The sequence below is a fragment of the Aythya fuligula genome, chromosome Z (genome assembly GCF_009819795.1).
Source record: "Aythya fuligula isolate bAytFul2 chromosome Z, bAytFul2.pri, whole genome shotgun sequence".
Lineage (NCBI taxonomy): Eukaryota > Metazoa > Chordata > Aves > Anseriformes > Anatidae > Aythya > Aythya fuligula.
In genome coordinates this window covers 48,974,823-49,046,911 of record NC_045593.1, presented here as the reverse complement: position 1 = coordinate 49,046,911, position 72,089 = coordinate 48,974,823, and the positions used below count along the sequence as shown (strand labels likewise).

Genomic DNA, 72,089 nt, shown 5'->3' with positions numbered 1-72,089 from the left:
AATAGTACTGGTAATTAGTTGTTAATTTTTTCTTCTTTTGTTTGAGACTCACTTTTAAAAGCTTGAAATAGCATTCTCTGGCTGAAGTAGGCCTCGGCAGCTAGCTGGAAAAGGCTGGACATCTTGATCTATCATAGGAAAATGGTGGGCCAACTCCAACTGTGTTAAGAGTGAGAATAGCTCAGGAAGATCATTGAATTTGTTTATAAAGGTGCCAGGTAATAAGTGATGAGGAAGTATGCTCACCCTATTTGTTCCTGATGCACGCCACCATCAGAATTTTCTGTTGGCCTGAATGACAGCACACAACTGAGGACTTGCAAATACCTTTCTATAAGGATCTAAGGAATTCAGGAGCTTGACTTAAAATAGATATCTAACGATATGTTTCTCACAAGCACCTAAAATGTGATTTACCACTCTTTTATTTATTTATTTATTTATTAATAAGCATATGGTACACTTGCTATTTGTATGCAACTATATTAGCCTTAAAAATGCTTTAACCTAATATTTCTTGAATATTTCTTCTCCCCCTACAGAATGCTTTGATGTGTTGTGGAAAAAAGTTTGCAGCAACATTTGTGTTTCTACAGTAAGTACGCACAAAAACTGTAGCTTTTCAGATGGAATTCTAGGTCAGAGTTGACAAACTGCCAAGAGATTTTGCATGCAGAAGGATGTTGTTAGAACAGAGTGCGAATGGCTCAACTTGTTGAAACAAGTCAAAACAACATCATTTATTCCTGGATAATTGCATCAAATCAAGTTTGAGATAAATGCAGTTTTGCTATGGAGAGAGCTAATATAATGTAGCTAAAATAGAATAGGAAAACATACTTCAGGAGCAAAATTAATTCTTAATATAACTACAGTGGAATCAGCAGATGTTACATTGGTGATGAATATGATTCGCATTATCATATAGATATATGTGAAAATGACCTTTTTTAATGTGTTACTAATCACATAATAAATCAAGTATTAAATGCCATATTTCCTAATGAGTTAGTTAAAGTGTTGTAGCAGCATTTGTCTAAGAGCTTTTTTCTAAATCTTGGGAGAGTTTCAGCAATGTGGCACACCTGCTTAGCAATCCAGCATTTTCATATGTTAGCGCGGGCCATAGCCCACTCTCACATATGCTAAGAAAGACCATAGGAAAGACAATAGGACAGCATGTACCAAAGTACCTTTCATTCTGCTTTGGAAGGATTTGTCACATAGCTGGAAACTGCTTGTTATGGACACTGTACCTTAAGAAAATATTCTGTTATTTTTTCTCAGACATACAGATATTGTTTGGATTATTACAGAGTGAAATGAAATATAAAACAAACAAAAAAACTGATGTCAGTGTCGACAGGAATACATATAAAAATTTACTCCTGAAGACACACTCACTGATTTCTGACCAAGGGGAATATGATTTATCCTAGACAAATTATTTTGAATTTATTATGTCTGCTAATATAACAAACAATAACTTCAAAATACAGCCACAGTGTCCTCAAATTATGTGCTCTGATCAAAATGCATTAACTACGCTTATAGAATTTAGGTTTCCCCTGTGGTTGATATCTTTAAATATCTTTAAATGGCCTTTCCTTTTTTTAATATAAATTTGTTTTTGTTCTGTGATTGAGATGATTCTTGAAATAAGCAGAGCCAACTGTGGAAAAATATATTCTCAAATTTTCATCAAAATAAACTATCATTGTTTAACACTGCTCAAGCTAAAGCACCAATCTTCTTTGTATAGGTCAAGAACATGAGAGTACATCTAGATCATCAGAAGCTTCCACAGTGATTTTACTGTGTAAAGAGAAAAAGCAATGGGACGAGGTACGTGAAGACCAATAATGTGCCCTCATGTGGGGGCCCTCATGTGGGAGCGGTGCTTGGGGAGAAAAACTTCATTGGCTCTCCAGCTGAAAACAGTTCCAGCTAAACTGTGGTCCAAAAGGCACTCAAGGAGAGAACAAAGCAGTGGCTGGAACTTGCAAAGAGAACTGTCTTAACTTTCAGTTTTTCTTGTTCTTACACCTTTTCCAGTCTATTTCTTCCTACACACAGCCTGAGGAAGACGCTGAAGTTAACTACAGGATAACATTTGCATAATATAAGGAACTATACAAACAAAACTCTCAACTCTTTGTGTGCTCAGCCTCCAAAACAAGAGGCAGGTAATTTCCTTGATAGAGAGGGAATCTATTTTATGTAATTATTCATTTTTTTTTTTACTAAACGGGTATGCTCATAAAAGACAGTGGTTTACCATAGGTAAAAGGGTGAATAACTTCTTGTTTTATTGCTGTGGGCTCACCATAGGGGTCTGCAGGTCAATAGAGAACCCAGAACAATGCAGAAACATAGTTTTCCATGTGTTGGTTTCCAAATAAAGGACAAAAATCTCTAGTTCATGTGGGCTAGACCGAGGCATATAGACAAGGTCACTTCACTATGGGATGCCACAGAGGTTTTCTGCTCAGAAAGACCATGAGGAGCTACTGCACATTGTTCTTTTTCTTACGTTGGGATTAGGTGTACACACGATGGGATTTATCCGGGCTGGTAATTTTCATTAGAAGCTTGGTATTTATAAAACTGTACAATTGGTGTGTATTAAACTTGCCCCAATTTACTCCCTTGGAACAACAGCTTGAACTATGTGTCTTAAAAAGGCTTTCTTATAGTGTGTGTGAATGTGTGTATATGCCTGACAAATAATAATAATAAATGCACTAGAACTGAAGGTATTGAAAAGGAATCCCATAAACTGTTTTTACACACAGCAGCTATGTTTGGTCTCTTTGGCTCTATTTTAATTTCTGACCAGTAGCTTCAAATCTATCAGTGCAAGATTCTTGTTCTTTCAGCTATTCTTTAAAATTCTCTTTCAAGTCTAGGCACCAGCATTTTCTTCTGTTCTTCCCTCTTTCCACATATTTCTGTATCAGACAGATTGTATTTGTTCAGCAAGACAGCTAAAGTCACTGCCTTTAAAGCTTGTACTATGCATTACACTCTCACACTTGACTCTCATTTTAAATAAAACTTTGTTCTTCATATACTCAGAGACCAGGAAAGGGACAATTTGGCTGCAAAACTACACAGTTTGGAATCAGATGGAGAGCTCCATGTCTGAGTTTCAATTTACCTTTATCCACCATCTTTTGGGGGTTTCTGGGTCTAGCTGTAATCCGAGCAGCTCATTTTGACAGATTTAGAATGTTTCATACAGTAATTGGAATTTCACTGCTTTAATGTCTTCATTCAAACAGTGTCTCTGATCATGGCACTGGAAAGGAAGTCTTATGCTATACATAGCTTTATGTGAAAAAAAGGAGGTTTATATGATTATGGTAATAGTTCATAAAATCTAGCAGACAAAGAATAATTTAGAATTCATTTATTCATAACAGCAGAAGTTAATATTCTTCTTGCCTACAAAAGAGCTTCAGACATTATTAATCTTTTCTCCCAGATTTCTACTATTCTGCAGAGCTAGTTTGGTTTGCTTCGATGTTACAGATGCCTTAACTTTTTTTTTCTTTTTTGTACTTTTTAGTCTCTTCAAAATACTCTTTTTCCTTAAATAAATAATGCTGATTCCATGAAGATGGTATCAAAGTTGTCTTCCAATTTTCCTGCAGATTTATGTAGGAATTTGAATAGAACACTGCATTCTGCTCTCTGTTCTGCACCTAATCATTTTATTGGTATAGAATAAATCACTTCCCTACAACTGAGGATTTAAGCAATTTAGCATATCCCTTCATAATCTGAGAATTTCTTTTTAATGGTTTATCTGCTTTGGGAACAGGGGAATAGTGTGTGTGTGTCTGTTTCTGTATGTTATTCGTATTATTTTATTAAAACACCCTTTTTTTTTCTTTTTCTTTTTTTCTCGTCCTTTTATTTTTCCTTTTTTTTTTTTTTTTTTTTTCCTTCTGGTGATTCTCCTCTATTTCTTCATCTCTGGCCAATCTACGATACTTCAAACCTCCCCAAATGCAATTTTAAGCTGAGCTCATAGCAGGCTGGCAGCAGCCTCAAATACTTAACTAGTTACTTGGGACCATTTCTGTACTCCCTTGGCCTGACTTTGTCGAAACCCTTCCAACTGAAAGCAGAAAAAATTTGGCATGCGGCCACAAGAGAACTGAAAAGCAAAGACCATAGGCACAATGTCAGATTAATCTCTGTGTTAACTTCACTGGAGCACTATGCCTGGAACATATTAATACAATTTTGCTGTGTGATCTGTCAGTTGCATGCTATCATTCTAAAGAGTGGCTCTTTAAAACCTTGTCCTCCAGGTTAAATGAATTTAACGATAGTGAACTGGCAGATCATAGGAGATGTTTGTCCTTAGAGGTGTCTGTGGTGGAAATCTGCAGCTTTTGGTGCTTGGTCCAATGATTTTTTGCATTTTTATCGGTGAACTGAAAATACAGGTAAAATTGCTGTTGATAAAATTTGTTGATGACAAAAGGAACTGAGATTTTTCTGGGGAAATATAAGAATAGAGAAGTCAGACAGAAAATTTCACAACAGCAATCTGGCCATTTGCCTTTTTGCTAATGAGGTGTATTGATAACTGGAATCTCTGTCTGTGTGTGCACGCATATGATATTTTTTATTGTTTTCCCTCAGGAACTGGAACTCAAGGTTAGAGGTAACAAACTTCTTTCACATATATTATTATATAGTATATACAAGTATATTGTTATGACGTATGTTAAAATTTGGTGATCTGTGGTGAGCTTTGTGTTCACTTACTCTACCTACAAAGTGCATATCTGGAGAGGGCTTTGTCCTTTTGCTCAGATAGGAGTTGGAAGAGACCACCTATTTAACCCTTGAAGACTCTCAGGTATGTGCCCCACCTTCCATGGCAATCTTTGCAGCTTTGGACACTTGTCTAGTCTGAGCTGTTTTTGTTAACAGTTTTGTTGAGGTCATGACTAGGGAGCAATGCCCTAGTAACTTTAGGGGAAGTGACCTTCTGGTTCATTCGTTGTCACATTCAGACTAGGAGGAGGAGAAACAAAGAAGCTGTCATCATCACAGCCGAACTGTAATAATTTTGAGTTATAGGGGAAAAAAAGAGGTGAATTCCTGACCTCAGAATTTATGGGTGTTTGGCAATTCACTCTAACAAAACATTGCCTTCTTTCTGAGGCTGTCAGCTTTACCTAGTCACCTTAGAGAAGGTTTATATTGCTCAGTTAAAATATATATGTGTATATATGTATATATTTAATGCAATTAAAAGAAAAAAAAAAGTTAATTTCCAAATATATGTTTTGCTATAGAAAAGTCTTTCCAGAATGTAAGAAAAATCCCCACCAACAACATGCACATCTATCCCCTGCCTCCCTGTGGTGATATCTCCTGCCTCATTTCTTTTGTGCTTTCCTTGCACTGGCAGCACTACTGGCATTCCTGCTCAGGCAGCCCCCAAACAGGCCACCTTCAACAAGAAAAAATAAGGCAATTCCTATAGATGATTAGCATTTGCCTAAAAGGCAGAAACAGCCTCCAATGGTTTGGCTGAGGATTATAATGGCATCCTCACTCCCCATTCCCATCTCATTAGCATCTTGTGGCACTTCAAAACCAGCCAGAGGTATGGCTCTGGTGCTACCCTGGTAGGGTGGGATGCCTATATCCCACCCCTGGCAGCAGCAAAGGGTGGCACTGGGTGTTTTTTTTTGCTATTTTAGTCTTGCCTGGATCCCCACTGCTAGGCAGTGCCCTTTGCACAAAACCTGCCAAGGGGCAAATGAGTTTTCTTCATTAACAGCATAATTGATGAGGAATTATGGACAGCTCAGCAGGAAGAGCAAAGGCCATGAAGATGAGCAAAAGCACTGTGTGCACAGCAGTAACTGCAAGGTTTTCTTCCTGGAAGAGGCAGACCTTCACCAAGCTCACCCAGCTGCTTAGATCTGGGTGTACTATGACAGGTGGCAAGACCAGAAAATACATTCCTGTTAATTCGCAGCAAGAAGAAAATATTTCTGAAATAAGGTATATTTATACATGGTTCCATGTTGTCTTGAGCCTTACTGATGTCCTGGAAATCCTAGTCTTTGTTTTCACCTCAGTTTTCTACTTTATTTTGTTGGCATAGAGTGAAAAAAGTGTTTCTCTAAGATTCTGCACATGTGGCGTGTATCATATCTTTCCCCCTTCTCCTCCTTCCCTGGCTTTTTGGAGTAATTGGTTTGCTGGTGACTGCCCGGGCTCATCCCCTAGCCAGGGCCTGATGCTAGTAGCAGATCATCTCTTCAGGGAAGCATAAACAAGGGCTCGCTGTGTTTACTAGTTATAGCGGTAGCCCCCCTTCCCACTACAGGAAGAGTACACATCCCAGTACAGATGATGTGTGACATGTATGCTGGCTGAAAACCAGGCAGCATTTGCTTATTTTCCCAGTGGGCTGAAGGTCCAGTGACCCCCATCCCCGCCCCACAGAACATGGCGTTGCCGCCTGGCCACGGTGTTCTTGGTGAGGACTGTGACACAGGTGCTGAGGTGGACAATCCGCAGGCGAGGCACAGGGTGTGCCTGCCACCTCCAGGGACACAGCAGGGACAGTGCCGCTGCCAGTGCCGCCGCCAGCACCGCCGCCTCATACAGGTGAGCTGGGCCCAGGCCTCCATGGGGCCTCACCCAAGATTTACATTAAATAGCAGCCTGCAAGCAACTGTGAGACCCAGAGCCCTGGGTGAAGCTCAAGGCTTTAGGAGAGGCCAGGCATTTCAAGAGGATCCAAATCCATCTCACAAGCAGCAGGAGTTGACTGCTCAAGTTGTAGCAGACTGATTTACAGGCTGCGCAATGGCTTTTATTCTCTCAGAGGTCCCTAATACCCAGTTGTGATGGTCTAAGTTAATCAGTAGTAGAAAATTTATGGGGGTCAGGAGGAGGACAGCCTCATTCAGGGAGTTGTTCAGGGGACGAAGTGTGATTGGAAAGATGGGGACAGTTTGGTGACTACTTACGAGGCAGTCTGCAACATTTAGGCAATTATCTGGGGCCTGGAAGACAAAACTGGTACTTCTGTCATCAGATAACAGGCAAAGTATAAATCAGTTTACAAATACGGGCATTTGTTCTTGGGGCTGTCTAATTGAAACTTGTATTTCCAAAAGGTTCAGAGGCTTTGGATACCCCATTGCTTTACATACAGAAGTCATTAACTTGCCCCAAAGCCCCACCTCCACCTCTCCTTTGCCTTCCCTTGGGTCCCAAACTGTCCCTGCCTGGATCCCACCCGTTCTGTGCTGATGCCCGTTGGGTTGCCATGGCAGTCCCGTGGCACAGAGATGCCCGTGGTGGCGCCATTTTTACTGCAGAACACCAGGTACAGGTGGGATGTGAGTGCCAGTCAGGCAGCTGCAGGTGATTCTCAGCTCCCTCCCTGCTCCTTCCTCTTCTCCTTCCTTTTCTCCACAGCAGCAAGATGTCTGGGGTAGAAGACGCTTTCCGTAAATTCGCGGTATATGGTGACACGGCTGCCAGCGGCAACGAGATGACCGGGAAAAACTTTTCCAAGATGTGCAAAGAGTGTGGGGTGATGGATGGAAAAGCTGTGACCAGCACTGACGTCGACATAGTATTCAACAAAGTCAAGTGAGCGTGGCAGCGAGGGGTGTTGGGCAGCGCTGTTGGGTGGGCAGAGGAGATGGCATGAAGCAACCAGGCTCTCAGACAAGGGGCACCCTGGGGTTTTCCTATCCCATTGCCACCCACCTGCAAGGTAACTTTCCTCTTGGTCTCCCCTGGCTGTAGGACCAAGGGTGCCCGCACCATCACCTTTGCTGAGTTCCAGCAGGCCATGAAGGAGCTCTGTGGTAAGCGCTTCAAGGGCAAATCACCAGAGGAAGCACTGCAGGCAGTGTATGGCCTCATCGAGGGGAAGGAGCCGGGCAGTGCAGGCACCACGGTGAGCAGGAGCTTCCTTGCCCACTGTGCAACTGGAGCTACCATGGGATCACACATCCCAAGGGCTATCCTTGCATGTATCCTTGCCTATTTGTGAGCTCACTCCTAATGCTGGCTGTCTCCTGCTGGTTTCCTTTTTTGCAGAAAGCCACCAAGGTTGGTGGGGTCGAGAGGCTGACGGACACTAGCAAATACACCGGCAGTCACAAGGAGCGCTTCGATGAGAGTGGTAAAGGGAAGGGTCTTGCTGGCCGCGAGGACCTGACTGACAACAGCGGCTACGTTGGTGCCTACAAGGGAGCAGGCACTTACGACAAGACACACTAGGCATGAAACTGCTTAGGAAAGCAAGGACTTTCTTCCCCTATTACTTGGGAGGAGAGGCAAATAAATCTCATGCAACTGGCTTTCTGTGTCTGTGCACATCAAATCTGACAGGGTGAGAATGCATGGGGTGGGCACTGGATGATGGTTGTGTGGGGGTGGTTCCCCATCCAATGATGCTTTGATTGCTGTGCAGCAGGGCTTGAAAGCACCTCAATCCAAGGACAAGATAACCTTCTGGAGAAAAGTCTACGGGCCAAATAGCCCACTGCTATCACATGGCTTCTCATTTCTAATTAAGTGAACAGTAGGTTAGTCTTCAAATATTCACTCATTATTTTTATTATCCCCTACCAACACACTTGTATTTTGTTGTTATTTTTGGCCTGGGGAGCAATGCATACTTGTCTTTGTATTGCCTCACTGTGTTACACTTCACGCTGGCAGTTTCTGGTGGCAGACAGCTCATCAGCAGTACCTTACCATACCTCAAAGAGTACCCTTATGAGGCATAGGATGCAACAGTGCAACAGGTACTACCCTGGGAGGACGGTAGAGGTCCCAGTAACACCAGTCCCTGCTTTTTGCTTTTCCCTGTTCGCCAGGTTAAACCCCCTCACATATTCCTAGCACATGCCTGGGTCACTCATCACTATTTCCCCTGGTTTCAGGGTGCTGGCAGCTGGGAAAGAGTTCATGACCTCAAGGAAGTGAATAAAGTGTGATGACTGACCGTGACCTCCTGTGCTGCCCATGCCCTTCCTGAGAGTTTTGAGGGGATGGGAGACCAGGAAGGGGGCAGGAGAGGTGTCAAAGAAGAAGCTGAGGTGCTTTCCCAAAGTGTTTGTTCAATTGCTTGTCTTTATTTCTCAGTACCAGAACTGATCATTAAAACTTCATCTTAACTGGCAATAAATAAAATTCTGTGAAATTCAGACTCAAGGTGTTTTTTTTTTTCTTTTTTTCTTCTTTTTTTTTTTTTCAGCCACAACAGGATGAAATGCACAAACTAAGATGGAAAAAAAAGCGATGAAATATATGTAAAAAATAAAGGCCATATGCCCACTTTTTAATTGGCTTTTTATAACTCAGATAAAACACATTCAAGGTGGCAGCAACACTGGCATAGTACACCATGTGCTGTACAACAGTTTAAGCAAAGTACATGTAGATTAACAGGTAGCAGGGCATTGTCCACAAAAGAAAAGGTAATGCGCTTATGTAACAATGGAAGAACATTCTCACCTAGCTCTGCTTTTGGTGTTATACCATTCCTTATTTTAATGCAGTCAGCAGGTAATTGCAACAAGTATTAATATTTCAGAGCTATGACTGTTGTTCCTGACACTTTGTGTTATTCCTGAAGTGGCTCTACTCAACTTATTGCTCTTGAGATGCTCTGGTGAAAACATGTCTGGGAATCTGCAGGACTGTTTGACAGTGCCTGTGCCTGGACACAGCTCCTTAACTCCTTTCTCTGGAGGTCCCCTGCTCTTCCTAGGATGGAGGCCTGGTTGGTTTTCTCCCCAGAACATAGCCCTATATGGACATTACAGCTGTTGTGTGTTACAGTGTTATCCAAGGTATGGGTCTGAGGTTTTCCCAGTACTTTGCACCCTACAGCCCCATCCCTTACAAGGGCTTATTGTGGGCCACTTACCCACGGTGGGTAGTGGCCCCTTGGTGGCCAAGCAGAAAGGCATACCAGCTCCAGCAGATAATGCAGTTTTCAAGCAAAAGATGTAGGCACCAGCCATCTCACAGCTGTACCAATGTCCAGGCTTGGTGTTTTGTGCCATTCCTTCTTGCCACATTTTGAGCAGCTCAGGACCTTGTCATTTTGAAGGAAAAGAAGACAAGGACTGTCCTCAAGAACCTTGATTATTTATTTGTTAAGACCCCAGTTTCCTTAAATAATGAATCAAGGAATAGTCCATGTAAAGTTCTGCAAACAAACACAGGGATGTGTTGATGTGTTGTAATATTAGCTTCTTTTCTTCTTCTTCTTCCTTCTTTTTTTCTCTCTCTATATATAGTTGGCACAGAAGAAGCTGTGGGAGCTTGGGGAACAGACTGAGAGCTTTGTACTTGTGTACTGTGAGTTCTGGTTTGCATTAGCTTGGGTACAGTGTGACACTGGAGGGTGAATTTCTGAGACATGATTCAATCTACTTCATCCTGTAATCTAACTTGTGTAGTACTCCAGCACCAACAAGAACCACTGCTTGTCCTGCCTATTCCTTATAAGTAGAAACCACAAAAAGATGAGGAATGCCATGCTCCCTCCCTACAGCAGCTGCAGAGTGGACAGATGAAAAGGAAGTTGTGCTCGACAGAGGAGTTCAAAAATAGTACCTGATTACTACATGCCCCTGGGGAGGCAGTAATAATAGTGGATCTAAGATTTTAAAATAAAGACATGCATGTATCAATGGCAGCATCAAAAGCACATCTGCAAGCAGGACAGAACAAAACACAAAACACAAAACCAAAACCAACACAAAAGAAACAAACAAACACATGGACAAAAAGCAGTTTATGCTTTAGTACATTGGGAGCCTGCAAAAATTGAGAAGATTGCCCAGTGCAAGGTGGGGTGGAGGATTCCTCTTACACCACCGCCATCTAATACTAAATTTCTGTACCATTTTGTGTTTACTCTCTTACAGAGGCCATATTGTCTAGCAAACCAACCATGCCGGGAGAAAGAGGTTAGGAGCCTTCCCCATGGTGGCAGCAGGTGCGCATCACAACCCCTGTGAACATTAGGGGAAAGGCGAGGGTGCCTGCTGGCACTCCTGTTGAATGGAGTGCATGTGTTTAAGCAGTAATGAGAACAACAAGGCCGGTGGAAGCTGCCAGAAGAGCAATGTAGCTCTCTACACATGCAAAGTGCTGGATTTGGGGGTAATACTGGGAACGCTGGAAAACTTGCTGAAATAGAACAATGCTGCTAATCTAGGAGATTATACCCAGCTATGGCTAAGATGTGTCATTACTGTGGAAAAAATGGAGAAGGATTGGCTCCAAATTATCTGTGGGGGAAAGAAACATTGGACCAAGACATGCTGTCAATTTACAACCACTTTAACACAAAGGCAAAAACAAACAAACAAAAAACCACTAAATCGTGTTCTTTGGAAAGCTCAGCAGGTTTGTATCTGTGGTGTGTCTCTGGACATACTCCTCATCCCCCAGACTCCAGTCCTTCCATTCCATGCAGTTTTCTGGCTATCTTCTAGAAATTTGACTCAAGACCAACTTTAGTAGTTCTTTGCTAGCTGGTCATTGCTCCAGGGTACTGGAGCATGTTACATGTTACACCAGTCAGGTAGAAATTGCTTGATAACATTGATGAAATCTGCACACAAATTAGAACAAGATCTGAAGATATGTCTTTGTGACTGTGCTGCAAGAGCAGAGGCAGTAGGACAGGGAGTTATCTAACACTGGTAGGAAACCGATAAGAAACTACAGATACACGCATGCATGTAATGGTTTTAAAGCAACGTCTTCAAACTACTGAAGACCTCTGCTATCCCTTTTGCCACATGGACACGCAGTAACAGACTTGCTGTTGCTGAAACCAGCACGGTTTTACTTTACAAAGCAGGAATAAGAAAGAACAGGTAGCTTGTGTTAGTGCAGCCACTGGCTGGTGGATGAAGAGTTAAGATGGAGAGTTAATGATCTATGTATCTTTATACTGATCTGATCATCAAGGTAATATTTAAATTCAGAGTTATGAATTTTAATTGAAAACAATGTAATGCTTTCCCTGTCTCCCTCATTTCCTCTGCTTTTTTGGTTCTGCGCATCTCCAGCCTAGGGAAGCAGTGGTCAGATTTGGTGAAGAGTTAATTATATGCCAAGAAAGCCAGTGTGTATGTGCCTCAATTAACATGAAAGGGGAAAGGGAAGGGGAAAGGGAAGGGGAAGGGGAAGGGTGAAGGGGAGGGTGAGGGTGAGGGTGAGGGTGAGGGGGAGGGGGAGGGTGAGGGTGAGGGTGAGGGGGAGGGGGAGGGGGAGGGGGAGGGGGAGGGGGAGGGGGAGGGGGAGGGGAGGGGAGGGGAGGGGAGGGGAGGGGAGGGGAGGGGAAGGGAGGGGAGGGGAGGGGAGGGGAGGGGAGGGAAGGGAAGGGAAGGGAAGGGAAGGGAAGGGAAGGGAAGGGAAGGGAAGGGAAGGGAAGGGAAGGGAAGGGAAGGGAAGGGAAGGGAAGGGAAGGGAAGGGAAGGGAAGGGAAGGGAAGGGAAGGGAAGGGAAGGGAAGGGAAGGGAAGGGAAGGGAAGGGAAGGGAAGGGAAGGGAAGGGAAGGGAAGGGAAGGGAAGGGAAGGGAAGGGAAGGGAAGGGAAGGGAAGGGAAGGAAAAAAACATCTGGAGGTCATTGCACAGTACCAGTTTGGCTTCTCAGAGCTCTAGAGTTGGACAACTCTCGCTTTCAGTTGGGTTTGCAGTATGTCACTCTGTTGTTTCACTGGAGTTCATGGTGAATTAAAAACCCAAAGGAAGATGTACATGCCATAGGCTTGTGTCTTTTTTTTCCAGCAGTATTATCCAATCTACTGGGAGAATTTTTCTTTCCCTACACACTCTTCCTTTTTGATCATTGCTCATGCCCCGCCTTTATTCCTCCCCTCCTTTTCCAGCTCCAAAGCCAGCTGAAACCCCTGGAACAGCTTCACAGGTTGTCTGGGTGCCCCTGTAAGGGTGTTTGAGTCTCAGCCCACAGCTGCCTGCAGCTGCAGCAGGAGGCACTTGTCTGTTGAGCTTTACCCATCAGCAAGCACAAACACCCCCTGACACCACTGGGCCCACAGGCTGCCCCAGCAGAGAGAGCTGGGGACCAAACACGGTTGTGCTATAGCCTTGCATCACACCATGCCAGGCAGTGCTGGGACAGCTCTGGGAAATGGGTAATACAAGTATGAAGTGGCTCTTTTCCCTCCAGGTCTGGGATCATTTTACCTCTGTTGTTGTTTTTCGTCACTGTGATTGTAAGGAACCATATGGTACTTTAAAAAATAATATATGTGTATATATATACATGTATATATATACATATATATATAATATATATATATATAAATAGATACTATATATAATATATATACTATATAATATATATATATAAATATATATATAGTGTATATCTATATATGTATATATTCTTCTGCATTACTTAAAGGCTGTTTGTACTCACTGAACTTAAAGCTAGTAGTTATAATTGATGACTATGTGCCCTGTATTCAGCATAGCCTTTTTCTTCTCTCTCTCTCTCAAAAGTGCAATATCCTTGTGCAGGTTTAGGTGCACCCACCCACGCTGGGTGCGTTTCATTCCTTGTCTCTCAGCCAGATGCCACCCTCACTCTGTTCTGTGCAGATGTGGGATATATTCTGTATCGTGCTACCTGGAATTTCCCACTTTTGGTATCAGAGACAAAGGGTCACACGGAGTTTCAGAAGACTTTGCTAATCACCCTCAACTAACCATTTATGATATAAATAGTTCACGAACTGTACTCATGTGCAGTACACTCACAGCAAGTGAGTACATTTCACAGCAAGCAGTGAACAGATTAGCGAGTTCCTCTGCTGCACAGACTCAGCAAGAACCAGGACGGGATGGAGACCGCCAGAAACGCTCAGACAAGTGCATCAGTCTAAAAGCGTTCAAGTATTGCCACCTTCTGGCAGGGCCATGTCATTGAGCTGCTTAACTACAAAATCAGGCCTCCAGGCCGTTCTCAGATGCTCACTTTATTGAACCTGCAGTTCTGACTGCAATCATTCCAGAAATAAAATTTTTGGATATTTTTCATCCTCTGCTTAAATTTCCCGGTTTTTCATAGCGTTTGAATTAGGTGGAGATTGGTGCAGGTTTTTTTATGCAGTTTGGGTTGGTCTGTATGGAAAAAGGTGGATGAACTCCTCGCATTCTCAAAAATAAACATGCATTTGTAGTTTTGAGCCCTAAATTACAAAGCTGTAAACACGGTGTATTTTCCTTCTAAGAAAAGCTGGTTTTACATGTTCTCACCTGCTTCTTCCTCTGCACGTCACTCACACCAGCTCCCCTGCCTCCATGCTGAGGTTTACTACCCCTTAAGCTCTGCTGTGACAATTACTTGTGTGGCTATATTGCCGAATGATATTTCTGTTATGAATCAATCTAAAATTAATACAATATTAATAATAATCAAATCCACACACACAAAAAAAGACAAAGGCCTCTTCATACCAGTGGCTGTTTATAGCACATTCCTACAAATGGGAAGCTGGAAGTACCTGCTTGAGGAGTTGTCTGCCTTTGATATTATTCAGTCTCAAATTCAGTCACATCCACCTTTTGTTTTCCTGGAGACTTGTCCTTGCAGCAAAAGCTAAATGAAAGAGTTAAGATCTCTCTGTTATTTCAGAATATCCAAAAGAGTGGCCTTCACGTTTAAGGGAGGCTCCATGCGGACTAATGCGACTTAAAACCCCGCACAGCTGATACCTGTAATGCAGAAATTCTTGGATAGCTTATGTGAGGCACTGGCTCCCAGCACCTCTAACTTCCCAGATGCCACAAAATGTCACTGAAAGACAGTATCTTGGGAAGGCTTAGGTGTAATAACAACATACATATTTTGAGGGATTTTCCTGCTAGTCCTGAATAGTCCCAAAAGCAGCCTCCGGCCTTAGTGGGTTTATCTGTTCTGTCAGGTACCATTCAGTGTCAATAAGGGCATCTCAGTTTTCTACAACAACCACAGTAATTCAGTAAATACACAAGCTCTGCACATCATCAGCATTTTTCAGAAAGCATTTTAAATCTGAAGGATTCTTGTTAAAACAGCAGATTTTCTAAAACAATGTTTTTAATCTCAGTTTAAAAATCTAATCCAGTTATTTCAAAATACTTCATATCCTTATTGTAAACTTTTATTACAGAACAGTGAAACTAAAAACAATCAAGCAACACCAAAAGAGACATTCACTTAGAAGAGAGGGGAAGAACTATTCCTCCAGTTTTCTAATACTAGGTAAAATTTTAAAAAACATATATACGTATATATTTCAGGGAAATAGAGTGCTGTCACTCACTGGCTGTGCAATTGGTTTTATTTGTGCAATTGATTTATGACTGATATCCCCATGAATGTACCAATTGCACATGTAAAGCTGACAGTTTCTCTGCAATAGGGATAATGCTAATAAACAACTATATATAACTATGGTCAACATCTACTCAAGCTGTTCATGTAGAAAAACTGTTTTCTAAAAGTAATAATAAAAAAATTATCTTGGATATAAGTAACGTTTGACTCACATTTGAAACATGGCCTATTGTACTAAGTATCTTTCAGTAGCATGTGCTTTCTGAAGTGTCTGGCACTGGATTCTGCAAAACAAAACTACCAAAAAAAAATAGACTTTTTTTTTTTTTTAAATAGACCATAAAATGAGTATAAAGAAACAAACAGTTTTACAGTAAATCCCACATTTTTATAGTCATATTTTATGCAAATTATTTCATGCTTTCTCATTGTAATTGCCCACACAATTTCTTTCCTAGAGAAAAAATATCACTGCATCTCTAAGAATACCCTGTTCAAACAACTAAAAACATATGCTCTAAACAGCTGTATGCAACAAGTATACCTAACTCTAAATCTTATTTTTCATAGTCTTCTAAAATCTCTATATCTAGCAGAATCCTGAGATACATGTAAGTGCCTGTAATGTGCCTGCTTGTGGGGAACACACAAGCAGAAATTTTGATTTCTAGGATATTTAAAATGAGATTGGACAAAAAACACATAAAGGTAAAAAATGGGAATAGAGATTGGTTACATAATTTGTAATTATCATTGCTATACTTACACAGTACTGGAAACCCTGCTTGGGCCATTACAAAAAATAAAAGGTAAAACAAATACCTTTTCCTGAGATGCTCACTAGCATTAGTAACAGGATAAATAGTAACATTTAGGAGAGGATGAAAGAAAAATGGTTATCTTTAAGCCTATTTTAAAATATTTGATCTGGGACTAAAACTTAGTTTCAGAGGTTATAAGCTGTGATAAATTCTCACAAATGCTTTTCAAGAAAGGCTTGAAAAAAAGAAATGGTTGCCACTCAACAAAACATAAGAAGCTTTGGTATATCCAAAGAGGAACATGGAATCTCTAGAGAAGGCTCAGACCACACAAAGGAAAAAGTTGCTGCTCCTTCACCGTTCAGTGCACAGCTGCCTTTTCAGGAACCACAACACTTACTGACTTCAGGCTAAAACCCAGAGTCATTGTCTAAGGTGCTGATACACTTTGTTCCAAGGTGAGAGCAAGTCCCTGAGTTCCCAGGTTCCACCAGGAAAAAAATAACACCCTGATGGACAGCTGGGCTTCCACATGAGGTGCGAAAAGAGAGGAGTTGTGAACACTTAAAAGTTAAGAGCTGACGATTCCTCTTTCCACATGTTAGAAATTCTCATCTCCTGGTTTCTTGCTGCTTACCTTACTACTGAGAACAGACTTTGGTTATAAAGCAGCTTGGGGGTAAAATCAAACACACTGTCAGTCAAAATGACTGACACTTTCACAGCAGATTTCCTTCACTGTGAGAAGTGTTTATGCTATTCTTCCTCAGGTAGGGGGAAAGGTGTAACAATACTTGTCCATTTAAGAGCTAAGAAAATTATTTACAAGAATTTAAATCCCCATCTGAACTCAAATACAATAAAGGAAGAAGGATGAAAGACTTTAAATACTTATACATGACAAAAATGTAAAGCATATAAAGCTGTAAATAAAATGAAATGGAAGGTAGCAAAAGTCTAAGCATCTGCACTTACATTTGTGCTGCTCACTTTGTGTTCCCAATGTTTTCAACTTTATTTAGGAGCTTGCTATTCTGCAAGCAAGAAAGAAAAGGCAAACCTACACACAGGGCTTAGCTCTGAGCTTTATATGGTAAAAGTGGAAGTACAAAAATCCAAGTCACTTGGTTTCGGAAACTGAACTGCTTCTTAGAAGATGTTTGCTGAAGACAAGGCAGCTGCTGTTCTTCATGTTGTTAGTGGGAAATGTCGTAATAGTAGTTACGTAATCTCAGCTCAACCGCAACGAATCCTGGTCGGTCATCAACACTGTGGAAAGATGACAAATATCACTGCAAAGGAAGGAGATAGCTGAAAAGGTACATTGGCCGTGCAACACCTTGGACTTCTCAGTGACAGATCCTATAAGCTGCTCACAGTATTTTAAGGCTACCAAAATGTTGCTACCAAACGATAACCAAATGGCAAATGGCAATACATAGTGAATTGTCATGCCTGCTACTTTCTGTTGATGAAGGTATTACAAGAAATATATAGTAAATCAGCTCCATTTAATTTTGTACTTTGTTTACTTCAATAGTAAGAAGAAAAGAAAATTTACAGGGTATTATCTGCTTCATAACGGGTATTACAGTCATACAGAGCAGCTTAGCACCATTGAGAAAAGCCTAGGTATAAAATACATGGCTATACTGTCTTTATCTGCACCTCTGTTGATTTGGGAGAATATAATAAAAATAACAAGACATGAGAATTATACTTTACATATTGAGATAGTTACACTGCATGACCTGAGCATTCTTATTATTGATTTTCTTTTCTTTTCCTTTCCAGTGTTAAAGCTATTTGAGTACAAACAAATAAAACCCAATACCCTTGAAAATATGCTTACTAATCACAATGAAAATGATACAGATTTACTCTAAAACTGCTGCAGCATTGTTTGAGACAAACAAAAAAGCAGAAATTTTTTTATGGCTCCATGTTCTTTCTAGAGTACCAGGTGTAATAAAACTACCAAAGAACAAGGTACCTAAAGGTGAAGTTCCACACCTCCTGAAATGGAACCCAGAGACCTTTGCTGAAAATATTCTCCACATATTCTCCAGATGGTGAATTGGAAAAGTAAGTAACAATGGACTTTGGATGCTTTTTGGAACTCTTCCTACAGCTAAAGGTACTTTCAACAAAATAGTTTAAAATGAAAATTGTAAAACATTTGAAATGAAATTTTGCAATATACTGATTAAAAAAAAAAAAAGTATTAGATGGGCTTTCTCCTTCCTTCCTCCCTTCCTTCCTTCCTTCCTTCCTTCCTTCCTTCCTTCCTTCCTTGTTGTTTTTTTCCCTCTTATCTATATTTCATAATTCTGACTTTTGAAATGTTGCTGATCAGAAAAAAACGTTTCCTAAACATTAGGTACAACTTGTAAAGATGTTTTGCCTTTCACTAGCAGGAAGTCAATGTGGTATCTAAATTGAGGATGTTTAGAAATGAGACAAGAAAAAGTCAAAACAATTAAAAACTGAGGAATAGAGGAATAATTTGATAACATGATTGAAATTTTAGTAGTTTTGGAAATCAAATTGAAACAAAATACAAGCCAGAATGAAACAAAATACAAGCCAGAATGAAACAAAGATGTTTCCTTAATTTCAAATTTTCTTTTGAAAATACACCAGGCTGACGTTCTGGTGAAATAATTATTTCTGATTATTATTATTATTTATTTTATAATCATTCCAGCAATAAATAGATCACCTGTGCAAAATCAGATTCTTGTACATTTGATAACTCACATCATTTTTGTTTGAAAGTGTAACTGACTCCTTCCTTTGCATGTTGTTTGCAAGCTAAATACCATCTGACATGATATGCTTTGAAATACTCTTATTTTATACTTTCTGGATGTCAACTAAGCAGATTAAATTATACTGCTATTAAAGGAGAGAGCATCACATCATACTCACTTGTACGTCCAACACAATTTCATTAAGTTATAGACTTCTGTTGGACAAGCTTCTGGACGTTCCATTCGTTCTCCTCTTTCAATCATCTGTGCGACTTCACCACCTTTCATTCCCTGGAATAGAATTATAGAATTGTTAAGGTTGGAAAAGACCTCCTGGATTATCTGGTCCAACCAATACTACCAATACTACCAATGTCACCACTAAACCATGTCCCTAAGCACCATGTCCAACCTTTCCTTAAACACCCCCAGGGATGGTGACTCCACCATCTCCCTGGACAACCCATTGCAATGCCTGACTGCTCTTTCTGAGAATACATTTCCCCTAATTTCCAACCTGAAGATGGGGTGCTAAGGCCTTCTTCAACCTGTAACTACTCTTTCAGGTAGAATAATAAAGGTGTTGGTTAAAATTTGCTCTGAATTTTTGCAGTAAAAGAACTGCCAGATAGAACTACTCACCTTATATGGTTTTTGCCCATAAGAGAAAGCTTCCCACATTAAAACCCCAAAGCTCCAGACATCACTTTTGCTAGAAAACTTGTAGAAATTCATACATTCTGGAGCATACCACTTGACTGGCCATTTTCCATGACTTTGTGCCTAAAATAAGGAATAACAGAAAAGAAAAAAAGCAGTCTAGAGACAGTAGTATGTAGTAAACAACACTGTAATTCCTATAAGCCAATTTAACTTAGATTTGCGTACATTTGTACCAAGTATTTCTAATGTAATGGCATTAGAAAAAATATGCAGAAGCTTCTTCAAAACTGTTACAAAATTGTTCTTAATTTTCCAGACTCAAATAACACACTGAAATGAACGCTATGGTAAAGCTAAGCCCAGCTGAAGGACCTGGAGTTATGTTTTCCATGGCATTCAATTTTAAGCTCTTTCAAAGATTTTTCAAGTCTATTTTTTGCAGGAGGTAAGAGATATCTACTTAGCTACACTGAGTCTTCTTTTTAGTTTAAGTCGGTATTTCATTTCAAAGCAGCTGCAAGCTGCAATTTGCTTAAATTATGCCATAACACTGTGTCACAACAATGCAGGTGTCAAACCATACCAGCACAATGCTAGATCTGGTAATATAATCATGCTGTATTTTGTGAAGTTGTAAAAGGAATAGGCCTTTGATACCAGATCTCAAACCTCTGACAAGCTAGGCTAGTGGCAATGATTTAAGGTGCTACTGCCTTTTCTGGCAGCAGTTACTGTTCCCATAGGAAGGTCATAAGAAGGCAACATGTGCTTGCTCCTTCTCTGCAGTGTTTCATAGTCTGACTTACTGTTTTTAAACAACTGATGAAAGGAAATAGGCAGAAAGAATAAATAATTTTAACTTTAATAGCAACATATCAGCAAAGAAGATATAGACAGGATTAGAACATTTGTCTCCCAATGATGTTTTTACCTCATTAAACGTGGTAGTTATTTAAGTCTCTTTAGCTGTACAAAGATCCATATAAGTTAAAACTAATCTGGACGAACTTTTCCTAGATCAATGATTGCTTACCAACTGTACTCCTCCAACAAAATCCCCCAATACAATTGTGTTAGTCACACAGTGTGCTAGCCTATATTTTCCTTGGACATGGTGAAAACCATGTACTAAATTCTTACCTGCAACAAATACTTTTTCCCCCTTTTATGGCAGAAAATGTCTAATTTCTATGGAAAATTTCTACCCTCTAATGACAAATTTACCGATAGTAAATAAAAGAAGCAACTAAGTAAGGGATTATCTTTTCCCTCCCTATTTCTTAACAATCGCTAATTTAAAAAATCCATGACCCACTAGCAGACTATGAAACAATAGATGACACATAGCATTTCTTATTTTCAACTCTTAAAAACAACAGTACTTAATCTGAAAACAATCTCATTAAGATATGTTAATACACAGCTTTGGTGTCTTGTGTAAACCTTACCTTGTAGTAATTTTCATCAGCGCTAAGAGCCTTAGAAAGTCCAAAGTCACTGATTTTGGCATAATGTTGGGTGACTAATAGCACGTTCCTTGCAGCCAGATCCCTATGCACAAAGTTATTCTCCTCCAGGTATTTCATCCCCATGGAGACCTGATGTACCAGCTCTGTTATATTCTTTTCCGTGACATGTCTGGAAATCATAATTGAATCTTTAAGAGTTCATTTTCATGATTTTTCAAGTTCAATTGCAAATTCTCCCTATGAACTGCCTCACATCATACTAGGAATGTGATCCATTTGTGTTTAGCTAAGCTTTAACAGGTAGCATAAGAATGTCCTGAACAAGACAATATGTGAACATATCAACAAATGAGCAATTGAAGAATGTCTGAAAATTCTTTAATTTATGCAGAATGCACTATTTTACCAGAAAGGTTTGACAGTTTGGAGACATCTGCAAGATAATTATGTCTAGGTGAAGAGTAACTACAGTAACTAATTATTAGATAAACGTGTTTTCAATGTAAAATGTCCCTGAATTTAAAGACAGAAAAAAAGAGCTGTCTGTTTTTCCCCTTTTGGATAAATGCTATGAAAAGGAATCAAAGTTTACATACCTATTTTTTTGCAAAAATTTGTTCAGTGGCCCAAGTTCAGCCATTTCCATTACTAACATCCAGGCCTCAGCTTCACATATGCCTATCATTCGGACAATATATGGGTTATCCAGTTGCTGCATTACATTTGCTTCTCTCAGTAATTCATCCTTTATGGCTGGATCATTACTCTCATTCTTAAGAATTTTTACAGCCACTGGCTTGGCACCCCTACAAAGAAGAATCCAACTCTGGGATTAGTTGATGAAAAATGTACATAATCTTCAACTGATGCTTCTCTGTACATAGTACAAAATGTGACAAAAGACAGAATTGAACACTAAGACAGAAAAGAAACTGATTGTAATGGGAATAACTCTCTATCAAATGCTCAGAGGACAGCTAAGCAAAAGAAAGAGAATAGAAAGAAAATTTAAAGTAGTTACAAAAGGTCTAAACAAGCTTTGAAATAAATGTACCTTACAATATTATCTTGTCCATTCTGGCTAGCCTCAACTAATAAAGAGACCAGGAAATAGTGGAAAGATTTACTAAAGAGTTCCCAGAAGAAAAACTGCAAGGGCCTTTCTCAGCACTGAGGTGTTTTGGGGGTGAGACTAGAACATGCAGCATTGCAAAGCCCCAAGGCAGTGCTCTGACCTACAGAGAAACTAAGCCTGCTCCTGCAGCCTACAGCTCATACAAGTGAAAAAGTCACTGATGAGATGGCAGAGCTCAAATGTGAACAAATGCTGTGAAACAGGATTAGCAAATACACAAGCTGGCACCAGAGCCCTTCAAATCCCCTCAGACTGCACTGGAAAATGAAAAATCCTCCTTGGCTCTGAAAATCTCAGTAAAAGAAATGCCTCCGGTTCTGAATGGTGAAAGTATATACATAATCAGTCCATGCACTTAAACAACATACTGATAACATTTTATTACGAAAATGCACAGTCAGGTGCTCCCACTTCTGCCAGTTTAAACAGGGTCTGTTCCTACTGAAATTGCATGATAAGGGAGGCCACAACATTTTCTGTCTACTTGAAAATCAATACTGCAGCTTCATGAAACAGGTATTTAGAATGATTAGTTTAGGTGAAAATCCATTTGCTCCAGGTAAACTGTGCATGACAGTCTACACAATTTCTCTCAGAAAGACTGCAGTTGTGAAAGAAAAGAATAAGGGGAATGACTGCCCACATTGTGCGGTGAAAAGGCATGGGACTTCTCACTGTATTTTATCCTGGACAGGAGAGTAAATAGTAATAATGGTCATTTCCCCACTTCACAGACAAAAATAAGAGCTAGGGGGTGACTACGTTGCAGCCAAGAGATGTTTGCAAGCTGAAGAAAATGAGTGCACATGCTTCCATGTACAAAGACAGAAACTGGTGAATTTTAGGCCAAATTACTTGGGTACAATCTGTCAACCAAATGACAAGGTAAGATTACTTCTGCTCAGATAGGCGATAAAGCTTTTATGTATTAAACTTTATGAAAATAGAAATAAATACTTACTTTTTCATCTTATAGAACCCTTTCTTTACAGTACCAAAATTGCCAGAGCCAAGTTCTCCTTCCTCCAGGGTTAACAATTTCCTGTCAAGAGTGACATTTTTTGGTTTCATTTCATCTGGATCAGCGTATGGACTTTCATAGACCTCAGTGTCCATGGGTAAAGCCTCTCTCTGATCACCTGCAGTTCAGTGAATAAACATATCAGAGATTACATGAGACTGTTTTGCTGCCACAGTTTTATATTAACCACATTCATGTTCAGGATTATCAGCTGCATCTTTGGGCTTGATTTATGCATTATAACAAAACCACATGCAGTCCAGCCACAGGCACTTTAGAACATCCCAAATTAGAGTGACCTCTACCTGGTGACATGTGCTAGCTGTTGAATAACTGCATAATGTTACTGCCAGAAGGATCCTCGACAGGAGAAGGGTTAAAGATGTGCCTTTCATCTTAGTGCTTTCCATTAGTGCTCAGACAATTCTTCACTCAGAATGCAATATTTAATTACATTTCACAGAAAGCCTTGGCAACAGCTTGGCACTGTGGATTCAGTGGGGCACGATGCTTTCTATGAAGTGTAAGGATGCAGCTTTTAGAGTCAAAGAGATAATAATCCTCCACTTCAACATGCAAAAAAGGGATTACTGTTAAATCACTTCTATTACAGACGCTGACATCTGGCAGTCTCAGCTACCAGACTTGAGCTATGATAGCAGTAAAACAATACATAACATGGTGTGAAATATAAGTAAGAAAAAAGAAATGTGGGTAGAGGGAAGACCTCTCACATAAGGAAACACATGTTATTCATAGCATAAATTACTCTGCTTACCTTTCTCTGCTCCCATAAGACCTCTTGTCCTTTGTAGCACATAAGGATTAAAAGCTGCTTGGTCATCAGATGGGGAGCCAATAGGTGGCTGAAGCTGTAGCACACAGATAGAATTATTAAGTTTAGCAATATATATGTAAGTTAAAATCATTTTTTTCCAGAGGATTATGGCATAATGATTGCAAGAGACACATAGGTAAGAATCAGAGAGTAAGAAAAGGATCAAACAAAGCTTATTCATTCTGGAGGCTATTGCTAGAGTATATATGCAGGCCAAATTACACATACACTGCTAAAGCATAAAAAGTTACTGCAAATATTTCAGAACATTTGATCTGAGAGAATTAACTGGAATGGGTCATGCACAAATCTTACCCTGCAGATACTAAATTTTCATGCTGTCTTCAAATCTGCTATGTAACATTGCAAATCCTAAGAATTTCCCTATAATTTGTCCTTCCTCCCCCTCCAAGTTCTTTCTCACTATACCTTGGCCATAGAGAAGTTCCTAGTACTAATGAAAACAAACAAACAAAAACCCTACCCTGTTTTTCTTGTGGATGTTGTAGAGTGTCTCAACTTGGAAGAAACAAGGGTAAAAAAGAAATTATTTTAATAGGCTCAAATGATTGAACATCATGGACCAGATACTCCGGGCAAGCCTGTCTGCTCTTTCTGGACTAAGGAGGGAGAAAATTACCAAATTTCTACTACATTTGAAAATCTGATTCAAATATTATTCCTCTGCCTTTGTTGCTTTTGTCAGAAGCATTTCATGGAGCACACAAATGAATCTGGAAGAAACACTGTGCATTCTGGAGCTGCTTGGTTGAAGGATGAATCTCACAAAATAATCTATAGGTTAGTTAAATTTATAACCTGCTTTATTCTGTCTGTGATCAGGGAGACATTACTTTTAAGAACAGGGAATTACAAAAATTATTTCTGTAAATCAGTAATGTTTCTTTCTCAATGTTAAATTTTTACTCTAGTGATGAATGACTTCACTTTCCTAAGAGAGTGTTTCAAAACCAGAAATTCAGAGATCAACACGAGTTTGCTCCGTTCTAGTAGGAAATAAAGATGCATTGTACTTGCAGAATACTGGATAAATCTATTTTGCAAATATTCAAGTATATCATTATTTTTAATAACTGAAGATTTCAGTGGTGTAAGTTTCTGCCTGAAACAGTTGTGGTTTGCAAGTAAGAAGAAACAGGGAAATGTCTAGGAGTTAATTGGCATTTTATCACTTGGAAGCAGCTTTTTGACCCAGGATGTACAGATTATTAAATCATAATGAAGTGATATGCCCAGGTGGATGAAGCAGAAGAGGTTTCTACACAAACTTCACAGCAAACCACAAGTAGGAAACAAACGCTCAGCAAGATTCTCACCTAGCAGGATGAGTGTGGTGGCATCAGAGATGGTAAGAGATCTCTGACTTGAGTCATTCAGTCTTGCGGAATGGTGTTGAAAGGCCATTTGCTGTCAGGGTAATCCACATGAGTACTGACACAGCTCTGAGATAGGCCAGGGACAAAACTGACCAGCCAGCTTCAAGAATAAGGAGATGAACGATATAGAACAAGATCCATTCTTTCTCCTCAGTCCTGATTTTGTTTTCCTAACCAGGTAAACCTTGCCAGATCTACATGTTAAGACCTGCACATCCAAGGCCTAAATCACTTGATTTTACAAACAGGACATATGCCTTGGTAAAAAAATAAATCACTAACAACAAAAAAAAAAGAACTAAAATTGGAATTCAATCTTAAATTCAATCCTAAACCCCTCAAGCAATGGGCTGCTAGTTTTACTGTGAACACACTTAGGATAGCTTTTCCCTACACAATCTCCAGATATATAAGGAAATACTTATGGTCTATCAATGCTATTTTTTTTTCCAAAGAAAAGTCAAATCAGATGGAATTATAGTTACTGAGGACACAGTGATTTTAGTTTGTGGATTTAATATATTCTCTATTGCTTCAGAACATGCCAAGACCCCTATTTTGTTTGTTTGTTTGTTTTTTAATCTTACTGATAATTACTATGACCCATTCCCTATCACCACTGAGAAGTGGCTCTAGTTCCACTGAGGGGTTTTCTAGATGTGTTCTTGCTTCTGCAGTTAAGTGTACATACAGGGAGATAATCTTACAGTCCAAAAGATAATTAGTAATGGGTAACTCACTGAATGGATACAAAGCAATATAGGCTGACATTAATACCTGTAGTGAGATAGATATATGTACAAAGGAAGCTGTTGCAAATTATTACATTGCATGGGTTTTATGGAAGCATCCATTTAATACTTCTTGGCCAAGAAGTCCAAAACAAGAGAGTCAAAAAAGGAGAAAAATATGTTGACAAATTTGGAAAGGAGCTCAGATGTTGAATCTTCAGTGGCAGCTTCCAAGATACTGGAAGAAAAGTTCTCAGATACTTTGTAATGATACAATCACAGTCTCAAAATATACCTTTTGCATACTTTATCCTTAAAATAGTCTTTCTGACAGAAATGCAAAGTATTCAGTAAATGACATCTCCAAGACACCACATTGTTCTGGGACTCATGCTTTTTGAAAGCTTTAGTAGGACTTATCAATTGTTCTCTGTTCATTCTGAGGAGTACCTTGACAAAAAACCTAAAGTGTGATGTGAGTATCTGAACCCAAGCCTTGGAATGTCCCACATCATACCTCTCACTTAAAACACTGAAATCTTTCTGTTGTCACAATTATGTGAAGCACATCTGTAGCTCCAGGCTAATGAAACGAAGTATCGTAGCCCTGTTTTCTTTCCACAAATGGTCAAGTTCTTGCTAGAGTTTGTGTGATTGCTGTTACATGATGAGGAATATAAATTAAGCCCACATAGAGTACAATATCAGCAAATCTTTCTAGTCTTCACATGAGTAAAAGGTTTGTGCACCAGTTGTTGTCACTGCAGCTGACGCTTAGGAGAAATGAGATACAAGCTCTTTAAAAAAGGCCTTTAAAGTAATAAACTCAGTTTTTCAAATGGCCATGAACTTTGTGCTGGAAAAAGTGATTCTCGTTTGATATAGCAACAAAACGCTGCAGGCAGAAATATAATGATGGTAATTCCGCTGCAATACCTTGTATAAATCTGATAAGTAAGATTTATATGATTATTGCTGCACTACGGGGCAGAAACACTTAGAAGTTCAGTAGGCTCAGACAGTACTAGACAGCCCCTCAAACTTTAAAAACCTCAGAGGGCATATATTTTCATGTGGTTAGTATTACCTGGGCACTAGAGAAGTAGTTAAATATCCCTGAAAATAGGTCGCAGGGTATGAACTGACCTACTTTCCACTGGACAAACAAACTGATGTACACTATATTCATATGTCTCACAAGAAGCTCTTCACCAGTCCAGAAAACCTGGTAAAAATATACTTTTGACTATGACATAGCTGACTCTTTATGTGAGAGGTAGACAGACATTTCCTTTCCTTTATAATTCAAGAACAAAACAAAAGAATCAGAAAGGACTGGGTCACCTTGTTTAGAAACTGCATTAAAAAGGAGTACTTTACTCCTATTCTTGTGAATTAATCTCTGTAGATGACACAGTAACGCCAAATCTAACAAAGTTTTGAGTGGATTCTTTCTCAGAAAGATTCTCATGTGAAGATGAGTGATAATGTCTTACATATCATTAGGGCTAGCTTAGTTAACTAATAGATATGTATGTGTGGAATGATATTCCCCATTGCTGCAGTTCAATTAAATAGCTTAATAATATATATATGTATATATAATATTTGTTTAAACTGTAATTTGATGCTTCACCTTTTCAGCTCATGCGAGTAATTTGGGAATATTGTGTAGCACTCAGAAAACCTCAAACAGCAGCATTCTCTTCCTTAGTTCTGACAATTATGTATTTGTGACACGTAGTACCCTGCTTGCCTTTGAACAGGATATTCTAACAGAAAGGTTGGAATTTTTCTTTTGCAGTCAAGAGCCACGGTCTAGAAATGGTGCAGGAGGTCTCTATCTTTGCATATATGGTGGCCTGGGTAATAGTACAATAAAAACTGCCTTTTAGTTAATTGTCGTTCAAATCCAGAGTCCTTCCTCTCCTTGCTTTAAAAGCAGCAAGTTTAATTCTGCAGGTCTTCCTGACAAAGGGAGCTTTGTCTTAATACAGCCCACGTATTAAGACAAATAAGCCCATGTATACAGCTAGAGGATTACTCCTTATATTCTTACCAGAACCAGAGAATGGGCAACATAACTATGAACTTGCTCTTACAGTTAAAAAAATAATATATGAAGACTCTGCTAGAGGAACCCGTTAAAAATGGCACATCTTATGTGCTACCTTGTTGTACGACCTCTTGTAAACTGTGAGGCTAGATGTCATATCATGCTTTCCTACTAGAATGCTGCTATGACCTTACCCATTTTTTAACATGAACAGATTTTATTTTATTTTATTTTATTTTATTTTATTTTATTTTATTTTATTTTATTTTATTTTATTTTATTTTATTTTAGCTAGGGTTTAATTTCAATTGGATGAAATTTTCAGATATACATTGTTAATCTAATCTAAATATGTTATTATTTCCCTTATTAGGGACTGACTTTACTGATGTAGCAACCTTGTAGTAATAGAGCTATATCCACAATAAGAGGAAAGTAGGAGGTAGAGAGTTTGATCTGAGTCAAAGGTAGCTCTCTAGTAAAACGAATAACACTTTCTGTGTATGGTTAAGGCCTTGCTAGGATAACCCCTATGTAGGTATGACAGCATCCAGTTGCTACACTGAGAATGAGATACATTTACTATTTGCTTTACAATATGAATGAAAAGGCTCCCATTTCTCTGTCTAATTTATGTAGTAAAGACTGTTATTTGATAGTAAATATTGTATTTATGCAAGCAATCAATACAGAAAGTATTATTTCTTTTCACGTTAGTAATCCTGATTTGCAATAAACCAAACGTATATACAGGGCCACAGAGACATCTTGCTTTGCTAAACCAACTGCGAAGCAAAATGCTGCATGACAAAGACCATGGTAGCCAACTACTCAACGAGCTTTGACTAAAACTAGGTTACCACTAGGTGGCAGAAGTTCATTTAAATAGTCTAAAATGACAATTTTATGAGTAAAACAGCTGGAAAAAAATTGATCATAGTGCTAAAAATACATCCAAATAACCAGTTCGTGAAATAATAATAATAATAATAATAATAATAATAATAATAATAATAATAATAATAATAATAATAATAATAATGACAACCAACACATTTTGCAAGTCTGAAAAAATATAACGGTGTAAATTTTAGGCTTTACTGTCTGACGTAAGAGAAGTAGCTGTATGTAAGTAACCAGCTGTAAGGGTGTTAGGTGTATTAGGTAAGCTCTCTGTGTCGGGGTTAATGGATGGCTAATTTTGGAAATGTTAAAAGCTGGACTTTTTGTTTGTTTGTTTTCTTTAGGGTCTGAATTTGTCAGTATGATGAAATTTGTGCTTAAAGAAAAATTATGATCCAAACAAATTTCTGAATTATTTTCCTAAATGATTGCTTTTTCTCTCTATGCTTCAGTTAGTACTCTGTGTGCATTCCCTAGGAAGCAGAATATAGGCGTTTTATTGCAGAAAGCAACCTGACAGAAGCACAGGTTTTATCATGTGAACAGACAGCAGTGAACAAAGCCAAAATATCCCTCTTGTCTAATATGTGATAGTAAGATAATTTTTTCCAGATAGATTTAGAAAATGCCCAGATATTATACACATAATTGTATAAGAGGACAGAGAATAAAAATGAGGCAAGAGTCCTATAATAATGTTGAGGGTGTGCAGCTACTGGTACCTTAATATAAAAATGAACTGAAGTTGTATAAAAAAGAGTAATTGTTTTTGTCAGGATTATCGAATATAGCATGTGTCCAACAGCTTTTCTGAACAGCAGTGTATCTCTACGGCTTTTTGTGCCTGCTCATTTTTGTTCCAGAGCAACCAGTAATAAATAAATAAATAAATAAATAAACAAATAAAATGAGAGACTCGTGGGTAGAACAGGGACACACATATTATTCTCAGCATGCAAGCCCATAATTAATTACATGCTTCACAACTGCACCAATTACTGGACAGTATCATTTTCTGGCCATGCAGCAACACTGCCATTAGTACTAGACTGTGTTCCCTTTGACACCCTGACATCTACTTTCCCATTCTGCTTGGTCTTGCAAAATCTCACACTTTCCTAAACTTCAATGTATAACAAGATTTGTGCACACAAGTTCTGTAGGAATACATTCTGTGATTGCTATTAACAAACTGTTCCCTAAATGTGCTCAGAAATAATCTAGTAAGCAAGCCAATTTTCTAATTAGGAATGGTATTTACTGCTAGAAATATCACTTTGTTCTGCTATAAGTGTTTTCTGAAGTATTTTATCATTTACACTTTATCTGCACACATGTTGAGAACAGTACTAATATTTTGGGATGTGAGAAATGACTTGAAAATAGCCCCCCTCACACCTCCCCTCCCATTTTATAAAAAATTCTTTAAAGCTATTGCTTTAGTTAAGGCTACAATTATGCAGATGATTACTAAAAAAAGCAGAAGCTTACAAAATCTTCACAATCAGATTGTTAGTAGTCAAGACACACATTCAGTAACAGCAAGCCAACAGGAAAAAGGAAGAGGGAAATTAGTTAAGTGTAAGTCCTTTTAACTCAACCAAAAACCTAAAAAGACTGTATGAGGCACCTTTTTGCTGCCAGCCTTTGGAAAGGTGTACGATTTGAGTCTTGAGATAATTCCACCTCTTGCCCAACTCTAGAAACCACAATGTCAAAGAGGAACAGTAAACGTGTCAGGAAAACTGCTGAAGGTATTTTACAAAACAGATGTAGTACAAAAGAACATAACCCAGCCTTTCTCTTGTGTGTGCCTGGTTAAGTACAAAAATAAAGCAAGAAATATAGTGTATGAAATCTTAACACTAAATTTTCTTTAGACAGTATTATTTTAAACCAAATTGGATCTGTGCATGTATCTTAAAGCAACATGTAATTCACAGACTGCCCGTTCCCTGGTTGTTTTATACCATGTTTCTTCTGCCTCCGTTATTGAGCTTAAACCCCTCCCAAACATATTAAGTTATATGAATCAGTTGTTAAGTTTAGCGTGTTGAAGGTTGATTGGTGTAAAGCAAAGTTGGAACCACCCCTTGGTCTTACAAAAAACATTATGGCTATTGAAGCAAAAAGCAAGCAAATTGACATTAATTCCAGCAAAAATGAACAGGCCTTAAATTTTTCAAGTGCACTTATGTTCTTATAAAGATACCTTTTAAAAATTCAACTATGTTTTAAAACCAATTAAATGTGACTAGTAAGCATTTCTAGTGGTCACTGAGAGATCATACCTGCCTAATTAAAACTGCAGTACTTATTGAGCAAGCATTTTGCCTGTATCTCAGGTTGAAATAGTAATGCGATCCACATCCTTAGTCACTTAAAATTATTATTTTTTTCTATTTAGCTCAAAAAATAGTTTTTCTAATGATTGGATTGAAATTATATTTTTTCCAAGCTTATTTGATTATTTGATTTTACATAGAAAGGTATAAAAATTTCAAATATAGCTATGCAGTCCTTATTCCTGATGGAAGAACAAACTTTCTCAATCCTTGACCCTCTTCATAGCTGTATGAGAATTCAGTAACTGCATATTGAAAAGGCTTATTGAATCTGTTATTTTCTTTTACCTCATAAAATTCTCTTTCCAATTGTGAATAAAGGAAACCCAAGGCACTCTTTTATTATTTTACAATAAATAAATTCTGTAAGGGTGTAAGTGTTTGCATGTGGTGAATGTAGTACATGTCTACATATTATACTTTTACAACAAGAGTAACTCCCAGCACTTCACCTAGCAGCCATTTGCACTGTCTTTATGGTAATAGTCCTTAACTCAAATGTTTGTATTAGATAGTCAAATATATGCAGATAGTAATTTTAAAACCTAATCAAGGACAGCAACAGCGCCAGTTGGTAGTGATAATTATTATTTTCACTGCACAAGGATTCAAACCATTGTGCAAAGGCAGATGTTAACTGCATACACCAGGTATGAAAATATTTGGCTTTACTCAATAAAGTGAACCTTCATTTTGCTTCTGCCAGCAGTCTCAAAATGGGCAATTTAAACAGAGCAATATCTCTCCTCCAAGTGATGATACAGTCACTAGACAACTTGACCGTTAATGTTCAATGAGGCATTTTGAACATATTGTTCAATGAGACATATATGAAAACACCACAATTTCCACGTATGTTGTGTATATAAAACAAATTCACAAAATTAAATGCTTAACAGCTCAGTACAAAAATCTGATGAAAACAATAAATATGACAGAAATGTTAAGCTTATTTGACACCTACTTCTAAAACAATCCCTTAAAAAAAATACTGCAACAACATCCAAGTTGTATGATTCCTAGAGTATTATGTGGCTGTAGGGCTTCTTAAATGAACTTACTGCTATATCACCACTTACTCTTACCTTTGAAGGGGTTCCAGGAAGGGGACGAGTGTCAAAAACAACATTATCTGTAAAAGAATCAAATGTAGAAAGATACTGAACAAGGTTAGAAATGTACTACAATAATAATAATTACAAAAAATAAATATGTAATTACACAGGGGGCCAACTTTCTAGCTTTTAGATCATATTGCAGCATTTCTCCTGGCCCATCTTCTTGGCTTTTTGCTTTAATGTGGGGCAGTCACACTCTGCTACTTGCTGCTACAGAAACAAAGGTATGTGCACTGCCTTAATGGGAGTGTAAAAAGTAAGGGCGTATCTGTACACCATGTCCCTGGTTTCCAGTCAGAAAGAGAGAAGAGGGGTCCTTAGAGAGACAAGACCACTTCTGGAATAGCAAGAATCAGACAAGGATCAGGCAGGATTATCTTTGTCCTGGCAAGTAGTGAAAGAGATGACTAGGTTTCATCCGTGTAAACCCCAAGCAGAGCTACAGGCTAGGAGAGGAATGGTTGGAGAGCTGCCAGGCAGAAAAGGACCTGGGAGTGATGGTGGATAGTCGGCTGAATATGAGCCAGCAGTGTGCTCAGGTGGCCAAGAAGGCCAACGGCATCCTGGCCTGTATCAGGAACAGTGTGACCAGCAGGGCTAGGGAGGTGATCGTCCCCCTGTACTCAGCTCTGGTGAGGCCGCACCTCGAGTACTGTGTTCAGTTTTGGGCCCCTCGCTACAAGAAGGACATGGAGGTGCTTGAGCGGGTGCAGAGAAGGGCGACGAAGCTGGTGAGGGGCCTGGAGAACAAGTCCTACGAGGAGCGGCTGAGGGAGCTGGGCTTGTTCGGCCTGGAGAAGAGGAGGCTCAGGGGTGACCTTATCGCTCTCTATAGGTACCTCAAGGGAGGCTGTAGCGAGGTGGGGGTTGGTCTGTTCTCCCACATGCCTGGTGACAGGATGAGGGGGAATGGGCTTAAGTTGAGCCAGGGGAGTTTTAGGTTAGATGTTAGGAAGAACTTCTTTACCGAAAGGGTTGTTGGACACTGGAACAGGCTGCCCAGGGAAGTGGTGGAGTCACCATCCCTGGAAGTCTTTAAAAGACGTTTAGACATAGAGCTTAGGGATATGGTTTAGTGGGGATTGTTAGCGTTAGGTAAAAGTTGGACTCGATGATCTTGAGGTCTCTTCCAACCTAGAAATTCTGTGATTCTGTGATTCTGTGAACTCAGATGACGTATGGGATTAAAAAAGAAAGAGGCCCAAGAGCGCTTTGGAGGTCAGGATACCCCTAACCCTCCCAGAAATTAATTCCTGCAGGCACTGTGGCAGTTTAAAGAACCCCCTTTTCAGCATCAGGTGCAGCCAAATGTTTGTACTGCCTGTCTCCTGTGCTCCCCAATATGGGAAGTCCTCATCTACCAGCAGCTCACCTGTCCTGTTGCACCCAACCAAAAATGCCTGTACCAGAGCTGCTGGCATGCCAGTCTCCACTTGAAGTAAAGGTCACCAGAAGAGGAGTGCCAGGACAACCACGCTGTTAGCATGTACAGGCCAAGTACAACAGACTGCCATTTTCATCAGTAAAGTGCATTTTGGATCTGACGTTAATTTTAGAGCTGGGGGTGGTATCATCCCTTAAGGTACAGGATCTGACTCTATCCTGCATGACCTGGCAGATCTTAACTCATTTGAAAAGTTAGAATTTATTTTTTTTTTAAATCCAAATTTAAAATTGCATCTACAGAAATCTGCACCCACCCACCCTTAAAGTCAAAAAAATGCACACATTTTTTATCATCTTTAACACAGCTATTTATACATTTCAAAATAATAGGAATAACTCACCACTTTCTAAGCCAAGTCGTGGACAGGGAATGGTAAGAACTCTTAATAATCCATCTGGTTTGTATGAATAATGCTCAACTAACTAACAGAATGAGAGAAAAAAAAAAGAGAGAAAGAAGAGCAAGAGATAAAAAAAAAAAAGGGTAAGAGAGGTATTATTAAATAGATTGTCTGCTTATAATCACATGCATATGTACACTATTTGGTATATGTTATAACAAATGAACTGGGCATACAGCAGAATTTTACTGCATGTACTCTTATGCCATCTTTACTTCTCTCTATCAGAGGTGTATGTTTCTGAAGCAACTTCCTGGCTGAATCTGGAACCTCACCCAAGAACTGGATTTACGAAATAACGCACTCCACATCTGACTCTGCTATGAACCAGCTTTGTAACTCTGAGCAAATAACTTCTTTTTACACCTCTGACTTCTACCTATTTGTTTTTGTTTTGGTTTGGTTTGTTTGTTTTTGAGTTTTTATTTTAAAGATGGTCAAAACTCTAGGGCAGGAGTTATCTTTCTACATGTATGTAATGCTTTCTTTGGGCTCCAGACTCAGAATGGGATGTAAACAATTAATAAATGTATAGTACCAATAGTTGTGCACATTTGTGTTCCTGCATTATCCTGTCCATGCCTGTTGCCATTTTATCATAGGTACGTGACTGCTATTTTGGCTTTGGTACATTTGGGTAGGAAGGTGGTGGTCTGCAAGTGAAAAATTTACAGAAATTCAAAAAATGTGCAAGTTTTGCAGGTTGCTTTAAATTTCCAGTTATTCAGGGAAAGAAATATGCAGGATATTTACAAGCAAGACTGAGTTAATAAATACAATTAAAGGCACATATTTTAGATTTATGACTGGCTTTATTTGTCTTAATAGTTTTAATCAAGAAGAAAATTCTTCATGGTTTTTACTTCACTTTACCCAGTCATTTCTCCAGTTTTATTCCTTTTTATTAACAACTATGGCATAGTTAACTAGCCACTCATCATTTGATTTACTTTTACCACAGTTCAGACACATTTTGGAAGTAACCATTAGCAAACTATGTTTATTCAGTCTACAAAGGTGGGAACTTCAATGCTAAAGAATGCAATGTGTGTGCAGCATCCCAAAACAACCTATATGCTTCCCAGAATTCTGCTTATCATTATTATAAAGGACATAAACCAAAGACCTGGCATAGCTACTATTGAATACGATCATTTACAAATGCAAATGGTCTTCCATTTTAGAGAATGTTCAGCTAATTGAATAATGATTACAGCAATTTTAAACTCAGTGAGGCTTCAACATCACATTTAAATATGATGAAAATCTCTACACTTACTTAGATTTTTACACTAACATACCTTTTATCCATGTATGAAAGCCATAAAAAGCTGGAAACTTGACAAATAAACTGCCAAAACATGCTGCTGTTTAGCCAAAGACAGTTGACACACAGCAAAGTAAAACAAACTGCCAAGCTGGGTTATATTGCAACATGATGACAGATATCCAAGCAATTCAAACTCAACAGACCTGCCAGAGGGTGTCAAATCTTTTTCCATCTGGTATGGAGAGCTTTCCTGTCTTATCTCTGTCAATACGGTAATGCAGTACTTTTCCATCGTTGAGCAGACACAGGGCATAGGAACCATTGCTGTCCCTTTCTCGAATTCTGCAGGAATAAGAGAGATTTTTAGGGTTATTCTTTGCTAGCAATGAGTAACTAGGTTGAAGATGCTTTTTTAAATCAACTTTTCTCAACTTTCGAATTAAAAACAAAGAAAAATCTGTGCTGCAACTTCTGAAGACATTTTGCTAAGCCTTTCATTTATTTCTTAGTGTAATTTGTTTTCAGATAGAATTCCCTAAGTTTCTCTTTTCATCTCAAGTCAACATATGACAACAGAAAATCCACAATGTGGAGCTCTTTGCTAGGCAGCTACAGAACATTGTGCAGTGCACAAAGTGCTCTCTGAGCTAGGAAGCACTTCAAGGCTTGTGCACTGCAGCCCTACCAAAGCCCACAGAAGTCTGAGGACAGGATCCAACATGTATAAGCAGCTACACTTCTGTCTCTTCCCCAGCTGACCTAAAATTAAAAACAACAGATATGTACCCCCATTAAAATAAGATTTCTCTCATTTATCTTTAATTTTGAAACAGAGATGACAGTGAGAAGAGTAGACAGTGAGAAGAGTAAACAAAATAGAACGTAATATGAAATACAAATAAAAGGAAAATTTTCTTTGTGCACTGAAGCAGTTTCTGGTTTGCCTGGGAAATGAAAATAACTTGTACATTTCTGTTATCATTAATTCTTTTGATTTCTGGAAAGACCTTAATGCTTTCTTGCAGATTTCATGTAAATTTCACATGAAATTTCACACAGTAGTTGGTGATAGATCTGCTCTTAATTTCACTAAGGAGAAATCATGGAATGTAATATAAAATAACTGTCTAACATTCATGGGTAGCCAGCATGATCTCCTGCTTCTAGAAGATCTGGAAGCAACAACTGAGATACCTACACTGTGTTACATAGCTGTTTAAATCTTACTCTGGGCTAGATCACATTGAGAACAATGTCTTCTAGTGACTGGACCCAGAATAGGTAGCTTGCTACCAGCTCCATCATAATTGGCCTAGGGTTTCTAAGTTTAGAAAGCAGGTTTTAGTTTGAGGTGCCTGTGTTCAATTATTACTGATAATGAGACAGAAGTGGAGTTAGCTGAAAATTTGCTGCAATATATATATTTTTCCTCTATGAAAAGCACAGATTGGGCAACACAGACATTTTATGTTCCAGTGTGCACAGAAAGGTACTCTCCATTGAGTTTGCCTCTTTTTCTCCCCGTTGTACTGACAGTATATGATGCTGATGAACCAGGGCCTTAAGAGCCATTGCAAGCTAGGGAGCAACCCATCTGACCACTTCTTTCCTAGAGCTGTGTGGAGAACTGAGCTGCTCAGTAAATGTTTAAAGTTCCCAAATCAAAGACGCCTGGATTTGAATGTCCCCCAAGAAAATGTTCAAAGTGATACCAGTTAATTCTGTTTTGTGTGAAAGGGATAAAATATGTACTCTGAGAGAAGGGCAAGATGACCCAGGCCTTGGAGGTGTCTAAAGGATGATTAGCTGAGGAACTGCTAATCAGGAAGACCATTATGTTGCCATTCTTGATAGAAACGTCCTGCTGTATGCCCTTGAGTACATCACCAATCAACATAATATGGATAGTTGGCTGAAAAACAAAGATTAAGAGTATTCTAATGTGAACTACTTGTGAACTATCCGTGAACTATCCTTATTAACAAAAATCATGCCCCTAGCCAGGGAGACCCCAGCCCAACAAGGGACACTTCTCTGAGGATGCACAGAGTGATTCTGTTGTGTCATCAGCATGAGAGCTCTGTAACCAACCTGAGGCTAGGGGCTCGTACAAACATGTAAATATAGTGATAAGGGACTGTACAAAGAGTTGCATGGGAAGTCCTAAGGTGCACCAGCTTTGTGGGAAACCACCTGGTAACCAAACAGACTTGCACAATTCTGAAAAAAGCAATAACTCAACCTCGTGTATGGATTGGCTTCTTGCACACCAGACAATGAATCCCAGCTGTTTATCAGACAACAGAACTGCTGCTCATAAAGATTTGAGAAGAGAGTTTTCAAAACTCTTTTTTTGTTTTTGTTTTTGGTTTTGGTTTGGGAAGAGGAAAGACTTCTGGGGCCAACTATATCTGCCAAACAGTTCTCAGAGATTGCACATTGAAATGGACATTACCTGTGAGCATTTACACCAGCAGTTATCACCTAGAGAAAACAGCACTACTTCATACCAAATAATGTGGTTAACTATGACAAGGTTACAATATACTCAGTAATTTTTCAGAAACCCTGAAAAAATACTGCAGAACACCCTTGCTAAAGTGCTGGGAGGCGTTGCAGATGCAATGCTACTACTTGCAGTCACATCTCCAGAGACTGCAGTGGCAAGCATTAAATTCTGCTCCTCATTAACTCACTCAACTCCGAACTACAACGGTGTTTTACTTCAACTACTCATGCAACTATTTTTCATGCAGAGTGCTTCTTGTTGCCAAAGATGTGAACAGGATACTGGCTAATGGAAAAGGGAAGTAGAGATGTTTTTTTTTCTAAAACCAAAGTAGCTTGCATACTGTCTCTAAAGCAACTTGAAACACATCGTGGTTTTTCATGACATGCAGGTATTTTCTCAGCATGCTGATTTCCTGTGCTGACTGACCAGTGGAGAGCAAAGAATGCTTTGTCTTCCTCTTCCTCTGACTTGCTCTTAGCAAGTTCATCTACAATGGAACCTAAAATTTGATCTCCTGATAAGGCTATTGTGGTCTGCTGCACAGTGAGAAAACACCTTAGCAAGCAGGACTGAATCACAGGCATATATTTTGCTCACAGCAAAATACGGGACGCTGCTCCTAAACTCTACTTTGCTTCTAAAGTTTTGCTGTAAAACCGCACCTGCTATGGTTCTCGGTACAGCTGTTTTGGTCAGGATTCACATCTTTTCCTGACCTCTCTGACCCACTGTGCTGCTGGAGCACATAGCACAGAGACAGCCTTAAGAAGCCATGGTCCTGCTGCAGTGGTCTGCAAGTGGCACCTACCTATGTACCTAACTGAAAATAAATAAACAGATCTTCCAAAGACAGTTTCTGTGAGAGGGAATAAATCTCTTCCAAAGTGGGTTTCTGTGAAGGGGAATTAATTACTTCCAGAAGCATTGTTAACAGTCTAATAATAAATAGTAATGATAAATACTTTGTCATTTATCTTGTAAAATTGCCATGGCCATCTAAGCCTAGCAACTGCTCGACATCTTGAAGAGGAACGTTATCATTAATTAATGTCCCTGAATTAAGGTTATGTTTACTAGGATTATTTTCATTTTGTCTGATGTCAAAAATGTCCAGGTCTATTTATGAATACAAACATAATAAGGGTAGTGAATATTAAAGAATACTCTGTAAGGTTGGATAAATGGTGCACCTAACTAGGTATACAGTCTTGTAGTGTCAAATGCCTAGAGGAGGACAGTAAGAGTAATGCAAATATAGGCAGCTACATGTATTTTTCAACAGCTACAGTTTTTTGGTCGGACAAAAGACAAGTAAACTCTTACAAACGACTGCACTTCAGATCTTATTATTTCAAAATGGTGTTACTGGTGTTAACTATTGTGACATATAAGAGGCAGCTTGGTCCCTTAAGGTCAAGAGATGCCATTATGAGTGGTGCTGTGAGCCAATTTATCAGTCTTGACTAGTCTTGTACATCTTAATAAATTTAATTACATATTAAAGACAGTTTTCTGATTTATTTTTTTTTTTTTTACATAACTTTTCACATTTTATGTGAACTACATAAAAAGGTATATGGAGCCTAAACTGCTAATTGTGCAATGCCTTCAACCAGACTTTCCTTAAAAGTTGACCTTTTAAGTATTTCTGAATTATTGTTTATTTTCCTTCAGCTTCAGATTTCCTTCAGCTTCAGAATTTCTGTTTTTTAGCACGTATACAAGACCACACATTTATACAGCTGAAGTGGTCACCACCAATGACAAAGTAAGATGTGCCAAGAGCTATCACATACTTAAGAGAATCGTTTCCTGTGTGAAACTGCGGAGAAAGTATTTTTAATACCACTGGTCTGTCACCATTAGCAAATATTTAGTTTATTTTTCAACTGGTCCATGCATGCATGAGCTCACATAGATAATACTACTAACAACAATAACAACATGTTATTAAATCACATTAAGTATGTGATGTTATTAATAATAATATTAACTATGATCATCTAGATAACACTGATTGCCATATTCTATAATTATGTTCTCTACCAGGGAAAGTTCAATGAAAAACTAATACTTTACAGAACTCTGGTAAGAAACAAAGTCCTGTATGGCATGAAAAATAATAATGAGACAGATGGAGTCTTTAAACAATTTAAATCCTTTGTTTTCAGTTGCTCTTTGGATCATCTTACAGATGTCATATTCTCCTTCTATTCTGCCACTATAATTTTTCCTCCAAATGTTGTGGCTAGAGTGGCAATCTTTTCCATGAATGTTTTTTCCAGAAGAAGTGGACGCTGATTCCTGTTTCTTGTCATGTCATGGCATTGTTTCTACATTTGGCTTTGAAAACAAACTCTACAGCACCCACATACATTCTTATTTCCCTAGCTTTTCAGTCCTGACAAAAATCTTAAAAAGACCTTTGAAAACACCTTAGTGAAACATTGCTCCCACATAACTCTTCCAGCAGCTTGTATGAGGGACAGTCCTAAATTTCTGACGCTATTCAGAATGTTTTGAAATGAAATCAGAAATATTTTCAACTATTTCCATAGTTATTGTACACAAACATATGTAGCTCTGATAATCTTGTAGTGATGCAATAAATTGGTAAAGAAATCTAAGCATTACATGTGGTCTCACAGAGACCCGTGTACTCAATTTTGTTTCAAGCTAGGTCAGACATCAGATTTCTAGTGTGATTACATTTTTAGTGACCCTTGCAAAAGAATATAAAGAAATATTGTAACCTAAAATTTATTATCCTTCCTGTAATAAACAAGATTCTGTTTGTCATATACCGGCACTTAATTCAGATCTGCTTGTGCAGTTGATCAATACCTCTGGAGTTCATCTTTTCCAAAATCTAGCTTCCCTTTATGTTCCCTGGATGCTTTCTAATTCCCACTTCAACATGTGACCTTCTTCTAGACAGTGAATGTTTCTAAATTTTATCCTTTAGTAAGCTACCACACTTGAGTGTCTCAACCAATGTGAGAAAAAAGTCCCTGCACATTTCCAAGCACAAATTCACAGTAATCAGTCCAGAGATGTACAGAAGATTCTGATATGCACTGCTACTGGGTAAGGAAAAAATACAAAATATGTGTGCCTGACATATAAAACAATGCACCTCTCTAGCACTCACAATTTTCATGCTACTGTTTCAGTTAACTAAAAAATAGTGATTTATTTGTCAAGGCTAAGCAAGCCTGTGTTGGGCAAACCACCACAGAAATAGAAAATGTCTCTGAATTAGACATTTGATTTGTTATTTGGTATGGGCAAGTAACAGGTCTACTTATCTGAGAGCCAAAAGGACTTCAGAAGGAAAACAAATAGATTTCTGGTACAAATGAGCAACGTTACATCTTTTGCTGGTCTGGCTGCTGAATTACGGGGCCAAGATCTTGTCCTGTTTTTTTCCCTAGAAGCATGAGTCAACAGCTGCTAGGTGGCTACTGACCTCTATACCTGCCAGATAGGCAGTCTATGTAAGAACAATTAATGCATTTGAAAGCACCCTGCAGATGCAAAAGAAAACTATTAAGGCTCCAGTGGCACATCTTACAGTTTAAACGGAACCTCTAAGTCAGAATTTTTCTCTCAAAGGGTTTATCTACCTGATGTGAAAGAAGCCTTCTGAGCTGCAGCAGAGCTATCTAAGCACACCCACTGACATAAGCAGTCCTACAGGAAGAAGGTCTACCTAGTCATCAAGGGTATCACTGCAAACAGTACCAGAGATGCCTCTTTGGCTATCTCTGAAGGAAGCAGGAAAATTCTGGGAAAGAATTTCTATTTAAAACTCTAGGAATGCTTAAAGAAGATTAAAAAGAGACCAGAAACTACAATGGAGACTGAAAATGTCCAGTCTGCTAAAAAACTGCCCTAACTCCAAACCCTATCCTTGTGTTTCCGAAATGTTAGCTAAGGAATCCATTTTCTCTCTCTCTCTCTTTCTATTTATTTATTTATTTATTTATTTATTTATTTATTTATTTATTTATTTATTTATTTATTAATATAGATTAATTTATTTTTTTTTCCAAAGAGAAGAACTTTCATGACATAAAAGCCAATGCGTGCAAGGGGTAAACTGGAAAAACTGTGAATTTTAATATATCATCAACATCATGACTCAGATAATGAAACAATAGTTTGGAAATATATTAATGCATAAAATAATATTTTAGAAAAAAAAAAGTCATAAAAAAGGGTTGTTTCATTTTAGTATTGTATATACATTTGCTCCAATGGAGAAAAATAGCAACAGAGAGTAGCAAAGTAACAAGAGAATGAAAAGGAGAGAAAGCATGGCATTGTTGTGTTGGTAATTATCTACTCAGTGACTACGAATCAGTGAAAACTCTTTTGTGCTACTGAAAGAAGATTTCAGAAGAGGTGAATCTGTGACAATGGGAATATTTGGCTCCACAAACTTGTAATATTTCCTCCTTACAATTTGCAGAGAAAACATCTCGGTAATGACTTTCAGAGTGCGATCCTAAGAAACAGAAAGTAGTAGGCTGAAAATATGAAGGTGCTTGGCTGTGATAGTTTTACCCTGCTGGGCAGCTGAGCTCCACATTAGCTACTCTCTCATTCACCATCCTCAGAGAAGAAGAGGGAGAAAATAGATGTAAAGGGCTCATGGGGTTTAGGTAAGGACAGGGAGATCACTCAACAAGTATCATCAAGGGCAAAACAGACTTAGTATAGGGAGATTAATACGATTTATTGCCTATCACTAGAACAGTGAGAAACTAAAAGCAAATTAAAAACGCCTTCCCCACATCTACCCTCTTCTACCTCCTCTCCCCCGAGTAGCACAAGGGAATGGGGAATGGGGAAAGGGGAATGAGGAATGGAGAATGGGGAATGGGGAATGTGGGCTGCAGTCAGTCCCTGACACTTCATTGCCACCGCTTCCTTACGGTCACTCCCTGCCCCTGCTCCCCGTGGGGTCCCTCCCATGGATGCCGTCCTTCCCCAACTGAGTCTGTGGGGGCTGCCCACACGCAGCAGCTCTCCAAGCACTGCTCCCACACGGCTCCGTACCACGGGGTCCATCCATCCATCCCCCAGGAGCAAACTGCTCCAGCACGGGTCCCCCACGGGTGGGGGCAGCTCCCCCCAGACCCCCTGCTCCTGCGTGGGCTCCTCTCCACGGGCTGCAGCTCCGGCCTGGGGCCTGCTCCTGCGGGGGCTCTCCATGGGCCGCAGCCTCCTCCAGGCCACATCCACCTGCTCCACCGGGGGCTCCTCCACCCATGGGGGGGCTGCAGCATGGAGATCTGCTCCATGTGGGACCCATGGGCTGCAGGGGGACAGCCTGCTCCACCAGGGGCCTCTCCCTGCACAGCCCGCAGGGGAACTGCTGCTGCCCTGTGCCTGCAGCACCTCCTGCCCTCCTGCTGCACTCAGCTGGGGGGCTGCAGGGCTGGTTCTCACTCCTTGCACTCCGAGCTGCTGTTGAGCATCATTTTTTTTCCTTTTCTTAAACCTGCTCTCCCAGAAGCCCAACCAGTGTCTCTCCCTGGCTCAGCTCTGTCCAGCAGCGGGTCCCTTTTGGAGCCATCTGGAGCTGGCTCTGCTCTGACATGGGGCAACTGCTGGACGCTGCTCACAAAGGCCACCCTTGCAATGTCCTGTTACCAAAGCTTTGCCACATAAGCCCTATACAGTGGCAACTTTGGTGAGAATAACTATGAAATAAAAAAGGACTGAGACAAGGGAGAAGATTTAAAGAAAGGAGATGTCAGTACTCAAACTATTAGTATGTAAAACCTGATAGGAATTAACGTTACTGGAAAGAAGGATTTAGAGGATTTAATAGTTTTTAAAATAAATATTTGAGACTGAAAATACAAACTACTCCATATGGAAGCATATGAAAGCTACATTGACACTAACAAATAATGGGGCAAATCAGTAAAGTAAGACAGTGGGTACTGAAGAACTGTATCCACCCTGTACATATTTCTAGGGTTTTGCTTTGGAGAAGCTTCAGAAAAGTCATAGATTAGTACTGAACAAGGTTATATAGGTGATGAAATTTCTTTCAGGAATTATATAGATCTAAGTGATTCTTTCTTGCCCATGACCTTTAAACTTTAATTTTATTATTACATAAATATTTATTTATTTATTTATTTACTGGGGGTGGGGGTGGGGAGAAGGAGGGAAAGAGGCAAAAATGCCACGAAGAAAACATTTATACTTTTCAAATGAGGATTTTCTCAATTAAAAACTGTTTTGCTAGGAGATTTTGACTGACTCTGATCCTGAGAAGATGATGGCTGCTCGTCACCACCTTAATTGACATGTTTGTGCTCATATATTTTAATAATGGGGCTACATTAACACGAAGGGAGACAGACACAGAATGAAGTTACTAAGGTGAAAGAAATTCCTTCTCTGGCTTAATTTCAAAAGAAAGGCACATCTCTGCTCTTAGGAATACTGACGGTTATGGATACCAGACGTGTAAGACAGACAGCTTGTTAATAATTGTTCTGCTTTGGTTAAATCAGTGCGTTGGGTGTTGGAGGAGATGCTTAGCTTGGGGGGCACACCAGGAGGAGGCTGGGCTGCCCTCTGCCAGGCATGGCTGTGTCCAGTCAGTTCCAGCTGTCTGCAGCAGGCCCCATGGAGGGCACCACAGTTCCCTCAGCCATGTGCGCACACTGCTGCCCTTTGAAGATGTGGACAGTTCCAGGAGGAACTGTAGCCCCTGGAGCATGCATTTCTGCAGGAAAGAGTGTGGGGAGAAAGGAGACAGAGAGAAACTGCTATGGGCTGGCCACAGGTTTGTTTCCCTGGACCCATAGATTTTTTTTTCGGGGGGGGGGAGGGAGGGACTTTGCTTGGGGAGCAAAGTCCCACCCACTGTAAGTGAAGAGCAGGCTCAAGACCACCTGATGAAACTAAACAGGTAGAAATCTATGGGACCTGACAACATGCATCCCAGGGTCCTGAGGGAACTGGCTGATGTAGTTGCCAAGCCTTTCTCCATTACATTTGAAAAGTCTTGGCAGTCAGGTGAAGTCCCTGGTGGCTGTAAAAAGGGAAACATCATGCCTCTTTTTAAAAAAGGTAGAAAGGAGGACCCGGGGAATGACAAATTGATGAGCTTCACCTCTGTGCCTGGAAAGATCATGGAAAAGATCCTCCTGGAAGCAATGTCAAGGCACATGCAAGACAAAAAGGTCTTCAACTTTATCAATGACATGGACAGTGGAATCGAGTGCACCCTCAGCAAGTTTGCAAATGACACCAAGCTGAGTGGTGCAGCTGATACAATAGAAGGAAGAGATGCCATCTGAAGGGATTTGGACAAACTTGAGAAGTGGGCCTACGTGAACCTAATGAGGTTCAACAAGTCTAAATGCAGGGTGCTGCACCTGGGCCAGGGCAATCTCAGGCATGAATACAGACTGGGAGAAGAACTCATTGAGAGCAGCCCTGCAGAGAAGGACTACGGGGCTCTGCTGGATGAAAAGCTGGACATGAGTCGGCAGTGCACGCCTGCAGCCCAGAAGGCCAACTGCATCCTGGGCTGCAATAAAAGAGGAGTAGCCAGCAGGTCAAGGGAGGTGATTGTCACCCTCTGCTCTGTCCTTGTGAGGCCCTACTTGGAGTACTGCTTCCAGGTCTGGAGCCCCGAGCACATGATGGATGTGGAGCTGTTAGAGTGGGTCCAGAAGAAGGCCACAAAGATGATCAAGGGGCTGCAGCACCTCTCCTACTTTGAAAAAATGAGAGAGCTGGGAATATTCAGCCTATAGAAGAGAAGGCTCCAGGGGCACCTAACTGCAACCTTTCAGTATCTGAAGGGGACTTATAAAAAGATGGGGAGTAATTCTTTGCTCAGTTGGATAATGACAGGACAAGAGGGAATGATTTTAAATTAGAAGAGGGGAGATACAGATTAGAGGTTAAGAAAAAATTCTTCACTCAGAGAGTGGTGAGCACTGGAACAGTTTGCCCAGAGAGGCTCTGGATGCCCTATCCCTGGAGGTGTTCAAGACCAGGTTAGATGAGGTCCTGAGCAACTTGATCTAGTGGCTGGCATCCCTGCCTATGGCAGGGGGTTGGAACTAGATAATCTTTGAGGTCCCTTCCAGCCCAAGCAATTCTATGATGATTCTGTGATGATGTCCACAACCCCCTGACCCCCATCACCCTTTGCAGTCTGTTGGGGAAAAGAGTTGGGCTGGAAGGAGTAAAGTTGAGCCTGTGAAAATGTGGGGACGTGGTCTGACTGCAATATGTTGTTTGATGTTTTTGTCTTCGTTACTTACAATCCAAATTATATTAATTGGTAATTAAATTAATTTTACCCAAGCAAAGTCTGTTTTGCCTGTGACAAAGACTGATAAACAGTCTCCCTGCTGTCTCTCCTCATCTTGACCAACAAGCTTTTCCACTTTATTTTCTCCCCCTGCCCATTTGAGCTGGGGGATTATGAGACTGACTGGGTGGCCTGATGTTAACCCACCACAATCATTTAGCACTGCTTATCAATTGATTTATTTTATTTTATTTTATTTTATTTTATTTTATTTTATTTTACTCATTTATTTATTTTGGACGCTGAACTTCTTTGATGTTCCATTTAGAATACTTGCTTAAAAAACAGGGACCCAAACATACACTATAGTTTCCCATCTTCAGTTAAGTGAAAACTGAACCTTGGACACACTTGTTTAGTATAGGAATAGTTGCATTGTGTAATATTTATCATGCTGAATTGAAATCTCTCTGTGAATAAGCCATCTTTTAGGACACTCTCTCACTTGAGATTCATTTAAGTGAACTATGTAATAACACTAAGGACAAACAGCAATAATATAGGAAAAAGCACTCACAAAAATTTTCCATTGTTTCTTGACCCAATGAGGATACGGTGCTCTGATTCTTCCCGAGAAATCCTCCCGTGGAACCAAGGCATCTTCTCATGGGCTGTAGTAGCAATCAATTTCTCCAGCTGAGGTTTTTGACTTATGATAGCTTGTTCAAGAGCATGACCCTAGAGTGGTAGAAACACAATGGGACAATCAAATTGTCTTCTGCGATAGAAAGTTTACATATAGATTCCCAGTATTGTATGGCTTTTGGGACATCTGGAACCTGTACATTTTGTTGTATTTGAGGAAAAGTAATAGTTGCTACACAGACATTAAAACAAAAGATAAAATAGGGTAATCTAAACATCACAAAGCTAGTTTTTTTCTTTTATCTCTGAGAAGTGGAAGGAAAAATAATGAGTAAACCATAAATAGATTAATATCTCAACCAAAATTTGTGTCATATTTTTATGCTAGTCTGGCATAGCAAATATACTTGATGTCACTCTGAGATGTCATAACATACCTCCATATTACACACCTTATGTCAGCTTGCTGACATTAACTAAACACACTTTGCACTGTTTCAGCATGTACTTATTGCAATATCATAAAATCATAAAATCACTTAAGTTGAAAGGGACCTCAGGAGGTCATCTAGGTCAACTTGCTACAAGATGGTACAACTTGAAATTCAGACCAGATTGTTCAAGACTTTGTCCAGCTAAGCCTTGAAAATCTCTATAGATGGAGACTGAAAACATTTATGTTTCAACATTTACCTGTGCTCAGGGGTTTGTTTGTTTGTTTTTATATTCAATTGTACTTTCCCTGTTACAATTTATGACCACTGTCTCTCATTTTCTCTCTGTGCATGTCAATAAAGAGCCTGGCTATCTTCTCAGTAACCTCTACTGCAGGAAAAATACCCACTGCTCATAAAAATCTGATAATTAAAATTCTGTTGTGACAAAATACTATATAGCATATTTGGGATTGATGTATTGTGTTTGTGTGTGTTCGGCAGAATATCCAAGTTGGAAGGGACCCACAAGGATCACTGAGTCCAACTTACGGCTTCATAAAGGACCTCCTGAAAATTAAACCATATATCTGAGAGTACAGGCCAAATACTTGAACTTCATCAGCTCGGTGCTGTGACCACTGCCCTGGGGAGCCTGTCCCAGTGCCCGACCACCCTTTCCCTAACCCCCATCCTGACCCTCCCTTGTCCCAGCTCCATGCCGTCCCCTCGGGTCCTGTCGCTGTCCCCAGAGAGCAGAGCTCAGCGCCTGCCCCTCCGCTCCCCTTGTGAGGGAGCCGCAGGCCGCCAGGAGGCCTCCCCTCAGCCTGGTCCGCTCAGGGCTGAGCAAACCAAGGCACCTCAGCTGCTCCTCAGATGCCTTGCTCACTAGACCCATGACAATCTTTGTTGCCTCCCACCCCAGATACTCTCTAATAGTTTTATGTTCTTGTATTGTGGTGCCCCAAACTGCACATAGTACTTGAGGTGAGACTGCACCAGCACAGAGCAGGGCGGGACAATCCCTTCCCTTGACTGGCTAGCAATGCTGTGCCTGATGTACCCCAGGATACGCTTGGCCCTTTTGACTGCCACAGTTGATTCACATTCAAATTGTTCTTGGCCAGAACCCACAGATCCCTTTCCATCAGTCTGATCTCCAGTTGTCATCCTCCCGTCTGTACAGACATCCAGGATTACTCTGTCCCAGATGCAGAATCTGGCACTTGTTCTTGTTAAATTTCATATGGTTGGTGATTACCCAGCTCTCTAATCTATCAAGATGTCTTAGTGCAAGTTAGTTAAGTAGGACTTTCCCCTCATGAACTCATGTTAGCTACAACAGCAACTGCTGGAACCAAACCCTGTACTTTCTTTTTATCCTAATTCAAAGACCATTTTATGGAAAAACCAGCCTGCAAATTTACCTGCAAATTCCAAGTTTGTTTGACGTACTCTCTGATGAGGTTCTCTTTTAAATCTTCAAAGGGCCCTGTTTTGGGTTCAATGCCTGGTGGTCGGTTGAAAGGTTTTCTCAGTAGACAGATTAGGCCATCCGCTTCCTCTGAATGATAGTTAATTAGTTCAGCAGGACTTGCATGAGACTTCCCTCCTGCAATAGCATATGTGCCACTCAGCTCCCTCTCAATTGTATAATGATGAACCTTCCTTCCATGGGCCAAGGATAAGGCAAAGCCTCCAAGGTAATTCCGACTTTGGCGAAGCAGATATAGTCCATCACTCACTCCTCCTTGCATCAGATACTCCTCAGCTTCCTCACGTGTAATATTGCCAAAGAAGTATGGCAAATGGTTAGCTGGGTTAGTCACGCTGGAAGCCATGATTTATTTATTTTTGCTTTCTAAGAAGCCAACTTAATGTTTAACACCTGAAAAGAAAGAAGGAGACATGATTAACAGTTGAAAAAAGAGAGGATAAAACCATAACATGGCAGTTCACGTGTGGTATGTTTTTAATACATTTTTGAAAAGCTTTTGGGAAGAAGGTAACATTTTTGTTTTTATCTTGTTAGAGGTTGTCTTTCTAAATGCCAATAGTGGGTTTCTCCTGGTTATATACTGCTGTTGAAGTTTCCTGAAACTCCATGAGTATCCTGCAATTCTTTCTCTGTCCTCTGGTCTTTTTCCCAGCCATATAGAGTCTTGACATTTTCACTTGCCCAAATATCTCTATCCATTTTTTTCATTCTGCCTTGAGATTTTTCTCAATGTAAATAAATAAATAGGTAAGAAAGACTTAGTAAGTAGGTTTTCTTTCCAGTTTTGTGTGACTATAATTTTGCTTGTAAGAGTAGCTTATGCCAGTAAGTGGGCTGAATATGGACAAAAGTCCTATATTAAAATAGTTAACATTTTTCTCTCACAGAGCTTCACCAGAAAACCACTTTTTTTTCTCTCTTTTTTAATGGTGAAAATAATAGTTAATGTAATAGTGTCTTCCTAAACATTTTTCATTTCAAACAGATTATCTTGAAACAATATGAAGGCACACTGCCAAAAAACACACAGAAGAGAACAAAGTTCAGCATTTCTGAAGAACAAGATGAAGACAATATAAATAGCTTCTTTTATTCTGAACTTAATAATGCAAAAATCTCTTATGTTTAAAAAAAAGAAAAAAAAAAAAAGGAAAAAAAGCATTCACAGGAATACTAGGAATACTCAGGAATACTACTCTTCTTTTCTTCTTGTGTCCTGTTTTCCCCTGAGCTATTTCAGTCTTCTACATTGTCAACAGAGAAACTTATTTTCATTAAAACTCATGACATTTTCACTACCTGGACAGCTAGGTATTATGCTGGAATTACTTTTGTCACTTTCAAGTCACTGAAGCATATACATCAGAATGGAAGACATGGATTTTGTTTATTATTTGTCTTAGGGATATGGTTTAGTGGAGGGCTGTTAGCATTAGGTTGGAGGTTGGACTCGATGACCTTGAGGTCTCTTCCAACCTAGAAAATTCTGTGATTCTGTGATTAGTGCTGTTTAAATGACAATCTAATAGAAACAAGGAAGAACACCACAGCTACCTGCTGACAGCATTTAAATGTATAGCAAGTGAATATATTAAGACACTAATGATAACTGCATTCTTGCAATAATATTTGCAAGCTTTGTTTTAACAGATGAAGTGATGCACAACTACAATTACTTACATCATGCCAAGTTTACCGCTCAATTCATGAATTGTTTCCTGCAACATTATAAGTTTTCATATACTTCCTCCTCCAAATGCTTTCCAGACCTAATCACACTTTAATTGGGACTGATTGTAGACTGTAACATCCACGGTTTATGGGGCATAAAACTGAAAGTTCCATTTAGGATCAGTTCTACATCTTCTTCCAGTCTAGAAAGAATGACTATTGAAGAGAAAAAATTCCACTAAGTATTATTGCCTCTGCATATTTGAAGTCATCAGATGAATAATGACTTTCAGAGAATACATGAAATGCTGAATACAACTAGCAGGACATGCTTATATTTGCATTACTTGTGTTTATTAAAGGAAGCTTTTCCTTAGGAACTATCTCACAACTTCATTGCCAGAATTATGATTTGCTTGTGGTTTAAGTTTGGTTTCGACAACTTAATTTTGAAATAGTCTCAGGTATAGATAACAGGCGACAGCCTCTATTATCTGTAGTGTATTGTGTAGATTTTAGGATAACTAGTTAACACTACAAATATATGAAAGGAAAAATGTTGTTCTTTATACTTACAAGATAACTGTATATCTTGTATTATTTTTTTCAATGTATGTATATTAAGAAAAATCTATGCATGCTAAATAATAATAATAATAACAACAACAATAATAATAAATACAGATAGGATGTTAACCTATAAACCAATTATCTGTTTTATTTAGCAACTCTTTCCCACTTTCCATTACCTTGAATGAAAGCCAACAAAAGGATTGGAAACTCAGTTCCTGTCTCTATTGCTGTGCAGGATCTAGCAGCAGAAGCCGTGTGCCCTTCACACTTAAAAGGAAGGGCAGAATTTTAGGAAAGCCAGGCAGCAGCCCATGGAACCAGCATGAAATAATTCAGAGGTACATAACCAGGGTTAACAGACCTCTCAGCTTGTAGCTGGCTGAAGTGTGCAACTGAATCATGTGAGTATGGGTGAAGAGAACTTTAGGGAAGACCACCTAAGAAAGGAGGGTCCATGATGCAAAACTGCAACTAGGGAGTGGACGTCTTAACAAAGGACCTTTAGGCAGAGCGTGCTCTAGGCTAACATCTTCCCTGGCAGCCCTGCTGCATGCATGCATAAAGCTGCTCTTTATGTGAGAGTGGAGTGTATTAAGCTCTGCCTAGGGCTGGATGAAGAAGTGAGTCGACAGGTAACAATTAAAGGACAGGCTAACATGGATGACACTGTTGTGGGTGTTTACTTCAGGCCACCTGATCAGGAAGAGAAAGTCAACGAGGCTTCCTACACACAGCTGAAAGTAGCCTCATGGTCACAGCTCCTGGTTATTATGGGGGACTTCAATCACTCTGACATCTGCAGGGAAGACCACACACCTAGGCACAAACAGTTTTCCTGCAGATCATTGGTGATAACTTTTTGACACAGGTGGTGGAGAAGACAGTAAGAAATGTGCTGCTGGACCGTGTACTAACAAAGAAAGAAGGACTGGTTGCAGATTAGATGGGTAGGAGCAGCCTTGGCTGCAGTGACCGACAATGATATGGTGGTGTTCAGGATCCTATGTGGACGAGGAAGCAGGGCAATAAGGATTGCAACCCTGGACTTCAGAAGACAAAACTTTAGCCTCTTGAAGGACCTACTTGAAAGAATCTCATTAGTTAGGGCCCTAGAAGGAAGGGGGTCCAAAAGAGCTGGTCAATATTCAAGCATCACTTCTTCCAAGCTCAAGGTTGGTACATCCCTGTGAGTAAGAAGGCAAGCAAAAGGGGCAGGAGACCTGCATGGGTGAGAAAGGAGATCCTGGCAAAACTCAAACAGAAGAAGGAAGTAGGCAGAATGTGGAAAAAGGGACAGGCCACTTGGGAGGAATATAGGAATGTTGTCAGAGTATGCAGAGATGTGATGAGGAAGGCTAAGGTCCGTTTGGAATTAAATCTGGCAAGGGATGCAAGGACAACAAGAAGGGCTTCTTCAAATACATCAGTAGTAAAAGGAAGACTTGGGAAAAGTCTTTTGACACTGTCTCCCATAACAACCTCATAGGCAAGCTCAGAAAGTGTGGGATAGATAGGTGAGGTGGACTGAGAACTAGCTGGATGGCAGAGCTCAGAGGGTTGTGCTCAGAGGTGCAGAGTATAGATGGAGGCATGTAGCTAACGGTGTCTCTCATGGATCAGTACTAGGTCAAGTTTTGCTCAACTTACTCATCAGTGAACTGGATGAAAAGACAGAGTGTACACTCAGGTGGTTTGCTGATGATACAAAACTCTGGAAGGAGTGGCTGATATACCAGGGGGCTGTGAGAGATCTGGACAGGCTGTACAGTTGGGCAGTGAGGAACCTCATGAAGTTCAACGAAGTCCTGCACCCAGGGAGGGATAATCCAATGCATCAATACAGGCTGGGGGCTGACCTGCTGGAGTGCAGGACTGTGGAGAAGGAGCTGGGATTCCTGGTGGCAGCACGTTAACCACCAGTAAGCAATGTGCCCTTGCAGCCAAGAAGGCCAATGGTATCCTGAGGTGCATTAGGACGAGTGTTGCCAGAAGGATTAGGGAAGTAATTTTCCCCCCTTTACTCAGTCCTGGTTAGGCCACACCCAGAGTATTGTGTCCAGTTCTGGACTCCCAAGTACAAGATGAACATGGTGCTGCTAGAGTGAGTCCAAAAGAAGACTACGATAGACACGGAGCATCTGTCATACAAAGAGAGGCTCAGAGAGTTGAGCCTGTTTAGCTTGGAGAAGAGCAGAGTGAGAGGGGATCATATCAATGCATTTAAGTATCTGATGAGAGAGTATCAAAAGATAGGGATAGACTCTTTTCAGTGGTAACAAGTGAAAGGATAAGAACAACAAGCACAAACTGAAACACGGGAAGTTCCATCTGAATATGAGAAAAAAGTTCTTTACTCTGAGAGTGACAAAATGGTAGAAAATGTTGCCATGAGGACTAGAGGAGTCTCCTTCTCTGAAGATAATTAAAAATGTGATGTGATCCTGGGAAACGCACTCCAGAAGCCCTGATTGAGCAGAAAGGATGGAATACATGAATTCCAGAGACCACTTCCAAACTCAGCCACACTGTGACTCTGTGAGCCCATGATCAGGAAACACTTATACTGTGAAGGTGACTGAGGACTGGAACAGGTTGCCCAGGGAGGTGGTACAGTCTCCATCCTTGGAGATATTTAAAACACTTCCTGGCAGCCTGCTGTAGGTGAGCCTGCTGGAGTGTGGACATTTTCCACGATGACCTCCAGAGGCCCCTTCCACCCTCAACCATTCCATCCTGTCAAGGGATTTCACTCTGCCTTTTCCCAGCACTGAGTCCTTCTTCCCTGGCAGGTCTCACACAAGGTGAACTGGGGCATCTAATGGGACTGAGGAGGTCACCAGGGCTCCCTTGCCTGCACTGCTCCTCTGCCCGTTGCTGGGCCTTTGTGCCTGGGGGCACCGGTCTCTCATCACAGGACCCGACAGGCCTGAAGATGAGCAAGTTGCCGCGAGGATGGTAATGTCCCACTAGGCAGGCTTTCCCCCCTTGGGTTGTTTGCCTTCCTTTCTGAGCAGCTTTGCAGGGCAGCCGCAGAGCCCCCTGTGATGTCAGGAGCATGAGTGTAACTGCGTATGAGCTCTGCATTTGGCAGAGGCCACAGGCGCTGTCCCTGCACACTTCGTCCAGGGCTCGTGCGGGCACACACACAAGTTGTGCAGGCTTGAGCAGGACTGTTGGCATGCTCGCCAATTATTGGCCTTGTGGGGAGCAGCAGCTCTACACGCTGAGCCAAGGCAGCCCCTGCCAGTGCTGCTGTCCCTGCTGCCTGGCTGTGGGGTGCTGAGGGTCCCACAGAGCGGCTGTCCCTTGCCTGTGGGTATGACGAGGGAGCTAGGGATGTGAGCAGTCCTGAAGGCTTCCAGTCAATTGCTGTACCTTTCCTGACCGCCTCCTTCAGGTACCCTGGGCTAACTCAAGCTTTGACTGGGATGGAGCACTGGGGCTCCACAGCCTTGGGCATGCCAGCTCTTCCCCCAGCGCTTCCTGACAGGAGGCCAGAGCCCACCTTGGGCTTGAGCCGTGGGCCAGTGTGGAGGACATCAGGGCTTCCCTTCCTGGTCTCTTCCTACTAGTCTTCGCACATTCAACAGAAACAGACGCAAATCCCATCCTGCCCCACATGTCTCTGCCCTGCCCCAGCTCCTGCCAAGGTCCCGGCGGGGACACTCCGCCATGAGCCGCACGTGCTCCCCCTGCCCAGGGAAGGCCCTCTGACCAAAGCTGCACCAGAGGCTGCCATCGCTGCTTCTCAGCCCACCAGGAGCCCCCTGGGAAGCCTTTGCCACCTCTCTCCCACAGTGTTCTTGGGCTCTCCCTGCTTTCACACTCGAAGCGCAAGGAACTCTTGGCCACTCAGCATGTCTCTCTTGGCAGGACGTGGCGTTGCACGCTGAGGAACTCCTGGAGGAGAGCAGCCCTGCTGTGACGGGCAGCAGCAGCCAGCTGCAGCAGGTGGGGCCAGCTGAGGCAGCAGCAGACTGCCCATGCCCCATCTGCCTCGACAACGCCACAGCCTACATGGACCCATGCTCCCACTGCTTCTGCTACGCCTGCATCCAGCGCTGGGGCAGAGGGAGCAACACCTGCCCACTCTTCAGGCAGCTGGTTGAGTAGGTGGTGCGCAGGCTGTGAGAAGACGACGAGCGCGAGGAGTGTGGAGTCGGCTCGTCTGCCCGCCACAGGAGGAACTGTGCCAGAGAAAGAGTGCGCAGCAGTTCCCCGCAGCAGCGCTACAACTTGCGCAGATGGCCCAGCAGCCGCGGCCCCTCAGCTGGGGGAAGGGGACCTGTGGGGCCCAACCAAGCACCCAGGGGCGGCACAGCTGCGGGGCCTGTAAATGCCACCCCCCGGCAGGCTCATGCATGCAGGGCTCCTTGGGGCCAACCCTACGGCATGCAGGAGAGTGCCTGGGAGGCCTGTGGCGCTAATCTTCATCTTCTCCGGTTGGAAACACCAGGAGCTGGGATCTTTGAAATCTTTTACTTCCAATAAATGCCCAGATACATTTCTGTGTGGGTGTTTTTCTAAACCAAAGAACTATCTCCTCTAAGGAAGGCTTTCCAACATGGTCTCACAGTGGAGGAAAGCCAGGGGGGAGTGTTTTGTGGAGCACACGATGATTGCATTTAATGCAAATGCCAAAGCAGAAGGCACATCCCTCGCCCTCTTCCAGGCTCCCACTTCCCAGAACGAGCCCATGGCTGTCCCAGCCCTTTGGCCAGCACCCAGCTTGCAGGTCCTGAGGAACTGCGTCTCATGCAGCTGCCAGGAATGGAATACAGGCCATGCTCACAGCCCCGTCCCCGCTGTGCACCCCAGCCTGAGGGATCTAGTACTTGAACAGGTTGCCCAGAGAGGCGGCAGAGTATCTATCCTCAGAGGACTTCAGAAGGTCACCCTGACAGGGTCCTGGGCAACCTTCATTAGAAGGCCCTGGTATAGCAAGTGTGTGGACTATATGATCTTCAGAGGTCCCTTCCAACCTCAGCCTCTGTGTGATTCTGTGAGCCTGTGATCAGGAGGCACTTCTGTACTGTGAAGGTGACTGAGAACTGGAACAGGTTGCTCAGGGAGGTGGTACAGTCTCCATCCTTGGAGATATTCAGATGCCATCAGGACATGGTGCTGTGCAGCCTGCTCTAGGTGAGCCTGCTGGAGTGTGAACATTTTCCAAGATGACCTCGAGAGGTCCCTTCCACGTTCAGCCATTCTGTCCTCTGAAGGGTTCTCCCTTTTCCTTTCCTAGCACCGAGTCCTTCTTCCCTGATAGCTGCCATAGGTGGGGAATTAGGGTATTGACATTTTGCTGTTGGATTAATCATTCTTCTCCATTTATCTTCTCCACCGTACTGCTCTGTCTCTTAAGGTTGTACTAGATCATCTCACATGCCTTTTCAAACCTAAATGATTCTATATGATTTTATAACCAAGGTTTTAGATGCAGTCACTGTCTGGAATTTTGGAATAAAAAAAATAAATAAATCACAGAATTTCAGAATTTCTAGGTTGGAAGAGACCTCAAGATCATCGAGTCCAACCTCTGACCTAACGCTAGCAGTCCCCACTAAACCATATCCCTAAGCTCTACATCTAAGCGTCTTCTGAAGACTTCCAGGGATGGTGACTCCACCACTTCCCTGGGCAGCCTGTTCCAATGCCTCACAACCCTTTCAGTAAAGAAGTTCTTCCTAACATCTAACCTAAAACTCCCCTGGCTCAACTTAAGCCCATTCCTCCTCGTCCTGCCACCAGGCACGTGGGAGAACAGACCAACCCCCACCTCGTTACAGCCTCCCTTGAGGTACCTATAGAGAGCGATAAGGTCGCCCCTGAGCCTCCAGGCTGAACAAGCCCAGCTCCCTCAGCCGCTCCTCATAGGACTTGTTCTCCAGGCCCCTCACCAGCTTCGTCGCCCTTCTCTGCACCCGCTCAAGCACCTCCATGTCCTTCTTGTAGTGAGGGGCCCAAAACTGAACACAGTACTCGAGGTGCAGCCTCACCAGAGCTGAATACAGGGGGATGATCACCTCCCAAGCCCTGCTGGTCACACTGTTTCTGATACAAGCCAGGATGCCGTTGGCCTTCTTGGCCACCTGAGCACACTGCTGGCTCATATTCAGCCGACTATCCACCATCACTCCCAGGTCCTTCTCTGCCTGGCAGCTCTCCAACCATTCCTCTCCCAGCCTGTAGCTCTGCTTGGGGTTATTGCACCCCAGGTGCAGGACCCGGCACTTGGCCTTGTTGAACTTCATGCAGTTGACCTCAGCCCATCGGTGCAGCCTATCCAGATCCTCCTGCAGAGCTTTCCTATGGAATTTGTCAAAATGGATTTGTCTTTTCACTTCTCTTTTCTTTTTAATTTGTACTACTGAACAGCATGTAAAAATCTCCTTCAAATACTAACTTGCTCTGCAAATGTGGCCTTGTTTCGTATGAATAATCAAGACGTTTACAATTCTGAGAGGAAGCCTGTGGGCAATGATGCATTATTGGCACAACAGACACCTCTGTAAGCCAATTACATTTTTCCTCGTAGATGGTTCTTCCAACACAATAAATGGCAGAAAAAAAGAAAAAAAAAAAAAAAAGAAAAAAAGAAAAAAAAAAGTTCCAGGTGCAAGACTTTTCTTTCACTTGGCTTTCACTGCCATGCCTACAGGCTGACCTCCCCACAGAAAGACAACAAACATATTGAAGCAAAGTCATCTAGGCTAGAAGCCCATCCTCACTCAAAGACAGGTGCTTCTCAGCTAGGCCAAAATATAAGAGAAGTAACAGCATGTATGTTTAATTGTGCTTCCTTTGCCCTAAATTAAATTTATCCACAATTCATTGTAATGAGAAAAAATTAAGCATGGTACCCAAGAGAACACAAGGAAGTGTTCTTCTTAGGAAGACTTAGGAAGGCTGCGTGGCTATGACAAGACTTAGAGTACAGGCAAATGCTCTACTGTCTAAAATTTTCCAGCAGGATGTTTTTGTTCTATGAATTTATTATTTTATATATATATTTTTTTGCAAACAATGTTTATATGCTATGACTAATGCCGTCCTCTAATGGATTAATTTTAAATTATTTTTCCCTTTTTACCAGTTTGTAGTTTCTAGAACAGGAAAAAAAATCTCCAGGTTAAAAAGCAGATTATTGTTTATGGATTTCAGACAATGTTTCTTTACCACTGCTAATATATGAAGAATAATCAGTGTTTGACAACACTGGGAGATGTTTGGACTGATGTAGTGCCCCAGTGAAGTGCAAGGAGACAAACATACACACAAAACATTAGATAATGTTTAAAAACTTCAAATTTGGAGGAATTTCTGAGTTTGAGATGGCTCTTTTCTTTGGCTGGACCTTCATGTTTTGCCTTCATTTTTGGAGTTTAATGTCCTTCTAGTAAGATAGTAGAAGTTTTTTTCCCTCCTCTCAGTTCCTTCAGAGGACATATAATTCTGAGCTCATTGAGTTACCACAGTTACAAATGTGAGGCTCTGAGATGGAGATTCAGACCCCAAAGGCTGAAGGAAGTACGTGAGACACGTACTTGAGTGTAGAGGCGTCTCTCCCCATAGCCAAAAAATGTGACTTTTAAGGAAGCTAAAATGCAAACAAAGATCGTGGTTATCTAATATGTGGGGTGTGGGGAGAAGTGGGGGGAAGTATTATGCAAATACATAAGAAAATCAGTTACGCACTTCCCTTTGGGTAACTTCCTCATCAATGTTGCAGAGAGTGGGTGCTCCAGACATAATACATGAGTTTAGCATCTCAGCCTTTTCATCCATGGAGAGAGGTAGAACATTTTTACAAAACAGAGGAGCAAAACTTAGGAAAACACACCTTGAAAGTGTTTGAAAGAATCTGTGCTGATCATGCAGCTACCCATAGCTTACTCCTCTTTTACCTGCTATGTTTAGACAAGGATAAGGCTAAAACCATGGTGTTACTGAAAGGTTTTCTTCACAGTGAGCACAGTGTTACTGAGGTGTTGATCTCCACTGTACATAAAAAATAATAAATAGGAAATATGAATCTCACTACAAAGATAAAACAAGAATATGGAAGGAGACTTAGGGTCAGCCAAGTGATTACTGTACTCATCCAACTATAAAAAGAGCAAAGGACTGAATTAGGACAAAAGATCAAAAGACATGCAATGGTGAAACAGAGCTCTGAGTAAGCTCTTTATTTGAACAGTTAATTTTTCCATTCTTTTGTTTTTCAAAGTAATATTCTGTGGGCAGTCAAGGAACTAAGGAAGTATAGTTCAGAGCAACTGTCTTCCTCATGGTCAAGACTTAAGAAATATTTACTAGACAGAATGATAAAAATACAGTGCAACAATTTGTTCTAGCACAGGGTGATACGAGGGTCAGGCTGGGGGTTAGGGAAAGGTTCTGCACCCAGAGGGTGGTTGGGCACTGGGATAGGCTCCCCAGGGCAGTGGGAACAGCACTGAGCCTGCCGGGGTTCAAGAAGTGTTTGGACAACGCTCTGAGAAATATGGCCTGATGTTTGGGTGGTCCTTTGGGGACTGAGGAGTTAGACTCAATGATCCTCATGGATCTTTTTCAACTCAGGATATTCTAAGATTTAAAAACTTAACTTGAAACTTCAACAGTTTTCTGATTATACAGAGGGAAAAAAATAAAGAAAAAAAAATGTGAATATACATTTTTATCTAACATTCTTGTTTAACTAAGACTCCTGAAATCAAGATGTATTCATCTTTGAACAACACTAACATTTTTAATTCTAAGATCCTTTTCTATGTTCTTACCTTACATACCACACATAAAAGCTGAAAGGAATTAAGCACACATATATTTGATTGTGACTTCACTCAGTACATTAAGTATTGTGGTATTTTCAGAGTTTTCTATAATCTTAATAGTATATTCCATAATTATATAAATTCTGTCATGATTAGCAGTATAAATTTATATATATTATAATAATATATATAAAAGTATATAAAGTATAAATTTAAATTTATTAGCAGTATAAAGGCAGTATAAATTTATTGTTATCACCTCACAGATATTTACATCTTTATGCATTTGGAGCAGATATTTAAATCCTTGTAGTATTTTGACAAATACAATGGATAATAATAATAATCTCTTTTCTTCAACTTCAGCTTTAAAATCACCTTCCAGTCTGTCTAAGCAGCTGAGTGGTTGTCTTAATTTGATTCATCAGATTAGCTTTACATGTTTGCTTTACCTTCCTGCATAAACATAAAGATTTAATGTCTATCTAGACCTTAGGAGAGGAATTTTTATGTGAAAATTATGCTGAAATCAGGAGGAACACAGTGAATGTTTAAAAATAGACAGGGAAGGAAATGAAGCAGAATACTGTTCTCTCAAGTCACTCCAACAAACTCGAGTTTGATCAGGACACTAGGTTGACCTTTCTGACCTACTGAAAAAATCTAAGATCTTATTAATTCAGCTAGTAACACTGATGATTTTTACAGCTTTTGTAGATAGTGACATCTCTGAACAACGTCCACTCATCATAACGAAAGAGATGGGTATAGTGCTGGCATAAAGAAAAAGGTGACATCCATAGGATCACCACCACATTTCTTGCAGTATGTTAGTCTTCCTTAGGGAAGTATCCTGGCTGTGTATTGAAGCCTAGGGCAGTCCGTCTCAGTATCCATGTACTGCATCTCTCACCAGCTTACAGTCTACAGCAACCTTTCTACCACTCATCTTTGGACCTCCATCTCTATGAGAGAACTCATGACTTTTATTCATGAGTTTTCCCCAGTGTCTCCATGAGAAGTTTTCTTCCTATAGTCAAGTTAATTTATCTGATTTCTGTAGCTTCCGTCTGAGCATCTAAGCATTATGCTGCACTATTTTTATTCTACACTTCAGACTCTACAATATGCTTTCTTTCATAGAATCATTAAAGTTGGAAAAGACGTCTGAGATCACCTGGTCCAACCACCCCCCTAGCACCAATATCACCCACTAAACCATGTCCCTTAGCACCACATCCAACCATTCCTTAAACACACCCATGGACGGTGACTCCACCACTTCCCTGGGAAACCCACTCCAATGCCTGACTACTCTTACTGAGAAGAAATGTCTCATAACTTCCAAACTGAACCTTCCCTGGCACAACTTGAGGCCATTCCCTCTAGTCCTGTCACTAGTTACCTGTGAGAAGAGGCTGACCCCCAGCTCCCCACACCTTCCTTTCAGGTAGGTGTAGAGAGAACGAGGTCTCCCCTGAGTTTCCTCTTCTCCAGACTAAACAATCCCAGTTCCCTCAGCTGCTCCTCATAGGACTGGTGTTCTAGGCCCTTCACTAGCTTCATAGCCCTTCTCTGGACATGCTGCAGGGCTTCAATGTCCTTCTTGTAGTGAGGAGCCCAAAACGGAACACAGTACTTGAGGTGTGGCCTCACCAGAGCAGAGGACGGGGGGATGATCACCTTCCTGGACCTGCTGGCTACACTATTCCTGGTAACAGCCAGAATGCCGTTGGCCTTCTGTTGCTCCACACACACTCCCAGGCAATGCTGACAGATACACAACGCATATCTATTAGACTTCAAGCAAATTTCGCTGATACTATTTCTTCAGCTTTTGTCTCTTATTAGCACTTTTATCAGACATCTGTTTTGGGAGCCAAGTTCCATATTTTACTTTATAGCAGTTCAGTTTCAGAAGCATTTTCATACTTTCAAATAATTCTGATTTCTCACAGTATTTTTAGGATAACTACAGTGATCCTGCTAGGGTGTTTAAACAATGAGATGTACATTTAACAGAATTGTAGCTTAAATAAAGTCTGTCTGGGAACAAGCCTTTGGTCACTAGTAATCACAACAGCAGCAGCTGATGTGTACTGAGAAGTATGTGGGGCTTGCGACATCTCAGGAGGTGTGTGAGGGGGTGCCTGGGCCCTGCCTCTTGGCCTCTCTGCTCTGTGTGCACTGTGTCTAGAGGCACCAGCCTGCAGGCAACAGCCTCAAGAGAGGGCCTGGCACAAGCTGGGCACAGCCAGCTGAAGCAAAGTCATTTCAAATGCCAGGCAGTCACATATAACCCACCCCTAGAGTACGCCAGCACCCACGGCAGTTTGCGTGGCAGTCCATAGGGTGGCCATTAGAAGGGCAGCACATCCTGTCACTCTGTCAGTGGGTGGCCCTATCTGGTCACCTGCTCTGCTCACTAGCAGGCCTGGGCTGGGGCCTTGGAGGCTTCCCCAGCCAACAATAAAACACATTAAACAATATTCTGTCAGGTGTGTGGCAAGGAGGAGGCACAGACATGGTGACCACCTAGCAGACAGCCATGCCCTCTGCTTCTGTTCCTCTCATGCTCTGTGGGATGGAACTCCAGCAACCCGGCAGCTCGTGTGACCACCCAGCTCTCAGGCTGTGGGCTGTGCTTGGTGCTACTCCTGAGACCTACCTGCCTCAGTGGAGGAAACGTTAGTTGGCCCATAAACTAGTGAGACTGAGACTGAAAGTGCTTTAAACAAAGATCACCAAGGCACTAGGAATACTAGGCCCTAGGAAATTAGGAATACTGAGGTTAAGCCAAAGGACAGTACAGTACCATCTGAGGATGGCTCCACAGGGAGAGTGCAGATCTGCAGTTCACATCTGCAGGGAATAAAAAGACAAGCCAAAGCTCCACCTGAGTTGATACTGGACAATGTGGTGTCAAATAAACAAGGTCTTACTTGCCAAGTATGTCAATAGCGAGATTAGTTCAAAGGAAAACATTGCACTGGTACCTAATGCAGGTGTTAACCTAACAAGTAAGGATGAGGCTAGGCAACTTGTACCCATTTACAGAAAGAGCAAGAAGGCATGAGAGAAGACCCAGGAAACTACACACCTGCTAGTCTAACCTCCATTCCTAGAAAAGTTATGAAGAAGATTTTTCTTGGGGATTCTGAAAGTCGGTTAAAGAACAAACCTATTACCAGGAATAGTCAACATCGGTTCATCAAGGGAAAATCCTGCCTTATTAACCTGATCTTCTATGATAAAGTGACTCACTTGCTGGACAAAGAGAAAGCAGCAGATGTAATCTTTCTAGAATTTAGTAAGGTATTTACTGCTGTCCCTCACAGCATCCCTCTGGATAAATTCTTCACCTGTGAGATAAACAGTTTCGTGCTACACTGGGTGATGAACTGGCTCAAAAGTAGTGCTGAAAATGTTGTGAATGGGGCTACATCTAGCTGGCAGCTGGTCTCCAGTGGTGTTTGCCAGGGGTCAGTTCTAGGTCCAGTTCTGTTCAACACTGTTATCAATGATCTGGATGCAGGAGTGGAATATATCCTCAGCAAGTTTGCCAGTGACACTAAACTGGGAGGTGCTGTTGACTCCCTTGAGGGAAGGGAGGCCATGTAGAAGGATCTAGATAGATTAGAGCAGTGGACAATCAGTAACAACATGAAGTTCAAGAAAGGAAAATGCCACATGATACTCCTAGCATGCAGTAATGCTGAACATAGCTACACACTAGGAGGCCAGTGGCTATAGAGCAGCTCAGCAGAAAGGGATTTGGGGGTGCTGGTCAACAGCAGGCTCAACATGAGCCAGTAGCACGCCCTGGCAGCCAAGAGGGCAAACCGCATTTTGGGGTGCATTAAAAAATATAGTTGGCCATTCAAAAGGGGTCATTTTGCTGCTGTATTTAGCACTGACTTGAATATTGTATGCAGTTCTGGGCTTCTCAATATGTAAAGAATGTGCATCCAGAGGAAGGCAACAAAGCTGATAAAAGGGCTGGAAGGCATGTCCTGTGAGGATAAGCTGAGGACACTGAGGTTGTCCAGTCTGAAGAAAAGGAGGCCAAGAGGTGACTTTATGGCTGTCTACAACTTACTGAGGAGGGGAAGTGAAGGAACAGGTGCTAGTCTCTCTCGCCCTGACAGGACATGTGGGAATGGCACAAAGAACCTCCAGTGGCGGTTTGGACTGGACATTATGAAAAATTTCTTGATTCTGAGGGTGGTCAAACACTGTAAGAGGCTTCCTAGTAAGGTGGTTGATGCCCCAGGCCTGTCATTATTCAAGAGGCATTTTGACAATGTGCTTATTAATATTCTTTAACCTTTGTTTAGCCCTGAAGTGTTTAGGTAGTTGGACTAGATGGTTTTTGAAGGTCTCTTCCAACTGAACTGTATCTAAGATATAGAATATAGTAGCTTTGAGCCCAGAAGATTTTTCTGCTGAGCAGTTCACAACCTGAGTCTAATAATACCATTAGTAACAAGTGGGATTGTCCATCTGTGCTAGGTTGTGTGTGCTCTCATGATTCTGAATGTCAGTGGCCTTGATGTTAGCTTTCTCATCTTAAGTAAAAACAGTGTTTGCTCCAGTTAATGTAACTCCTCAGCATTTTGGCCACGTGAGAACAAAAACCTGCTTGTTGAACAAGTTACACTTCATCTACCAGGTTTAGAGTAAACACCAGTTATCTACTCCTTTGTACCAAAGTCATTCATCCAAAGAACTGGAAAAAAATCACAAACACTTAAAAGTATTACCAGCTTCAAAAAAAACCCTGTTATTTTAAAAATATTTTTGTTTGGATGTGCTTTTCAGAGTCATTTCTATCTGTACTGAAGATGGTTAGATAGATGTTTTTATCTACACTGAATCATGACAGAAAAGCCTTCAGTTATTTGAAACTGCATCTGACACTCTGATATCATCAGACGACTCCAGGCACTATAGCTAGTGAAATATTTCCTGAGGAAATATTACTTGACTTGGCAGCACTATTACTGTCCTATTACAAGGCAAACAGATGCTTAGAAAAAGCACCATGTATGTTATTCAGGGGCTTCCTATGCTCACAGTAGGAATTCTAAAACAAACAAACAAACAAACAAACAAACAAACAAACAAACAAAATAGAATTTGTTCTGGTGCTCTTAAAGTGTCTTTTGCTGCCTTCCATGAGCTTCTATACTTGGAAGAGCCATTGCTCAACAAAAAAACCCATCTCTAACTGATGCTAGGTATCTATTTTCTCTCTTCCACAACACGTTCCTTTTCAGACTCTTCTGTCTTTGGAAGAATATTCACATTTCACAGTTTTCCTCGAAAAACCTTTTGATACTTTGAACTTTAAAATGCTCAGAATGTTACTGAAACTAAATAAATAAATACCACCAGACAAATAAACAAAGCTTTCTCTTTTCTCTTTTTGTTTTTCTTTAGGAAAAAAAAAATCACAAAAATATCAACACTTCCTTTCCTCTTCTTAGAATGCTCAACTAGTCATTATTTCTTTGCCTCCTTTGCCAGGGAGCTCTTACGCTGTCACAAATGCAATGATTGCCCCCGGCTAAAGATACCTCCTGTCAAAGCAAGCATTCCTATCTAAAAACAGGTAGCATCATTTATATAGAAGCATGCTGCCTTTGGGGCAAAGTAGTTTACTTTGATCAGTATTCATTAAGCCACCATACAAAAAAAGCGGACCCACTATTTGCTAATATCCAAAGGAAAGTAATCAAGATATTCCAGGAAGACCCTTGTCTAGTCTCCTGAGAAACAGTTTTCCTTCTGTGACAAGATGTGAACAGACCTTTTTGGGTACAGCTTGCCCTTCACCAACACAGATGCTTAGAAAAAGCACCATGTATACTATTCAGGGGTGTCCTATGCTCACTGTATGAATTCTAAAACAAACAAACAAACAAAATGTAATTTGTCCAACCAGCTTTGGGCTCTTCAGTGACTACAGAAGAGTACATGCATAACTGTCTCTTCTCAGAGCTGACAAAACAGACTGGGTAGAGGTGCTCTTAGAAAAATGTATTTGGGGAGCCAAAAGCTACCTCTAAGTACTTGAATTACTGAGCCGATATATAAAGTTTTTATATATATGTATCAAGTTCTTCTCTTTTTTTTTTTTTTCTGTTTCTTTGTTTGTTTCATATTTAGTGCCTTTCCAGACAAAATAGCACTCAAACAGTAGAAAGTAAAGCACCTTTACGTACCATAGAGGCTATCACTGCTGCTAGACAGAGCTGTGAAATGAACATATAAAGTCATTCAGAACATGTGAAGAGCAAAACAAAAATATTATCAGTCTACTTGAAAGACGAATTGCTAAAAATAACAGCAACTTCCCATCCAATGGCCTGGGTATTTTCAGGTTCAATGACAGAGTGACACTGAGCGTGTCAGCATAGCATGTTTCCAGATGGAACGTATTCTTTTTACAGAAGACTTGGGTTGTAAACCCGAGGCTGCTACAACAAAATAGTTATGAGCAAGAAGTCACAGTAAAAGCAAAACACATCAAAATGTCACTAAAATTTCCTAAATACTTCCCTTCCTTCTCTCCCTCCGCCTCCTCTCCCCCCCCCCCCCCCCCCCCCCCCCCCACATACACACACACTTTTTTTTTGTCTCTTTTTCTCTTCCTTGGGGAGGGGTGGTCAGAGGGGAAGAGGTGGTAATGTGATATTAGTTTACACAGCTAGACTGCCAACATTAAGGATCAGTTTCTTAAATAAAATCTGTTGAATAATTTTCTGATTAGAAGCCAGATCAAAGGAAGGAAGGCTTCTCCAAAAATAGTATCTTCCAGCAATGGGGCCAGCTCTTCCTGGCTAGCTTTTATGAAGACACATATATTACAAAGGTAGACTACATAATGAAAATACACTACTACCAATCAGCACATCATTGAATCAACAGTCCAGTCTAAGAGACAGGAAACCCTTTTAGCTAGCAAATGACCATTTGGATGAACTGTACCCTTACCTCTCATGTAAAATATGAGAATGTTCGAGAACTGCAATGCAGAGAGATGAGCCCTCTCCTTCCTCCCACAGAGGAAGCCCATTTGCAGCACCTGGACCAGTGAAAGACTCTCAACAAGGCACGTTTATCACTCTGGGCAGAGAGAGGATGCACCTGGCCTCAACACGTTCTGGGCCAACAAGCAGTATTTCCCTAGCTCTTGCATGACAAACTGCCAATCTGGAAAAAAATAGCTCATAGTCAGGCTTCTTTACTCATGGTGTACAGTCCTCTGTGCAATGTCAGTGATTACACTGCCAAATGGTCCAGTGGTAGTAGTTGTTACAGCAGGCTAACAGAAGATTGCATCCTTTGTTGCAGCAAGAGGGTCCAGTGGATTTGAATTCACTCTTCCTCTGCCGGATATTTTCCTGCACTTCTGTGCACCTGTCCAGATCTTTGTTATGCTCACTGGATGGAGATAATCACAAAGTAGTTCAGCTAACCGGAAGCAGCAGCAGTTTCTTGCCTCATGTGACGTGAGGAGAAAATACTCACTTGATACCACCTGCCTCACCTCCCACTGTGATTCGGGGCCTGTCCTAACATATGCATGACCAGAACTGGTCAGAACTAGGCTCTTTGTCTCAATGCTCATTATTTTAAATAACACATAGAATCATAGAATGGCTTGGGTTGGAAGATACCTTAAAAACCATCTCATTCCAACCCCCTGCCATGGGCAGGGACACCTCCCACCAGACCAGGTTGCTCAAAGCCCCATCCAGCCTGGCCTTGAACACCTCCAGGGATGGGACACCCACAGCTTTCTTTGGGCAATCTGTGCCAGTGCCTCACCACCCTCACAGTAAAGAATTTCTTCCTTATATCTAATCTAAACCTACCCTAGTTTAGTTTAAAACCACTGCTCCTTGTCCTATCACTATGCTCTTTGACAAAGAGTCCCTCCCCAGCTTTCCTGTAGGCCCCCTTTAGGTACTAGAAGGCCACTCTAAGGTCTACCTGGAGCTTTCTCTTCCCCAGGCTGAACAACCCCAACTCCCTCAGCCTGTCTTCATAGGAGAGGTGCTCCAGCCCTTTGATTGTCTTCATGGCCCTCCTCTGGACTTTCTTCAACAGGTCTTCTTATGCAGGGGGCTCCAGAACTAAATGAAGTACCCCAGATGGGGTCTCATGGGAGCAAAGTAGAAAGGAAGAATCACCTCCTTCGCCCTGCTGGCCACACTTCTGATGTCTCTCAGGATATGTTTGGCTTTCTGGGCTACAAGTGCATATTGACAGCTCATGCTGAACTTCTTATAAATCAAGATTCCTAAGTTCTTCTCCTCAAGGCTGCTTTCAGTCTGTTCTCCACCCACTTTGTACGTGTGCTTGGTATAGCGCCAGCCCAGAAGCAGGACCTTGGACTTGGTCTTGTTGAATGCCATGAGGTTCACACAGGCCCACCTCTGAAGCCTGTCAAGCTCCCTTTGGATGGCATCCCTTCCCTTCAGTGTGTCAACTACACCACAGAGCTTGGTGTGATTCTTAGAAATTTGCATGATGGTACCCTAATTCAAAAGATAGCTAATCCTACTACTTGATTTACAAAAATAATCCTTACTTAAACATATGATTGGCTTTACTAACTTTTGAGCAAAATATCACATATTCTTTGAAATACAGTTGTAAGTTCTAACACTCTGTGTCAAAGAGAGACTACATTAATGTTGCTTCCTTCACTTAAATTCCCTGTATTTCAGATATTGGAGACCTTCACCTTGCCAAAGTCTTGCTTTTGTTTTTACATACAGTGAACTTGTTGTCTTGATTTGCATTATCAAATTTGGGCTGAGTTTCCCGGAGTTGGAACCTATCCATAACTGCCTGCTTAGAGCACCCGCCAGCTTGCTTTTCTGTGTTCTTTACAAACAATATGTTAAAAAGGGGGGTTCAGTTCAAATTTTCCTGGGCCATGTTTTTAAAGAGGTTGAAAGAAATCTGTCTTTATAGTAAGTGTCTAGCCACAGTTTTTCAATCTAAATTAAGAAGCCAACTTTTCAGGCAACCCTACCAAAAATCAAGAAATAGCGTTTCTAAAAAACATTACGACATTGTTTTTAACTAAGATTAACTCTGCTGAAATTTGTCAAGCCAGTTGTGAAATCTGAACGAGAATTTTTAAAAGCAGAACTTCACACTTGGTGATCAGCAGTGACATCCATTTTAACATTTTAGCTCATCATCCTGAAGTCTAATTCTGTTCTCAGATATACTTGCTTTAACTGAGAGAAACCCCACAGGCTTTTGCATGTTTTCAACACTGTGGTCTAAAAAATAAAGTTTTTCCTTTTCTCACTTACTTCATTATCTAGTTTAAGGAAAGAAGAATAATAAGAGAGACTGTGTGGGAGGATGAGTGCAGGACAGCTGTGGCTGGTGCATTCAGTGTTGACCCCTGGTCCTTTTACTCATTTCACTGGATCTGTTGCTTAAGATAAGAATTTTTAAGTATTAAAAAAAAAAAAAAAAAAAAAAAGTCAAATGTTATTTTTGTTTACTTTATAACGTTAAAATATTTAGTTGATTGTGCACCCATTTCCCTGGCATATATATTCTACTCTAACACTTCCTGCCTGTGTTTTCTCTAGCTACCTCCAAACACAATTGTGATTCCTGCAGTCCTGTAATTTCAGCTCCATCCCCAGCCTAGGAGTTACTGTGTGGATTTATGAGGCTAGATTTACATACTAGTGCCTCAAATCCTACTTTTTTTACAAAAGTTTTTTGTGCCTCTGATCTCTTTACTAAGCATCAGCTCTGAAATATTCCCTGTGCTGTCTCCTTGCATTTTGAAAGGAAGAGAAATTGCTGTATATATTAGGATTTATCCATCCAAGACACCTGGTATCCCATACCTGACCTGAAGAACACTGTCCCAATGCAAGGAAAGACAAAGCCAGACAAATGGCAAGGTAGTTCTAGCCATTTAAATTAATATATTTCCAACATAAGCTAGTTACAAACTGAGTGATAGTGAAACTGCACAAAGCAGTACTCTGTATCATACTTCTGCATGCTTGCTATTTAGATTCTAATACTTGCTAAATTTGTAGTTGCTCTGGTACCTGGTAAAGCGGAAAGGCTTGCAGCATCTTGCAAATACAGGGGTTTCCTTAGAACATGAGGATCCAAGCAGATCTCAAAAACATTCTCCCTTTCTTTTCTTTCAACAAACATGTTTAAAGAAGTGGCCACTTAGTTACTGTATGTACAGGGACAGGAAGTTATGACCTAAATTTAGCTTTGGAATGTAAAGACAGGCTGCAAAGTTTTATTTTATTTTTCTGAGGCAGGTGTCAAACATATCCATTTTCCATTCCTCCATCAATTTCTATATTCCACTGGTGTGATGCAGCAGCATAAAGGCTCCTTCACACTTCTTGCACTTGCAATGCTCACGTTTACTCATTGCCCCAACAAGCAACACAGAAGTTGGTGTCCAAGGGTTTTCTTTTGCTTAATTTTACGCCTCCGTGTTACCCTGTATCATGAAATTAAAAGCTACATGACACTAGCTATGTAACCTTCCTGCTGAAACCTAAAATTACAGGCTGAAAATGCAGATGTTAACCATAATTTTGTGATAAAATTATTTTTACTACACTCAAAATAAATACTAATAATTGTGTACTTTACTACCATCTGCAGTGTAAGAGGATCCTGCAAGACCCAGGGTTTATCTTTTTCTCAGAAGAGAAAACAAAATGCTTAACTGAAGCTGCAAAAATTTTTAACATTTCTTTGTTAAAGCATAGCAAATATTAGGAATGTTTATCTGTACAAGCATTCCTAGAAATGCCAGCTAAAACATCAAAAAGTGAGCTAATGTCACCTTTTTCCCCAATATTTTAGTTTGTCAAAGACAAGCAAAATTACTGTTAAATTGGATTATGAAACTGTTTCTCTGTAATAAATTGTTTCCCCCCCCATCCCCCCCCAATTAGAAATTAAGAAGCTGATCCTGCAAACCCTTGCAAGGTGAAATGTTTTCATTCTTATGACTGAACCTTATTATTTGTGCTCACAAACATCTTCGTCTTTTAAAAAAGACTCTTCACTCTAGATCCAAAGACATGGGTAACCTGAGTGGTACACATGTTTGTCCCAAGTTAGGAACTCACATAAGCACATGATTATATCTAAGTACAAAATAAATAATTTAAATAGCTCATTGGGATGATTTCTCTGTAATTGTAACTCATATTCAAAGATATGTATTGCATTCCATTTAAGTAAGATATAAAACATATAAGATCCCATTTTCAGCTCTTTTACTCTGCAGCTAAACATTCACCTGATGTGCACACAACAGATCTCCAGGCACTGATGAGAAAAGCTAAAGATACAAAGTCCACAAAGCTAAAAAAAAAAAAAAAAAACAACAACAACAAACTCTCAATTTTCAGTTGGTACAGATGCAACAAACACAACTGCTTACAGTCATAACATTCTAACCAGGAATGCCAGCAGCAGACTCATTGCTTTCTGCTAAATACTGCATATTGTAAAATCCTTTAGGAAGGAAAAAAATAAAAATAAAAATTACAAAATAAAAAAGTAAAAATTATGATTGTGATCCCAAGACCTCTAAACACAACGTACAATTCAGAGGTAACTTCTTTCACTCCTAATGTCTCTGGCAGAACAGATGCAAAAGAAAGGATGGGAGACTGTGATTACATCTCCATATAATATTTTTTGTTATCAGTATCTTCACAGGTGCTTAAATGCAGCTCATAATTTTACCATCAGTCTTATAAAATGTTATTTTGTTCTCAACATAACCTGCCATCTGCTTCTAAAAACAATTTTCTTTTTCTGTCTTCATGCAACTTTGGGTTGAGTCCTGCACTTGTGTCAGAACCACAGTGCGAAAATGGAAGAGAAACACAGTTCACCCTTCATTTTTTTGTGTTAACATTTCTAAAAAGAAGCAAAACCAGAAT

General features: G+C 40.7%; 2 protein-coding genes across 3 annotated transcripts; one reads left to right on the top strand and one right to left on the bottom strand.

The window, feature by feature from the left end:
- The first annotated feature begins 6,489 nt into the window (after positions 1 to 6,489).
- LOC116500951 (tubulin polymerization-promoting protein family member 2-like) lies at positions 6,490 to 8,286 on the top strand. Its single transcript, XM_032206308.1, has 4 exons — positions 6,490 to 6,651; positions 7,463 to 7,647; positions 7,807 to 7,960; positions 8,104 to 8,286. Exons 1-4 carry the CDS (start codon positions 6,490 to 6,492, stop codon positions 8,284 to 8,286), a joined length of 684 nt encoding a protein of 227 aa, XP_032062199.1.
- Positions 8,287 to 17,107: 8,821 nt separating this feature from the next.
- Positions 17,108 to 49,466, bottom strand: SYK (spleen associated tyrosine kinase). 2 transcript variants are annotated; one of them, XM_032205978.1, is made up of 13 exons: positions 49,011 to 49,466; positions 47,082 to 47,242; positions 35,897 to 36,035; positions 34,364 to 34,445; positions 32,544 to 32,590; positions 30,744 to 30,812; positions 23,967 to 24,060; positions 23,129 to 23,306; positions 21,629 to 21,838; positions 21,012 to 21,201; positions 19,543 to 19,683; positions 19,079 to 19,191; positions 17,108 to 17,416 (listed from the first exon to the last, which is right to left on the bottom strand). In XM_032205978.1, the coding sequence occupies exons 1-13, from the start codon at positions 49,422 to 49,424 to the stop codon at positions 17,344 to 17,346; spliced, it is 1,911 nt and encodes a 636-aa protein (XP_032061869.1). In that variant the 5' UTR covers positions 49,425 to 49,466; the 3' UTR covers positions 17,108 to 17,343. The 2 variants fall into 2 exon arrangements, with proteins under 2 accessions (XP_032061869.1, XP_032061870.1); XM_032205979.1 differs by lacking the exon at positions 30,744 to 30,812.
- Positions 49,467 to 72,089: the final 22,623 nt, after the last annotated feature.

Bases quoted from the DNA above. Each gene is read 5' to 3' on its own strand.
- LOC116500951 (XM_032206308.1), top strand. From the start codon at position 6,490: ATGGCGTTGCCGCCTGGCCACGGTGTTCTTGGTGAGGACTGTGACACA. The intron at 6,652-7,462 runs GTGAGCTGGGCC...CTCCTTCCTTTT, and splicing joins AGCACCGCCGCCTCATACAG to CTCCACAGCAGCAAGATGTC. The intron at 7,961-8,103 runs GTGAGCAGGAGC...CCTTTTTTGCAG, and splicing joins CGGGCAGTGCAGGCACCACG to AAAGCCACCAAGGTTGGTGG.
- SYK (XM_032205978.1), bottom strand. From the start codon at position 49,424: ATGGCTTCCAGCGTGACTAACCCAGCTAACCATTTGCCATACTTCTTT. The intron at 36,036-47,081 runs GTGAGTGCTTTT...TTATTCCTGCAG, and splicing joins AGAAACAATGGAAAATTTTT to AATTCGAGAAAGGGACAGCA. The intron at 17,417-19,078 runs GTGAGTATGATG...ATCTTTCCACAG, and splicing joins AAATTGTGTTGGACGTACAA to TGTTGATGACCGACCAGGAT.